Source organism: Nomascus leucogenys, chromosome 5 (genome assembly GCF_006542625.1).
Source record: "Nomascus leucogenys isolate Asia chromosome 5, Asia_NLE_v1, whole genome shotgun sequence".
NCBI classification, from domain to species: domain Eukaryota; kingdom Metazoa; phylum Chordata; class Mammalia; order Primates; family Hylobatidae; genus Nomascus; species Nomascus leucogenys.
The window spans coordinates 70,363,826-70,435,914 of record NC_044385.1 but is presented as its reverse complement, the minus strand read 5'-3'; the positions used below and the strand labels follow the sequence as shown (position 1 = coordinate 70,435,914).

General features: G+C 42.3%; 1 protein-coding gene and 2 long non-coding RNA genes across 3 annotated transcripts; 2 read left to right on the top strand and 1 right to left on the bottom strand.

The window, feature by feature from the left end:
* The first annotated feature begins 17,877 nt into the window (after positions 1–17,877).
* On the top strand, positions 17,878–35,945 carry SMIM2 (small integral membrane protein 2). The gene is made up of 3 exons (XM_004088117.3): positions 17,878–17,990; positions 18,204–18,532; positions 35,175–35,945. The coding sequence occupies exons 2-3, from the start codon at positions 18,280–18,282 to the stop codon at positions 35,177–35,179; spliced, it is 258 nt and encodes an 85-aa protein (XP_004088165.1). The 5' UTR covers positions 17,878–17,990; positions 18,204–18,279; the 3' UTR covers positions 35,180–35,945.
* Positions 20,909–32,643, top strand: LOC105739788. Its single transcript, XR_001115758.2, has 3 exons — positions 20,909–21,109; positions 25,097–25,196; positions 32,467–32,643. It is a non-coding gene; the product is annotated as an uncharacterized LOC105739788 (long non-coding RNA).
* LOC101176431 lies at positions 25,063–67,859 on the bottom strand. Its single transcript, XR_004030023.1, has 5 exons — positions 67,796–67,859; positions 35,360–35,544; positions 32,260–32,331; positions 31,042–31,180; positions 25,063–25,498 (listed from the first exon to the last, which is right to left on the bottom strand). It is a non-coding gene; the product is annotated as an uncharacterized LOC101176431 (long non-coding RNA).
* Between the last annotated feature and the right edge of the window lie 4,230 nt (positions 67,860–72,089).

Sequence of the window (72,089 nt, the reverse complement as noted above, 5' to 3'; positions counted from 1 at the left end):
AGTCCCAGCTACTCGGGAGGCTGAGGCAGGAGAATGGCACAAACCCGGGAGGCGGAACTTGCAGTGAGCTGAGATCACGCCACTGCACTCCAGCCTGGGAGACAGAGCGAGACTCCATCTCAAAATAAAGAGTATGCCTGCAGGGACAAGATCATCATGACCTTATAAGCCATGCTGAAAGTTTACTAGTCCAGCTGAACTGGAGCCCTCCATATTAGTGCCTGTCAGCAGGACCCTTAGCATCTTTCAGCTCTTGCTGAATCTCTATCCCTTTTCTAGTGTGTGGAGTCCTGATTCCAGTTGGATGCACAACCCAGAACTATTGCCTGACCACCCATCTGACTGCAAGCACTACCACTTCCCAAAAGCTCCTTGGATACTGACACTGGCCTGAGTGGTGCCCAAGTTCACATCCTCCTGTGGACACCTTCAATTTGATGATTGGATACTATCAGCCGTGAAGAGCAGATCCACAGGAGAGTTACTTCTTTAGCCCTGGCCCAGCTGTCCTTCCTCCCCACTTTCTGATGCCTTAAGGAGCCCCTGATTGCTCCAGGAACATATCTACCCTCTCCAGTTTTAGAAGAGATTCAGAGCTGTGTGTCTTGGTGAAGTCTGCACAGCTGATCAGTGGGACAGGACCCTGGTCTTGTGACTCTATGTCTAGGGTTTTCTCTGCTGCTGATGGCTCCCTTTGCCAGGGATGCTCACATTCAGTGATGGGTTGAGGTGGGAATACAAAGTCTGGCCCCCTTTCCCATGGGCTTGGATCTTTGTCGTCACTACAAGGGGCTCAATTTCTCCTTCCAAGAGATTGTTCCCTAGAGCAGACCCCAATAAATTTCCTTCATGCGAATCTCAGACTCACATTACCCAAGCCCTAATGATGAGGAAGATGGGATGGTGATTATACCTCACTGTCTTTAAAGATTGAGCCTGAGCTGATATTGACAAGACTATTCAACTGGTGGCAAATGAATTAATTGGCTTATATTTACTGCCTATTTTAAAATATGTTATTTCTTTATTTGAAGTTCCCATTAGGAAGAGAATACACAAACTTGAATTTCAGAAGTATGTGTGGATTACAAAAGTGTGATAGATTTTTAGCAAGAATACAGTTTTAGGCTGCTTTCAGACATTGATTGTTCTCAGTAAGGCATGGAATCTGGGTCGAGAAATATTATCTTTTATGTTAGAACTGTAAACTGAACAACTAATTAATAATTCACTAATAACTGTTGTTACCTATTTCTTCCCAAAGTCTAAATATATCATAAACTCTATTATTAGGCTTAGTAAGAATATAGGACCTTCTGGGAAAACTAATATCCTGATAAATAGAGTTGTCACATTTCCATAATGCTTTACCAATTTTTAATGAATTTTAAAATAGTAAGATACATTTAATACCAAAAGTCTGACACACACAGTTTAATTTTATTTTCGGTAATTCCAAAGACATTTGGCATATGAGTAATTATCCATGTGTTATAAATGTGCAGCGATAACAGTTACTAGAGAATGATGGATAAAGCCAGTTTTAATTTGACCATATCTATGATTATGTTGTATGAATCTTATTGAATATAAATATAAAGACTGTTATAAATATTGGTAATTGGGAATAGAGCTGCTTTTGGGTACCTCAGTAAACTCATTGATTAAAATTGGACTAGACAGATTAAAAAAAGTTTAAATTAAGATAGAATTCACATATACTGTATATTAGGTGTAAATAATCTGATTTATATTGTAGGGTATATAGCCATATATCCAACATACTATTCAAGATATGGAACATCTCCAAAGCAGGGATTATGTGGGAAAGATCTTTTGGATTTCTGACTTTCCTGGACAGTGTGCTCAGCTCCCTGATAGGGCTTGTTGGCAGGTGAATCCTGATGCCCCTCCACCTACCTTCTCATTACTACTATTTCCTGCAACTTCCAGCGCTATTTATTGCATCTTTAATCTGCTGATCCTCACCATAAACAGTTTTTGCCAGATTAGAGGCAATTTATTTCATTTCCCCAGGCAGAGGCTGTTTCAATCTTTTCCTTTTCAGTAGTTCGTTGTTGGTTTACTAGTTTCAAATGATCTTTCCTCACAATGAACACACATGGTAGTCAGACTTCCCCACTCCTGCCAGAAGCACTCCATGAACCTTTGTTTATACATCTTGCCAGCAAAATCCTGGGTGATGGGCAAGGAGCAAAGAACAGGCTTTGCTTTTGTGGATGGAAACCTTGAAGCAAAGTGAAGTTAAACAGTTTCCTGGCTAATGAGTCTGACACCAACACAGAATCATATGACCCAGTATGTGCCATTGGTTTGAGTTTTTTTCCTCCAGCAGGAGACAGAATATGGTAGAGTTGGGGAGGCAGTTATCTTATGTTTTTAAGCCTCTTGATTTTTCTCACCTCTACTTGAGGGGGGCTACTCCACAGGCCAGGTGTGAGGAAGCAAAGGCTGAGAGTAGGACACAGCAAGTGGGAAAAGACATAGAGAAATTTGATTTGAGAAGCCTGAGGTCTTGGTGGTATTTTTAGGAATTAGGAACAAGGAAGAGAGAGCAAAGGGTCAAAAATGGACCAAAAAAGTCAAAACAACTGTTCTTCATACTTCTTACATTTTTCTCTTCACATTTCTTGCAATTTTATCTTCAGCAACTTGAGAGTTTAATTTAAATATAGGTTAACATTTTTAAATTCGGCTTTCAGGATCAAAAAGGTGATCATGAAAAAGTTATAACAAATTGAGTGAGGCAGAGCAAGATGGCAAAATAGAAGCCCCCAGTGATCATCCACCCTGCAGGAACACCAAATTGAACAACCATCCTCACAATAAAGCACCTTCATAAGAACCAAAAATCAGGTCAGTGATCAGAGTATCTGGTTTTAATATATTAAGGAAAGAGGCACTGAAAAAGGTAGGAAAGATAGCCTCGAATTACCTACACCACCACCCCCTGCCATCCCCCAGCAACAGCCAGGGAAATGCAGAGGGAGAATCTGTTTGCATAGGGGAGGGACAGTGCAGTGATTGTGGGATTTTGCGTTGGGACTCAGTGCTGCCCAGTCATAGTGGAAAGCAACATGGGGCAGAACTCAGCTGGGGCCCATGGAAGGAGCATATAGACTAGCCCTAGGGAGAGGCAAATTGTCTATCTCAGCAGTTGGAACCTGAGTTCCAGCAAGCCCTGCTACTGTGAGCTAAAGTGCTCCAGTGTTCTAAATAAACTTGAAAGGCAGTCTAGGCCACAAGGACTGCCATTCCTAAGCCATTCCTGGTACTGTACTAGGCAGGGAAGCAGTGGACTTGGGGTGCATACAACCTAGGAAAACACCAGCTTGAGGTAGTCAAGGGAGTGTTTGAGTCACTCCTCCCCCATCCCCAGGCAGCATGGCTCACAGCTCCAAGAGAGACTCTTTCTCTCCACTTGAGACGAGGGGAAGAATAAAGAGGATTTTGCCTTGCAACTAGGATACTGGCTCAGCCACAGTAGGACAGACTACCAGGCAGAGTCCTGAGGCCACATTCCAGGTCCTAGCTGCTTGATAACATTTCTAAGCACACCCTGGTCCAGGGAGGACCTCTCTGCCTTGAAAGGAAGGACCCAGTCCTGGCAGGATTTATTACTTGCTAACTGAAAAGCCCTTGGGCCCTGAATAATCAGCGGTGATAGCCAGGCAGTACTTGCAATAGGCATTGGGTGAGACTCAGAGCTGCACTGGCTTCAGGAGTGACTCAGCACATTTCTAGCTGTGGAGGTTATGAGAAGACATCCCTTCTGCTTGAAGAAAGGAGAGGAAACAGTAAAGGAGACTTTGTCTTGCAGCTTGGGTACCAGCTCAGTGGGACAGATCACCAAGCAGGCTCCTGGAATCTCTTATTCCAAGCCTTGGCCACTGGACAGCATTTCTAGACCTGCCCTGGGCCAGAGAGAAGCCCACTGCCCTGAAGGCAGAGACCCAGGACTGGCAGCCTTCAACAAAGCTGACTGAAGAGCCAATGGTCCTTGCATGAACATCAGTGATAGCCAGGTAATATTTGCCCTAGGCCTGAGGCAGTGGTGGCCATAGGGAGAGACTCCTCTGCTTGAAGAAAGGGGAGGGAAGAATGGGGAGAACTTTGTCTTTTGGCTTGGATGCTAGCTCAGCCCACAGTAAATAGAGAACCAGGTAGATTCTCAAAGTTCCCGACTCCAGGCTCTGGCTCCTGGATGACATCTCTGGACATGCCCCCAGGGGCAGGGTGAACTTGCCTGAACTTCCTGAAGGGAAGGACACAAGCCTGGCTGGATTGTAGAGCCCTTGGGTCTTGAGTGAACATAGGTGGCAGCCAGACAGTGGTCACTGCAGGTCTTGCGTGAGACCCAGGGCTATGCTGGCTTAGGTCTGACCCAGAGCAGTCCCAGTGATGCTGGCCTCAGGGGTGCTTGTGCCACCCCTACCCCAGTTCCAGGAAGCTCAACACAGAGAAAGAGATTCCATTTGTTAAAGAAAAATAAGGGAAGAGAAAAGAATCTCTGCCTGGTAATCCAGAGAATTCTCCCAGATCTTACTCAAGACAATCAAGGAGGTATCTCTATGAGCCTGCAAGAGCCACAGTATAACTGGGCTGAAGATGTACCCTAAAGCAGACACAGCTGCAGTGATCAAAGTCTTAGATCACAACACCCAAGCCTCTTTGAATACCTGGGAAGCCTTTCCAAGAAGGACAAGTACAAAAAAAGCCCAGATTGTGAAGACCAAAATAAACACCTAACTCTTCAATGCTCAGACACTGATAAACATCCAAAAGCATCAAAACTATCCAGGAGAACATGAGCTCACCAAATAAAATAAATAAGGCACCACTGACCAATCCAAGAGAGAGAGAGATATGTGACCTTCCAGACAGAATTCAAAATATCTATTTTGAGGAAGCTTGATGAAATCCAAGATAACACAGAGAAGGAATTCAGAATTCTATCAGATAAATTTAGTGAAGAGATTGAAATAATTAAAAAGAATCAAAATGTCTGGAGCTGAAAAGTACAAATGGCATACTAAAGAATGCATCAGAGTCCCTTAACAGCAGAATTGATTAATGAGAACAAAGAATTAGTGAGCTTGAAGACAGGCTATTTGAAATTACACGGTCAGAGGAGACAGAAGAAAAAAGAATAAAAAACAAAGGATGCCTACAGGATCTAGAAAACAGCCTCAAAAGGGCAAATCTAAGAGTTATTGGCCTTAAAGAGGAGATAGAGAAACAGATAGGGGTAGAAAATTTATTCAAAGGGATAATAACAGAGAACCTCCCAAATGTAGAGGACACAATATACAAGAAGGTTATAGAACACCAAGCAGGTTGAATGCAAGGAAGTACCCCAAGGCATTTAATAATCAAACTCCCAAAGATTAAGGATAAAGAAAGGGTAAAGATCAAGGATAAAGAAAGCAGCAAGATAAAGGAAACAAATAGCGTACAAAGGAGCTCCAATACACAGCATCAGACTTCTCGGTGGAAATCTTACAAGCCAGGATAGAGTGACATGATATATTTAATATGCTGAAGGAAAAAAAAACTTGTATCCTAGAGAGGTCAAGCAAAATGGCAGAATAGAACTCCATCAGTGGTCCCTCTGGCAAGCCCACCAATTTAACAACTATCTACACACACACAAAAGCACCTTCATAAGAACCAAAAATCAGGGGACCACTCACAGTACCTGGTTTTAACTTCATATCACTGAAAGAGGCACTGAAGAGGTAGAAAACATAGCCTTGAATCCTGACACCATCCCACTCCCATCCTTCTGGCAGCTGCAGCATGGTTCAGAGAGTGTCTCTGGTTACTGGGAGAGGAGAGTACAGCAATTGTGAGACATTGAACTCAGTGCTGTCCTGTTAGAGCAGAAAGAAAACCAAACTCAGCTGTTGGCCACACATAGAGGGAGCATTTAAACTAGCTCTAGCCAGAGGGCAATTCCTGATCCCAGTGGTGGAAAGTTGAATTTTCCCAAACCTCACCACTGTGGGCTAAAGTGCTCTTGGGCTCTAAATAACCTTTAAAGGCATCCTTAGGCCACAAAGATTGCAACATATAGGTGAATCCTAGGGATGAACTGGGCCCAGAATCAATTGACTGTGGGGTGGGAGCATGTTACCTCTGACACACCAGCTGGGGCAGCTAAAAGAATGCTGGCCTTGCCCCTACCCTAACCTCAGGCTGCACAGATCATGGCTCTAAAAGAGACACCTTCCTTCTGTGTGAGAAGAGAATAGGGAAGAGTGGGGAGGACTTTGTTTTGCATCTTGGATCCCAGCTCAGTTACAGAGGGATAAGTCACTGGTCAGAGTTGCAAGCCCTATTTTCCAGGCCCTAGTTCCCAGATGACATTTCTAGACATGCCCTGGGACAGAAGGGAACTTGCTGCCTTGAAGGGAAGGACCCAGTCCTGACTGCATTCATCATCTGCTAACTGAAGAGCACTTAGGCCCTGAATAACCAGCAGCAATACCCAGGTACTATGTCAAGGGCCTTGGGTGAGACTCTGAGACTTGATGAGTTCAGGACAGATTCAGCACATTCCCAGCTATGGCGGCTATGGGGCAAGAATACTTCTGCTTGAGAAAAGCAGAGGGAAAAGTAAAGGGGACTTTGTCTTGTACCTTAGGTACTAGGTTGGCCGCAGTGGGTAGAACATCAAGTGGGCTCTTGGGATGCCTGATTCCAGGACTTGGTTCTTGGATGGCATTTCTAGACCTGCCCTCGACCACAGGGGAGCCCACAGCCCTGAAGGGTGAGTCCCAGGCCAGGCAGCATTCACCACAAGCTGACTAAAGAGCCTTGAGCCTTAAGGAAACATTAGCGATAATCTGGCAGTACTTCCCATGGGCCTGTGGTGGCGGTGGCCATGAGTGAGGCTCCTCTGCTTTTGGAAAGAGGAGGGAAGAGTGGGAAGGACTATGTCTTTTGGTTTCAGTGCCACGTCAGCCACAGTGTAACAAAACACTATCTAGATTTCTAAGGCTTTTGACTTTAGTCCCTGGCTCCTGGACAGCACTTCTGGACCTATCTGGCACATGGGTAATATCGCTGCCCTGAAGAGAAGGACACAGGCTTGGCTAGATTTGCCACCTGATGATTGTAAAGCCCTAGGATCTTGAGTGAACATAGGCAGTAGCCAGGGAGTGGTTATAGCAGGTCTTGGGCAAGACCCAGTGCTGTGCTGTCTTCAGGTCTGACTCAGTGCAGTCATCGTGCTAGTGGCCACAGGGGTGCTTGTGTCACAATATCCGCAGCTTCAGATGGCTCAGAACAGAGTGAGATTCCATTTTTTTGGGAGAAAGTAAGGGAGAACAAGAGTCTCTGCCTGGCAATCCAGAGAATTCTCTCAGATCTTGTCCAAGACCACCAAAGTGGTACCTCTACAAGTCTGCAAGAACCACAGTGCTTTGGCCTTAGGTGCCCCCTAAAGCAGATATAGTTTAGATCACAACACCCAAGTCCTTTTGAATATATGGAAAACTTTGCCAAAAAAGGATACAAACAAGCCCAGCCCATGAGGACTACAATAAATACCTAACTTCAGTGACCTGAAACAGATGAACTTCTCCAAATATCAAGACAATCCAGGAAAACATGACCTCACTAAATGAACTAAATAAGACACTAGGGTTCAATTCTGGAGAAACAGAGATATGTGATCTCACAGACAGAGAATTCAAAATAGCTTTTTTGAGGAAACTCAAAGAAATTCAAGATAACACAGAGAAGGAATTCAGAATTCTACCAGATACATTTAACAAAGAGATTGAAATAATTAAAAAGAATCAAGCAGAAGTTCTGCAGCTGAAAAATGCAATTGGTATACTGAAGCATGCATCAGCCTTTTAATAGCAGAACTGATCAAGGAGAAGAAAGAATTGCAGTAAGTAATCACCTGAAGGTACAAAACCCACTAGTAAGTACACAGGAAAACACAGAACATTATAACACTGAAACTGTGGTGTAAACTACTCTTATGCTAAGTAGAAAGACTAAATGATGAACCAACCAAAAGGAATAACTGCAACAACTTTTCAAGACATAAACAGTTGAAGAGGATATAAAATAGAAACAACAAAAAGTTAAAATGCCAGGGAACAAAGTTAAGGCATAGAGTTTTTATTAGCTTTCTTTTTGCTTGTTTGTCTGTTTATTCAAAGTGTTATCAGCTTAAAGTAATGAGTTGTAAGATAGCATTTGCAAGCCTCATGTTAACCTCAAACCAAAAGAAATGAACACACAAAAAATAAAAAGCAAGAAACTAAATAATATTATCAGAGAAAATCACCTTCACTAAAGGAAGACAGGAAGGAAAGAAAGAAGAGAAGACCACAAAACAACTAGAAAACAAATAACAAAATGACAGAACTAAGTCCTTACTTGCCAGTAATAACACTGAATGTAAATGGACTAAACTTTCCAATCAAAAGCTATAGAGTAGCTGAATGGATAACAAACAAACAAACAAGCAAACAAGACCTACTGATCTGTTCACTACAAGAAACACACTTTACCTATAAAAACACACATAGACTGAAAATAAAGGGTTGGAAAAAAGATATTCCATGCCAACAGAAATGAAAAAAAGCAGGAGACTCTATACTTCTATCAGACAAAATAGATTTCAAGAAAGAAATTATAAGAAGAGACAAAAAAACTCACTATATAATAATAAAGGGGTCAGTTTAGTAAGAGGAATTTTAAATATATATGCACCCAATCTTGGAGCACCCAGATATATAAAGCAAATATTATTAGAGCTGAAGAGAGAGGCCCCAATACAACAATGGCTGGAGAGTTCAACACCCCACTTTCAGCACTGGACAGATCATCAAACAGAAAATCAACACAGAAACATCAGAATTAATCTGCACTATAGACCAAATGGACCTCATAGATATTTACAGAACATTTCATGCAACAGCAGCAGAATACACATTCTTCTCCTCAGCACGTGGATCATTCTCAAGGATAGACCATATGTTAGGCCCCAAAGCAAGTCTTAAAAAGTTCAAAACAATTGAAATAATGTTAACTATCTTCTCTGACCACAAAGAAATAAAACTAGAAATTAATAAGAAGAGGAATTTTGGAAACTTTACAAACACATGGAAATTAAACAATATGCTCCTGAATCACCAGTGAGTCTGTGTAAAATTTTCTTTCTGTTTTTTTTTTTGAGACAGAGTCAATTTAAAATTTTTTTTTTCTTTCTTTCTTTCTTTCTTTCTTTCTTTCTTTCTTTCTTTCTTTCTTTCTTTTCTTTCTTTCTCTCTCTTTCTTTCTCTCTTTCTCTCTCTTTCCTCTTTCTTTCCTTCCTTCCTTCCTCCCTCTTTCTTTCTTTCTTTCTTTCTTTCTTTCTTTCTTTCTTTCCTCCTTCCTTCCTCCCTCCCTCCTTCCCTCCCTCTTTCTTTCTTTCTTTCTTTCTTTCTTTCTTTCTTCCTTTCTTTCTTTCTTTTCTCTTTCCTTTCTTTTTTGAGACAGGGTTTCACTGTATCACCCAGGCCACAGTGCAGTGGCGCAATCTTGGCTCACTGCAACCTTTACCTCCTGGGGCTCAAGTGATCCTCCCACCTCAGCCCCCAAAGTAGGTGGGACCCATGGGCATGCACCACCACACCCAGCCAATTTTTGTATTTTTTTGTAGAGATGGGGTTTTGTCATGTTGCCCAGGCTGGTCTCAAACTCCAGGGCTTAAGCAATCCACCTGCCTTGGCCTCCAAGAGTTCTAGAATTACAGGTGTGAGCCACCACACCTGGCCTAAATTTCTTAAATGAAAATTGAAGCACAATATACCAAAACCTATGGGAAACAGCAAAATAAGTACTAAGAGGGAAGTTTATAGCAATAAGTGCCTACATCAAAAAAGTAGAAAAACTTCAAATAAACAACCTAAACATGCATCTTAGAGAATTAGAAAAGCAGAGCAAAAGAAACCCAAAATTAGTAGAAGAAAAAAAAATAAATATCAGAGCAGAAATAAATGAAATTGAAATGAAAAAATACAAAAGATTAATGAAATGAAAAGTTGGTTTTTTGAAAAGATAAATAAAATGGACAAATCTTTAGCTTGACCAAGAAAAAAAGAAAGAAGGCTCCAACAAAATCAGAGATGAAAAAGGAGACATTATAATCAATACTGCAGAAATTCAAAGAATCATTAGAGGCTTCTATAACTAACTGAATGCCAATAAATTGGAAGACCTAGAAAAAATGGATAAATTCCTAGCCACATACCACCTACCAAGATTGAACCATGAAGAAATCCAAAACCTGAACAGACTAACAAGTACCGAAATCTAAGCCATAATAAAAGGTCTCTCAGTAAAGAAAAGCCGGGGACCCAATGGCTTCACTGGTGAGTTTTACCAGATATTTAAAGAAGAACTAATACCAATCCTACTCAAACTATTCCAAAGAATAGAGGAGGAGGGAATACTTCGAAATGCATTATATCAGGCCGGTATTACTCTGCTATCAAAGCCAAAGACATCAAATAAGGAAAACTACCAGCCAATATCCTTGATGAACATTGATGCCAAAATCCTCAACAAAATACTACCAAACTAAATTCAACAGCATATTAAAAAATTACTCATTGTGACCAAGTGGGATTTATCCCAGAGAAGCAAGGATATTCAATATACACAAATCAATCAATTTGATATATCAACACAATGAAGGACAAAAGCCATATAATCATTTCAGTTGATGTGGAAAAAACATTTGACAAAATTCAACATGCCTTCATTTTAAAACCCTCAAAAAACTGGGCATAGAAGAAATATACCTCAACATAATAAAAGCCATATAGTATGACAGACGCACAAGTAATATACTGAATGGGGAAAAATTGAATGCCTTTCCTTTAAGATCTGGTATATGACAAGGATGCCCACTTTCACCAATTTTATTCAAAATAGTACTCAAAGTCCTAGCTAGAGCAATCAGACAAAAGAAAGAAATAAAGGACATTCAAATTGGAAGGAAGAAGTCGAATTATCCTCATTGCAGATGATATGATCTTACATTTGGAAAAACCTAAAGACTCTACCAAAAAGCTACTAATAGAATTGATAAACAAATTCAGTAACATTGAAGGATACAAAATCAACACACACAAACCAGTAGCATTTCTATATGCCAACAGTGACTAATCTGCACAACAAATCAAGAAAGTAATCCCATGTACAATAACTAAAAATAAAATAAAATATATAATAATTGCATTAACCAAAGAAATGAAAGATCTCTACAATGAAAACCATACAACACTGATGCAAGAAACTATAGAGGACACCAAAAACTGGAAAGATATTCCAGTTCATGGACTAGAAGAATCAATATTATTAAAATGTCCATACTATCCAAAGCAACCTACACTTTTAATGCAATCCCTATCAAAATACCAATGACATTCTTCACAGATATAGAAAAAATAATTCGAAAATTATATGGAACCATGTAAGACCCAGAATAGCCAAAGCTATCCTGAGCAAAAAGAACAAAATTGGAGGAATCACATTGTCTGACTTCAAATTATTCTACAGAGCTATAGTAACCAAAACAGCAGGTACTAGCATAAAAACAGACACATAGACCGATGGAACAGAATAGAGAACCCAGAAACAAACTTTGTGGGGAACAAGTTTACTGCGCCCAGGCTCTGGAGCCAGGCTGTCTGTGTTTGAATTGTGGCTTTGCCATTAACCTTGGGTAAATAGCTAAATCTCTGTGGACCTTAGCTTCCTCATCTGTAAAATGGGGGAATAAGGATACTTCTCTCATAGGGTTATATAAATGAGTAAATGACGTGATGGATGAAAAGGGTTTAGCAATAGTGCATGTATGAGGCAGGTTAGATGTTGCAACTATCAAATCCCATAGTGTAGTCATGATGGTAAGGAGATGAGGTGAACTGTGAGCCAGCCAGTAAGCATGGCACATAGTATGTCTTAGCTTGGTAAGTGTTAATTTTTGTTTTCACATGTGGTACACAGTACGCATGCAATAAAAATTTGCTGGATCAAGTGAAAAAAAAAAAGAAAAAGTTATACAGAAGACACTGAATTTTCTGGGAAGCCCTCCTTCCTCACTCCAAACGTTCCTCTCTCCAAATATTCTTCTTTAACTGATTGACTTTGTTGAAACAGGCACATTTGGTTATTAGGGGAAATATATGGTTAGAAGCTTAGGAAATTGTGACAAAGGATTTTCCATGCTTTCAGCAATAGGAGGCGTAGTCACCCAGTGTGTTAAACTTTGTAAAAAGGAATTGCGGGACTGGTTTCGCCCCGCCCTGCCTCCCTAGACAGAACCAAGAGATGACCGTGATTGGAAATGGTACCACTCAGCAGCTGTTCTTACTGGCTGGCTCACAGTTCACCTCATCTTACCATAATGACTACACTGTGGGATTTGACAGTTGCAACATCTAACCTGCCTCAAAAGCTCTTCCTCACTTCCAGGGAGTTCCACTGTCCCTCCCTTAGTCTGGTGTAAGATGTAACCACAGCTTTAATTATTAGTCTTGAGAGAAACAGAGAGGCGGTATCACGACTCCATCTACTCAGCTATGAATGAACAACCCAGCTTTTTACGACTAACTCCCAAAACAAACGTCAAACCCCAAAGCATGAATAAAATAGCTATATTCATCATACAACACAACCAGGACATGCCTCCTTGTTTTTGCTCCTAGTGCAATATTTTTACATTCATCTAAAGCTTGAGTACAACTTTTCCTGGTACTTTCTTCTGACTCATGAAAGCATCCACTTAATCCCCTGTAGACAATAGAGGATTCTATTTAGCTGTAATTGTGGAAAAAGCATCATCAAGGTTGCTAAGCAGCAGAAATTGGTTTATTGGAAACAACTTTCTGTGAGGAAAGCACCTCTTGTTTTCCCAAAGATTTGTGTCTTCTTGTTGATTTACTTGCTAAGTGAATCTGCAAAAGATTTTCCCCTTATACCTATGGCAGGACTGGGAAGGCAAAGTGGTAGAGAAAGACTCAATGTTAGAAAGTGGATGAGGCACTCTTAAGCAATTAAGGGACCATGTTTCTTCTGTCCAGAAACCTCTAATTAGGAAACCTGAGGCCCTGCTTGGCTGTGTGTCCTTTGCCCTGCTGTCAGTCCTCATTATGGGCTCCACCAGGATGAGGAAGGAACTCAGAGACAGAGAAGGGACATGTGTCATGCTGGGATGGCGATCAGTCAACCCAGGAAAGGATGTGGACTTAAGCTATTCCTAGTGGCTTGAAGTATCACAGTTGCCAAACTCATTTAGTTTAATTATCTAGACTAGCAGTTATGCTCATGGGACCATGAAGGTAAGAAAAACAGTAAAGCTACCTGTGTAAGTGTATGTGTTGGGGGAAAACCATTGGCATTTATTGAATGATTAATATGTGATAGTTTTAAGCATTTTTTGTGTACGAAAATTAATACTATTAGTTTAACACTCTTTAAAGATGAGAAACCAAGGCTCTGAGAGGGTACATTCATGAATACAGTTACTGTAAGTCAGCAGGGATGGAATTTGAACCCTGGCAGCCAACACACCTGTCTGCTGGACTATCCAGGCCCTCAGTCTTAGATGATTGTGCCCATGGGAAAACTATGGCCCCAAGCTGCTAGATCTTTCCTTTTTTTGAAAGGTGGCAGCTTATCTGAACTTTTAATGAAAAATATCTGAATTTTTAAATTGTTGGCAACACCTTTAAAATTTTTTTAATCTTATTTCAGGTCAACTACTGAGTATAAGCTGAGTGTAGCATAGGATTACTTTCTTCTTGACCTAAGTCATTAAGTCATTGCTCAAGCTGCAACTCTGTGAGTATGTGGGATAAACCTGGACCAAGGAAGGGGAAATGTAAACAGGAACCCACACCAGTTGCATTTCAGGAAATAGCCTTTGAGGAAGCTTGGCAATATTGGGTTATCAGAGGCAGTTTGATCTCCTAGGCTTTGCTAGTTTCACCAGAAACCTAGGGAGACTGTGGATCAAGATTTCAGATTTGTGATGGAGTAGAGTCTAGACCTGCCTGTTTAGGCCACAGTGCTATAATCCTATAGTTCAAAGATTCCCAACCAGCCACATAGTGGTATGTAGTCAGTGGGTCACATGTGAGCTGAAATACTGACCCTCCCAGTCCTCAGGAGTCTAGGTAGTTTCAGTGGTCATGAGGCCACTCAGGTGATCATGTGTGGCCATAAGAAGATTCTCCCCTTTCAACTTAACCTATGTTGCAGATGCTATAATTTTTAATAAATGCATGACGTTAGAAAGTTATGAAGTTAGAAAGTTGTGAAGCAATACTATGGTCTGTTTCCTATGTAATATGGATTGTCCTGACTTACCCATCAAGTGAATGGGATCTATATCTCTATATAAATTCTTCAGCGTAACTTTTCTGCTCTTCTGCTCGTCTAGATAATAGGATATCCTCCTCCGTATTTTTTCCAACATATTCATGAAGGTTTTCTTTAAAAAAAAAAATCACTACATTTCATTCATTCATCCCTTCTAGTTCTCTTCCTGACCACAAATATCACATAGCAATTCGCTGCTATCTAGTATCAATTCATTCAATCGCGGTTTGTTTAGAAAGGTCCCTGGGTGAAGGCATGGGGCCTAACAGGGTGACCAGCTTGTCTCAGTCTGACAGGAATATTCCTGATTTTAACACTGAAAGTCTTGTGTCCCAGAAATCTCCTCAGTCCTGAGTAAGCCAGGATCGTTGGTCACCGTAGGTCTAACACACATGCAGAGTTGTAATTACAGACAAAAGAAAGACCCTTCTTTGTATGAGTAGGTGGTTTGGGGAAGAGGGAAGGAGGAGGAGAATTTGGCTTCATATGGATAGGTAGGCGTAGGGATGATGGGGGTATTTCACACAAAATAACCTCATATTTTCTTTACTGGATAGACACAAGGTCATCTGCAGAGAGGAAGGTGGGTCGATGGTAGAAGAATTGTCACTTAACAAATCCTACTTCTTAACACATTCTTTTAAAACAACTCAACAATTTAGGTGCATTTATATGCTTTGCATGAATGTACTCTGTCATTTCTGTGAGGAAGCAAATTATTATGAATAACTACAAAAATGAAATGGGTTATATATTTATTTTTTCAAAAACAAAAGGCAAATTCCAAAGGCATAATCTAAGATGAGGCATCATGATCACTAGAGGTGCCTGTTCCCATTACTGCCATGCTTTAATCCACTTGCCCTCAACTGTCTACCATCCTCTGGCTCCCCATCCCTCACATCCTAAATAACACACCTGGCTTAAGTAACAATTACTCACTTAAAAGTGGGAAAATATGGTCATTATTCAGGGAGTGTAGCACCAAAATCTGTATCAGTCAAGGTTTTCCAGAGAAAGAGAACCAATAGGATATGTATGTATGTATGTATGTATCTACTATCTACTATCTATCTATCTATCTATCTATCTATCTATCTATCTATCTATCTAAGAAGGGATTTATTATAGAAATTGGTTCATGCAATTTTGGAGGGACAATATGCCGCCTGCAAGCTGGAGACCCAAGAAAGCTGATAGTGTAATTCAGTCCAAGACCAAAGGCCTGAGAACCAGCGGGGGAAAGCTGCTGGTGTAAACCCTGGAGTGTGAAGGCCTGAGGACAAGCAGCTCTGATGTCCGAGGACAGAAGATGGATGTCCCAGCTGCAGAAGAGTGGAATCTGAATTGTGGTCCTCAAAGACCCACTGGAGGGCAGACACTGGCAGGCTGTGGGAGAAGCTGAGGATAGGGTGAGTGAAACTCCACAGGTGACCTTGGACAAGTGCCTAAACTTTCTGTGCCTCTGTGTGTACATCTGCAAAGTGAAGTGGTGGACTAGGTGAGCCCCAAGGTTCCTCATGCATTCTAGAATTGCAGCACTTTTTGAGGGATTGTAAGAGGAAAGAAGCAGTTACAGAAACACAATTTTGAAATGCTAGGTCTTTGGTATTTGAAGCCAAGGAATTGACCAGGGGTGTCTGAAAAAAAAATAGGATTATGAATAAGATGGAACCAGGCAGCACCCTAAAAGTTTGTGACAAAGGAAGTCTCAATCCTCACATCAGAAGCAAACTTCTCACTGTATACCTTTACATTTTATAAAACATGGTCACATGGAACAATAGCTTGCAGACTGGGAAGCACTTGAACATAATAGTGTTTCATTTGATCCTCATACACTCTTGGCAGATAGAAAGCATTGTTTTTACTCTCTCCATTTTATGAACAAGGAAAATCAGTTTCCAAGTAGTTAAGGTCACAGAGCTGAGTACTGGACTCTGTTCTTATGGATTTCTGTACCCTCCATAGAGAATGGGGTCAGTGGGGTCTTATCCTTGAGTAGCCATGTCCGAAGTGGGAGCCCTGGGCATAGAGCCTTAGGGACTTACGGAACACACTGTGTCCTCACTGGGCTGGAGCAGGGACTATGGTTGTGGATGCCATAGTTGGTCTGCTTTGGAAAGGGATTCCTTTATCTCCACCAAAGAGGTATCACCAAAGATCTGGGGGTAGCTTGGCCAGTCTATGTGCTGACTCTCTGCTGGAGCTGTCTCCTAACCAGGTCACTGCTAGAGCTCATCTTCCTAAATGTCCCAGTGCCATGACTTTGGTGCTCTAGCTTGGGAGATTGAATCAATCTAAGAGTCCAGAGTCTATGAGGACTCCTTCTCTATTGTATGCTGCTGTCTGAAGCTAAATGCTATTGTACCAGTTTTGTTGCTGTTTAGATTTTTTTTTGTTCCCAGATTATTTTTCCAAAAATAGACCTATGATATATTCTTATACATTTGAATTTAATTAAGAACCTTTTTCTCAATGACATAAATGTGGTTTTACTGTTTCTAGCCAGGCCAGACAAAGATGCCTGAAGACAGATTTCTAAATGATGCTGTGCGCCAATTTCTCTGATCTTTTTAATATTGTAACTAAGGGGCCTTGCTCTGAGATGGTGATTTATGACTTTGACATGCTGTCCTATACCACTCTCTGATCACTAGGGAATATGTAGAAACTCACCAAAGCAACTGCTCTCAGGCGTCAAAGTGGAGCCACATTGTCCCTTGTAATCTCACAAGGATCCTTATGGGATTGAAGATGATCACATTTTCAGTGTTCTAAGGACTGTCTCCTTATGAGCCCAGCCATACCATGCCCATTACTGATGTATTTGACCTGTTGAGCCTCCAACAGCGTTGCAGACTCCACTTTTTGTGTTGCAACAGGACTAAGACCAGAAGCGAATGTCCTATATTTTCCTGCCATTTCTCTGCTGAGCAACAGCTCACCCTTGGAGCTGCTGCTGCCTAAAGAACAGGAGAAGATTCAGGAATGCTAACAATAGTTACCTACAAATCCCATGCCATCTGCCCTTGCCCATTGTAACAGCCTCGCCACTTGGGTCAGTAAGAGTCCATACTTGCTCAGTACATCTTTGTGCTCACTTCAGCTGTGGGCTCTGATTTAAACATTCAGTTCAGGGGATGCCTCTTTGGTGCATGTCATAATCAGGAGAAGAATACTCTCTTTGGATTCTGGAACTGACTCCATTTGTAGTGAAGAGTTTGGGGAGCATCAATAATGGGATGGCAGCATTCATTCATTCATTTATACCTCTAACCAGTCTTCCCTCACATAGTGGTTGAGTACTCAATACGTGCCCTGTGCTTAGCTGAGTACTGTTCAATGGTGAACAAAGAAGACATGGTCTTAAGGAGGAGTTCCTATTTCAACAGAGTAGCCCAAGGAACTTCAACCACTTTTGCTACAGGCGTATTAGTTACTGCCAAGAGTCTGTAAGTGTTCATGGGCCTCATTAAGCTCTGCCTTCCTTCTGCTTTTTGGAGCCTGGCCTTTGGTTGGCCTTGAATGAAGAGTGGGGCCCCCAAAGTACCACTGTCAGCACTCTCCAGGTGAGTATTATCCTGGGAGGGGCCAGGGCATGAGGAGGGCCAGGGCGTGGGGCCCTCTGAAGGCTGTGTCATCCCAGGCTTCAGCCACAGAGGTTTTATTATGGAGGGAAGCTGAGCTGTGAGAACGTTGCTAGGCTGTGGCTATTTATTTTTATAAACGAGCCTTGTGCTTAATTTAGAAACCTGCTTTTTCTTTTTCTTTCTTCTTTCCAGCATCATCTGGCTGTCTGGCACCATCAAAGAATTGCATTTCTGACCCAAGAAGAGCTTATGGGTGGATGGGGGTGGGATGGAGGCTGGGGAGAGGATTGATGCCAGCCAGCTGCCTCACGGGGTGCTGGAAACACGTGGCCATGCCATTAGCATCCTGTTTGGCTTCTGGACCAGTTTCATCTGTGACACCTACATAGTCCTCCCTTGGATCAGCAAGATAAAAGGCAGCCCTGATGTTAGTGCCTCCTCTGATGAGCCATACGCGAGAATCCAGCAGAGCAGAAGGCAATGCCACGCAGAAGAGGACCAAAGTCAGGTGCCAGAAGCAGGTGACATCTCCACTCTCAGTTCTTTGGAGGAAGCTATTTTAATAGAACCACTTTACTGCAGCTATTTTGACATGAGGATATTTTGGTATGGCTCAAAAATTCAGCCGATAAATGTTCAGCTTTTTAAAAAATAAATGATGAGTAAAATAGGCATCTTGCAGGCCATCTGTGAGCTTCACCTCAAACTTGATCTTCACCCCCCTGCATTGTCAATCTTATCTCCAGGCATCAAGGGTATATGGATTGGGAACAGATGAAGGAAAGGACTGGTAGAGGCTCAAAATGAAAGAAATAGCAGGTCAGGACTCCAGGAGAGTTGAGGGTCTTTTAAAGTGAAACAAAACAAACAAACAAACAAAAAAACAGGGTCAACCAAATTCAGAAATCAGGTAGAAGTCAGAGAAGGAATGAAAGATGGGAAATTGGTATAAACGAAATACAGCGAGTCTGAATTTTGGCTTACTTGTTTTGAGGCTGCTGTATCCAAACAGTTGTGCTGGAAGAGCTGCACGAAATTGTTGGGCAAGAAATAGTCCACTCATGATTCAGATAAGCTCATTTTGCCTCTTCCATGGTCAATTCCTGACTCATAAATGTCTATACATTTCACTTTATGGCTTGTGTGAGCCTCAGTTTCCCCACACAAAATGCAGATGATGATGTCGGCCCTTCCTCTTTCCCCACCTTTTGCTCTCCTTCCAAGTGACATGATGAGGAATGAGCCAGCATCTTGTAAACTGCTCCAGGCCACCTGGAGAAATGTGCTTGCGTAAATAGTTGGCATTAGTATACGTGAGTCTTCCATGAGTAAAGAATTTCAGAGTTGGCAGCCGTCTCTGCCTGGTGATTCATGTGGGCACAATGATGCCCTTAGCTACAATGTATGGTGTGGGTGATGAATTTGTTCTTGTCACAGCAGAGGACTGAGTATTCTTTACCCAAATGCTATAGATTGAGTTTGCACATGGGAACTAGATTAGCTCTGAAGAGAGTTGAAAGGAACCTGACATTTCTGCCTGCAATCTAGAGTTTCATTGTACAAACAACCGCAGCAGCACATTTGTGCCCAACCATGGCTTCCCTTTGCCAGCAAAGAAAATCTTCTAAATTCTTCTGCCATTTGTCAAACCTGCCAAAGTCCCTGGAGGCAGTTCTGGTAAAACTGAAGGTGGAGAAAGAGAATATTCTCTCTACCAGGTTTCACTACTTCCTGTGTTGGTTGTTCACAAGGGGAGAGCTTCTGCATCACAAGATGAAGCTTCGGTGATTTAGATGTGGAATATCCTTCCAGGATTAGGGGAAGGAGGCCCCAGCTTCCAGAATCCTGTCCTGCAGCCTCCGCGTGGCTGGGCAGCGGCCTTCCTTTGAGCCTTCAGGGTGGAAACGAAGGACATGTGTGTCTCTGCAGCACCTCCGGCTTTCGCTCAATCCTATTTTCAGAGCCAAAGCGCCATCTCCTCTGGTACAGTTAATCTTTGTTCCTGCCACTGACCCATCTATCTTTATTACTTTTCACCACGTCCTGGCCTTCAGATTTCTTATGGATTTCTTTCTCAGGCATTGTGTTTTGATTCCCTCCTCACATTTACTTCCAAGTGCCAAGAACAACTCTGTTCCGGCAGGAGGATATTATTTGGCTTAAAAAGGAGAATGAGCAGTGGCTTCTCTCCATCAGCATTCTTTAGGTTTATGTGAGAATTCATTCTGGGAACCATTTAGAGTCTCCTTCAAGCCTCTCCCTGACCGACAAAGTTTCTGTTCCAGAGAGTTACTTTGCTTCCATTGTTTCTAAATGGATGATAAGAACCTTTCTTTCTGAGCCTGTGTAGAAGGACTCAACACCCCTCCCCCCATTACTCCCCAGAGATCTTGGCTGGGTCCACAATGGATACACGCTGGGTATTGTTACCATTGTTATAGACTTCAGCATCAACTCCAGTATTTGATGGTCCAATAAACCTTGAGTCCTCTTCAAGAATTGTTAGTTTTTCCCACCTTTGAGAACCACACTTACCCTTTAGGGCAGCTCTTCCTAAGTGGCTGACAAACACTCCCTGGTTGAGCTGGTGGGGGCAGGTCCAGCCAACAACGGCTTCTCTGTTGACATCACACAGGCCTTAATGACACAGACTAGGCACAACAGCTGGTGCCCTCATGAGTGCCTATTAATATTTTGGGTAAGTTGTGTTGCCTCATCTACCACTCTGTATAGTGATTCGGGAATTTGCTATTTGATACGAGCAAATGAAGAGATGGAAGGGGCTGTTCACCACTCAGGCTGCAAGCAAGCCTGTCGTGCCCATCTGCCAAGAGGCCTCCTTGTGTGCCTCCAAAATGGCCTGGTCCTTAACTTGATCTGCTTGGACTGATTGCAAACAGTGACTTAGCTTCCCCTAGACCAGAGGATATTCTGTGCTCCCAAAACAGAATGCTACACATGGGAACAAGGGAAAGGGAGGCTTTGAGAGGTCAGCCAGCAAGGCCCCTGCTTCAAGCCTAAAACCAACTCAATTAGGTGAAGATTGAGCAGGATAAGGCTTTGCAAGGAACATCCCTGGCATGTCAAGGTGATCCCAGGTACGTGAATTGGCTCCTTTTGAGTCTTCCTACAACTCTTGGAGGCAAATAGGGTGGGTATTATTACTCTAGTTCTACCAAGGGAGAAACTAAGTTCTAGAAGTCAACTAAGGAAGTTATGTAACTTACTGGCAGACAGGACACAAGAAACCTCAAATTCCTGACATCTGTTCCAGTTTTTCCCATCACCCCATGTTGCCCTTCAGCAGGGCTTAAGCAAAACAGCCAACACAAGTCCTAGCCTTTCCAGCTGGGCTGAAGTTAGAAACTGGCATGGATTTACATTGGAGTAGCTGGGGCCTGGGAGGCTACAGATACTACTTCTACTTGCTTGTATTGCAAGGCAAGGCTATATGGCTCAGCAGGGTTGAGACTATTTGTAGACTCGATTTTTATATGGTCATGGTGAGGGGGAGTGCAAACGAGAAAAAGATACAACAATTTGCATTTGTGTGTGTGTGGGTGTGTGTGAGTGTGTGTGTGCATACACATGTGCACATGTTTGGGCACACAGATGAGAAGACATTACTGTCATGATGGCTGTTGCAGGTGGATGGAGCATGTTCCCTTGCAGGTCATCTGCAGCTTCATGGACACACTGTGGCTTCTTACCTAAAGCTTCCACATCTCTGCCTGATGGCTCTCTCTGGCCACAGAAATTTGTTAAGCCCCATGCACGGGGAAGCCCAGAAGAGCATCAGAGTTAAAGGTGCCTGGAGCAACCCTGAACCAATGAAGGATGGAGCTGGTTAAAAAAAAAAGTCTCTGTCTTTTCATACCCCCTGCCAACAGGAAAATCGAGGTGTTTTCCACTGAGCCTTTGAGAGGGACTCCAGAGGAAGTAAAATCCAAGTGCTCTGTGCAGCATCCTGCTCATGAACACCCCCTTTATTGGCTAACCCACCTCTCTCTATCTTGCTTCTCTAATCCCTCACTGTGTTTCTGGGGATCATATCCCCAGTAAACATGTGCATCTAGATTCCTGTTTCAAGAATCGAAACTAAGACAGTGGCCCAGTTCCTGCCTCCTGGGAGTGCCTTGTATGTGGTGGGTTTTCAGCCCCGCCAGATTCCTGCTAAGCGTGGCAGGTATGCATTTCCATGTTGAGCATTGCCCCCTTTCAGCCATTGGCCAGGAAGATTTTGGCTCTGGTAGAAATAATTATAGAGTTTTTCAGGTTGGAAGAATCTCATCTCCAGGAGGACCCCTGCAGTAGGCCAGCAAGGATAAGAAACAAAGAATGAAGATGGGTGCATGCTTGTGGTCTCAACTGGGGAGGCTGAGGTGGGAGGATCACTTGAGCCAGGGAGTTTGAGGCTGCAGCGAGCTAAGATGACACCACTGCTCTCCACCTTGGACAGAGACCCCATCTCAAATAAATAAGAAACAGTGAATGGAATTAAAACAGTGAATGTTCATTAAAAGCAATGCCAAATTGAAGCAAGCTTGGAGTTTTCTTGTTGAGCACATGGGCTCCTGAGCAGGTGCAGCCTCAGCTACTCCTCATTACCTTTCACCAGGCAAGCCATGCCTATAAGAGCTCACTTTCACGGGGCATGTCTGGATTGACTTACTGTCTAAATGTCTCTTAGTGCTGCAGCAGGAGAATCCTCTGCAGCATAGGAAGGCAGCATCAGAACTCCCTGGGGTAGGATCAGGTTCCTGGATGCTGCATTCCTATCAGTTCTCCTGAGTTCCAGCAGACAGCAGATTCGACTTGCAACCAAGCAGACACATGAAAGTAATGTGCACTCCTAACATTTTGTAACCTGCCTCCCACAAAACAGAAGGCAATCTTCCCTTTGCCTTATTCCCTGCCTTGCTCTTGACATTTTTACAGCTGACTTTGCATTTCTGACACCTCCCACTTGAATTGGCTCCTGGTCTCTCCTGGCCTGAGAATCCTAGTCACATGACCCATCCCAGTGCACACTCTCAGCTCTCTTTTCGGCCAGGCCACACACCTCCTCGCCTTGACATTTAGGGCTTGTCATTTCTTTTCCTCTTCTGCTGCAATAAATCAGGACCAGTCAACATTCACTGCCCCCTGGGTGGTGTTTAGGGAAGCTGATACTGGGCTGAGGAGGCTTTTCTGTGGCACGGGGGTTGAAAGCAAGCATTGCCTTTCCGCTCCCAATCTGTGGCTTTGCGACAGTGATAATGAAACCCTGGTCAGGAGCCCAAGCTCCATGTCCAGGCATCTTGTCTGACTTGTACAAAGCTGAGTGCTCAAACCAGACAAAGCAACAATGGCCTGTTCCTGGGTGCTGCCTTGTTTATGGCTCAGACCTGTGCCGCTGGTTTAGCTCGTTCACCTCAGAAGGTCTGGTGTGGAATGGAATGATCAGCAGCCTGAGAACACAGAGGCTGTGCCAGTTCTGGCCCTCCCTGCCTCCCATACCACATGCTGGAACGTGGGTTTAATCCAGCCTAGAAGCAAAGGGGAAGCAAACCTCTTGAGTGCCTAGTGGCGGGTGCTAAGCAATGCCCTTCAAGGGCATGAATGTATGGGAGGATAAAGTCATCAGAAAGAGAGAAAGCAGAAAGCAAGGGAAGATAGGAAATGGGAGAAAGCAAAATGAGAAAAGAGGAAAATGAATACACAAAGTGATCATTAGGCAGAGGAGTAGCTGGCTGCCACTTACAACTCTTTGAGTGGCACTGATGCCATTTGTTATCCATCCCTGTTTCAAAGTGGGGTCAGGAGCTAGTGGATGCATGTGCTCTCTCCAGAGAAGACACACAGCTCAGATTTTCAAACCATGTTGCCTCCCATGGTTCCCTATATTAGAATTCAGCACAACTCTACTTGCTCAACTGTGAGAGGTCTTAACCAAAGGGTTTGAAGATGCTTTATAACAAATAAATAACCTGTGCAAATGTAAGATGATAAGATGATATATTTTTCCTCCTGTTCACCACAAGACTTGAATACACATTATCAGCACAATCCCCAAAGGTAATTTTAAGATGCAGGTTTAGAAGATTCTTTTCAAAAGAGACCATGACAGGTAGGCTGAGCATAATGTCTGGCACATAGTAGGTGCTCAATAAATGTCTGAAATTGAGTTAGTGAATGATTGAATATGAGAGACAGATCAAGAAGAATATTTTAACAAGAAGATACCTGAGTATTTAACACTGATACTTTTCAGAACATCTGATTGTTTTTGTTCTGGGCCTCACGGATTTAAGGATGAGTGAACTTTCCAAGTGCACACTCACTGGCTGGCCTGTGATCACACGCACATGCGCCGGGGTGCTAAGTGCAAGGAAGATTTGGACAATGCACAGTAATGGCGGAGGTTGAACCTGGCCAAGAGATTCTGGAGAGGTCTCTAGAAAAGCAGTTTCCAAAGCTGCTGAGGTCTCACCAAGCAGACCAGGTAAAGATAGCAAAGGTATGAAACAGCCTATTGTGTCAGAGAGGTGCAATAGTATGGCTGGGTCAAACTGGAGAAGTGTGTGTGTGTGCGCGCACACGCGCGTGCGTGTGTGGGTGTGAGTGTTGGAGGGTGGGGCAACCACTGGCCTTTTTGGTCACCATGGGTTTTTCAGTGCCTTCTATGTGACCAAACACTGGCATTAGTAGGTTTCCCTTATTTAGCTCCTCCGGGGAAGCTGAAATCCCATGTGTAAGCTATTGCCTTGTCATGGGGGAGGGTGTGAGTATACCCATGTCTCCCTAAGGCCTCATGATTTACGGTAGAGGAAAATGATCTTTTATCTTCAAATGGCCTCATGGTGCTTATCTGTTTTCTAGTCTGTATTTCACTCTGCTGTGAACCACCCTGGGGCAAAACCTTCCTGCTTTTTGAGTACAGTGAGCACAAAAGAGTTTTACAGAATGGATGGTTGTATGGGTGGACAATGGCTGGAAAAGACAGGTGGCTATTCAGAATCCTACGAAAACCCTTAAGCTCTGCTGTTCTCTCCTAAGGCAGCAAAATTCATTTTTTATCATGAGTACTCTTTGTTTATTACTAGCATTGCAGGTTCTTCCCTGAGGCGCAGAGCCCAGAAGAAATCAGCATGGAATGAAAAGACTCAAGGTTGGAGCCCCCACAGGACTTAGCAAGAATGCCAAGTAAGGGCTGCTGTATAGGAGGGTGGCCAGCACAGGCCCTGAGGCCTGGGAGGAAGGGGAAGGTCTTGGAGGCTTTGCAGACCCTCAGACTCTTGGGCCCCGAGCAGTACCCGCAGACACAAGTCCTAGTGCTGGAATATTGTGCACACGTCTGCTGCAGAATGCCTTGGGAGCCAAAGGATTTGATGAAGCTCAAATCAGAGTAGATAGAAGGCAATTATGTTTTTGCATCCTCAGCTCCTGCCACGCTGCAGCTCCCTGGGAATGCACTTGTGGCATTTGGGTGTTTTTCTTACAAAGGCCTGGAGAGAGAAAAACAGCCAGTCACCATCTAATAAATTATCCATCATGTCACCGCTTCTGCTGGCCTCATTCTGACACTTCTCCCCTTCTGATTGTAGACAATAATTACCCTCTAATTGCTAAGATAATCTTGCTTATGGAGCTACAGCAGCAATGAAAAGCTGTCGTTTATATGGCTCATCCTCAATGTTGATTTAAGCTGAATTACACCTCAGTTCGATCTGAAGAGCAACCCCCACTCAAATGAGGCAAGGTCTTTGGAGACCTGGAACTGGGTGCCACAGCATGTTTCTAGCTTCTCTCCTGGCCTAAGGGCTACACCTGACTTGAGAGAGGTTACTCATCAGCCCCTCCACAAACAGGGCCCTGCAGTGGGATGGATCCCTTTGTGTCTGAGGGCCACCCACCTGCAGTTGACAGAGAATGACTGCAGGAAGGCAGAGAATGCACCCAATGCCCCCCAGCAACAAGTGGATTTCTCTGCAATTCAGATTGGCCTTTGACTCTGTGCTATTATCTCTTTCTTCAAAGCATATAACTGAATGGCAGAAAAATATCACAAATCATTAACGTAATTAGTGTTTACTGGACACCCCATATTCACATTGCTTGGCAGTGGATGCAGTACAGCCTGAGAAGCTTATTTCCTGCAACATGAGCACAGAGTCTGTGTGGAAGGCACAGGGCATATATGGAAATCTGCGGCAGTAGTATTGGACACACTAACAAGCATCAATTTTCAGATGGGATAAAATGGTGGAAGAGCTTAAGAGAAATGCCTGCTAGCTGAAGGGCAGGCTTGACAATATAGGTCACTTGGTTGATTATTTCATTTACCTAACTCTATTTATTGAGGACCTACTAAGTGAGAAGTATGGAACAAGGCACCAAGAATTTTAAAAATAATCAACCATTGCCCAGAGATTTTGAAGAGCTCACATTCTGCTGAGAACTGAAGTGTGAATATACTATATAAATAATTGGAATACAATATTCATGGAGAGTAGGGTGTATTAGGCAAGCATCAAAGAAAGGCTGATGGATTCAGCCAGAGGAGATGGGAGCTAGCTTTGAACTGGGCCTGAAAGGGTTGGTGAACTTTTGATTGGCTGAAGGCATTTTTGGCCTGGAAGCTGGAAGGGCATGGAGTAGTTAAAGTAATGTGAAATAGTTCTGTGTGACCAAAGAACATCTGGGGCAAGGCGTAGTGAGGGGATGCAGCTGGAGAGAGGCTGAGAATAGCTAGTTCTGGAAGCTTCTGAGTATCCTGTGAAGGCTGTGGGCTTTACATAACCGGCTTTAGGTAGACAGAGGGCGTAGAGAGCCTCACTCTGGCCAGTGTGGAAGGGACTGGATGAAAGGAGGGAAGGCCAGGGCCAGCAAGGCCTGCAGGAAAGTGGGCAACATTACTGGAGTTGCAGGAAAACCTTTCAGAGATGCATGGGAGATGGAGTTCATTCGGCTCTTGTGTTGCTTTTCTCTCTTCAATGCCTTTGGGGTACCCCTACACACAGTTGTCTTATAATTCTCCTAATTTTCTTATTCTGGAAGCCTTTCCATATATTTCTCTTGGGCTCTGAGTTCTATCCTCTATTTCTGTAATGTCAGGCTGCATGACCAGTTTTGTTTTTGGTTGGGTAAGAGAGACCAGGGTGCACACTCAAGTTAGTGGAAGTTTCCCACCACAGGCTGGACTCAACCTGAAGTCCCTTTTTATGGCCGAAACAACTCTTTTCAAGTTAATAGATTCTCACCTGAAGTGGAAATTATTTGCTTAAGAATCTGGACCCCTTTCTACGTACTCCATCAGGGTGTTAATCATTTAGGGGTCAAAGGTCAGCTAGCCTATAAACACAAATTTATTGGACATCTGCTGTTTACACATCACACTGCTATTCCAGGTTGTGTTCCAGAAAGAGTCTAGACTCTGAGTCTCTGCGAAAGTCCTTTTAATCCCTTCCACTGCCAACAATGCTTGCTGCTGGCTTGGGACAGCCTGCCTATGTGCTGTTGCAAAATGAATCTCTCTTAAAACACTCACAAAGCCTGACACATGTCAGTCAGTTGAACTCCCAGCAGCTGCCAATGGACACAGAAACAAGAGAAGGGCTGGTCTCTGGACTGCTTTCCAGATAATAAATCTAGCCATATGGAGGAAGCAGCCTCTCCTTTGGAGATGGTAAATCAATTTCCCTAAAAACAAACAAATCTGCATTTCTCTGAGCCTGTTTTTCACATTTCCCAAAGTTAATATATTCTGGATAATAAAACAAAAGGAAAATAATAGGTTGATGCAGCACCTCCTATGTATGTGATTATCTGTAAAGCATCATACTGGGTACTATAGGCTCATAAAAAAACCAAGGCTTGGCCTCTGACCTCATGGACCTTATATTCTACTTGGAGATGTACAGAGCTGGATTAATATATTTAGGGGCTCCAACCTGAAATGATTATAGTCCTTCCCACCCATATACAGATAATTTAAAAAAAAACCCAGAATTTATGAGTAAGCAAAATTTCTGCATGTTCTTATCGCAAAACTCTGGTTAATTGAATTGAAGATGAGCTTTTCTCATGTTCTAGTACCCTTGTTTTGTTGGTGTTCTAAGCATGGGCTGCAACCCGGATGGGCCATAACTATGCACATCAGAAGCTGTAAAACTGTATATACCAGATGATATTACAAGAAGAAAAGTACATGGTGGGTCCCTGTGTCATTCAGGTTCTCCAGAGAAACAGAACCAACAGGAGAGGTGTGTGTGTGTGTGTGTGTGTGTATGTGTGTGTGTTGAGAAAGAGGGAGAGAGAGTTTTATTTCAAGGAATTGACTTAAGTGATTGTGGGGGTGGCTTGAAAGTTTAAAATTTGTAGTGCAGGCTGGCAGGCTGGAAACTCAGGAAGAGGTGAAGGTACACTCCAGAGGCAGGATTTCTTCTTCCTCAGGGAAACCTCAGTTTTGTTCCTAAGGCTTTTCACTGATTAAATGAGGTCCACCCATACTAGTGACAATAATCTCCTTTACTTAAAGGCAAGTGATTGTAGATGTTAATCACATCTACAAAATATTGCCACAGCAACACCTAGATAAGTGTTTGATTGAGTAACTCGCTATAGCCTAGCCAAGCTGACATAAAACAGACCGTCACAGTACCCTGTAAAGGTGTAGCCATGAGCACTGTGGATGGTCAGAGGTGGGAATCTGAGGATATGATAGCTGGAAGGGAATTTAGAGATCACCAAGTTTAATCTCCATGCACAGGGAAGGTGCCTGCTGTGCTTGGTTTGTATGAAGTATTGAAAACAGGTTTTCCCGGTCTAGTAGCATGTTTTATGTGAGGGATTCAAGTGGACTTTTACAGAGGCACGGGGTCTGGATTCTTTCTTGATTAGGGCGTGGTGAATCAGAATGTACATAGCAGATGTCCAAATAATATTTTTTAATTAGATCACATTGGATCTAGGCCTGAGGCTTAGTCCCATCCTTTGAGGATAGGATCCAAGACTATCATTTCACTGATATATCCCTAGGGCCTAGCCTAGTCTTGGTACGTAATAGGTGCTCAAAAGCATTGGTGGAATTCATGAGTAGAATGAATGCATGGAATTCAGGCCAGTTGGAGGTGCAATATCCTGATTCTATCATAGGAATGTAGACACAGAAAGGAAATATTCTAAGCATGAATCTGAGTTTCATTTGTCGGATGGAAATGCTAGTATATTACCTTTCTAACAGGTGTATCCAAAGGAATATCTGAGCAAATACATATATTTAGCACAGCACTTGGCATATAGTAGCTGCTCAATAATCGGTAGTGATTACTATGACAATATTTCTTCTTTTTAACTCTTTTTTTCATTATACTTTAAGTTCTGGGGTACATGTGCAGAACATGCAGTTTTGTTACATAGATATACATGTGCCATGATTGTTTGCTGCACCCATCAACCCATCACCTACATTAGGTATTTCTCCTAATGTTATTCCTCCCCTAGCCTCCCACCCCACAAGAGGCCCCATTGTGTAATGTTCCCCTCCCTATGTCCATGTGTTCTCATTGTTCAACTCCCACTTATGAGTGAGAACATGCAGTGTTTCGTTTTCTGTTCTTGTGATCGTTTGCTGAGAATGATGGTTTCCAGTTTCATCTGTGTCCCTGCAAAGGACACGAACTCATCCTTTTTTATGGCTGCATAGTATTCCATGGTGTATATGTCCCACATTTTCTTTATCCAGTCTATTATTGATGGACATTTGGGTTGGTTCCAAGTCTTTGCTATTGTGAATAGTGCCGCAATAAATATACGTGTGCATGTGTCTTTATAGTAGAATGATTTATAATCCCTTGGGTATATGCCCAGTAATGGGATTGCTGGGTCAAATGGTATTTCCAGTTCTAGATCCTTGAGGAATCTCCACACTGTCTTCCACAATGGCTGAACTAATTTACACTCCCACCAACAGTGTAAATGCGTTCCTATTTCTCCACATCCTCTCCAGCATCTGTTGTTTACTGACTTTTTGATGATCGCCATTCTAACTGGCATGAGATGGCATCTCACTGTGGTTTTGATTTGCATTTCTCTAATACCAGTGATGATGAGCATTTTTTCATATGTCTGTTGGCTGCATAAATGTATTCTTTTGAGAAGTGACTATAACAATATTTCACACAATCCAACTCTGGTAGATGCTGGAGGTGCCATGCCCAGAGCACCTTTACCAGCCATGCACCCATCCCCCAGCTCTGGATACTGAGTTTCAATAGCTCACAGCTGCTCACTTTTCTAGAGAATTGCTCTCTACTGAAATAAGAGCTGTGTTCACCAGGAGGTTATGGTTCCTGCCCCCAGGGATAGCCCACAGCCAATGACTGATCTACACAGAGAGACAAAGGGTTGGCCAGCTCCATAGCTCAAGGTTATCATGCTGCAGCCAGTCGCCAGCTGAGCTCTCCTCTAGCTTTTCTCCCTGCCTATTATGCTCCTCTCACTCCCTTTCTCCTGAGAGCATGAGCTCAGTAAATCACTTGACTAAGTGTCCTTGTTTTATAATCTGCTTCTAGGGAACCTAACTTAAGACACTGTTACTTGGAGAGAGCCGCCAATTATTTGTGTGTGCAATAATGAGCCATTTTCTGGTTGTGATTCTGATATTCAGACCCCTGGGTGAGTCTCTGCCACAGAATGTTCCTAGCTAGAAGAAGAACATGGCCTTGCAACTGCAGCTGGCAGCTGGCAGCTGGCAGCTGGCACTTGGCTCATCCACAGCTGACCTCCTCAATCAGCGAGGCTGGTGTACTCACCTTCTTTGTGTTACATTTTGCCTAATTCTGCCTGGCCAAGTCAATTCAATCAGCCTAGCTTGTTCCGTAAACCAAATAATCACAAGTTCAACCACCAAGGTTTGAATTTCAGGGAAAACATTCACTCACTCACTCATTCATTCATTCCTCCAACAGTTTACAGAGTGTTGTCCACAGAGCCAGATACTGGGGATGTAGCTACTAACATAGATAAGACATGCCCTCTGGGAACTCACAGTCTGGAGGGAGAAATGGACAAATAAATAGGCAACTGCAAAGGCGTTTCTGATCCATTCTATAATATGATGCTATGAGAACACAGAGGAGATGAGCCAGGATGGAGGTCAAAATGGCTTGTTCTTCATTGTGGTTGACCTAAACAGAAATAAATAGAATAGATATCCCCTAGCACACTGTAAACCAAAGTGGTTACTTCAAAGAAGGTGTCACATGTATAAAGATGTGTAGTTTTAAGCACAAAGAATGGTTGCCTAGTGATGGACAGAATAAAGAGATACAAATGCAAAAGGACTCTGCCTTCTGTGTTGTTACTGCTGTAGCTTTTCTCCCACTCAAACACTCACTTCCTGGGACTCAAAGAAAGTGCAGCTGAATTAGATGGTTTTTAGCTGGGGACTGGCTAGATCAGTGGAAATCACAACCAAGTTCTCCCACTGCCTTTCCATCCAACAGCACTGTGGACCACCCGCAGAGAAGGTGAGGATGCAGTGGTCTCACTGCACGGCTGCCTTATTGTTGCTTATTCCTCCTGTGCCATTCATTAATCTACTCTGGCAAGACATGCAGAGGTTATAGCCTAATTATGAGGTTAGGAATGTTAATTGTTCTATGTTGATATTAGTGTAGCTGGTGCTAATGAGAAAATAATTACTACTCTGTGCCTTTATGGCCATTTTCATTGCCCTCTTGTGGTTTTGCAGTTATTTGGCTATAGATGGTAATGACTTAATATGTGGCTGCTATTATTGCTTTGACTATACAATTGGGAGAGTCAGCAAAGAGGAGGTGTTTGGGAGAAGTTGGAGCCTTTTAAATACTTTTACTTTTCTTACGTTTTTTTTTTTCTTTGCAAGGGGTTTTCTTGGGCAGTAAGAATGTAAAATTCTAAAAATTCCAGTGTTTTGGTGTTTCAAGGACCCCAAGATCTTATTCATAAGTCAGCTGTTGGCGATTATGTGTTGGGCTCTGAAAGATAAGGAGTGCTCCTGGTCTCTCTGAATGCCACCTCCCACCCACTTTCCTGAGCTGTAGGCCCAGAGATCAATCTAGATCTCTCCATGTCACTTATTCTCCAGTGCCCCACCTCCAGTCACTCTCAAAGCGCATCGATTGTATCCTGAGCATCTCTCTTCTGTTGCCTCCTCTCTGGTCCTGATTACGGCTCTGCTCATTTATCTTTTCCTTGGACCACTGACTGGCAATCACCAACTTACCAGTCTCTGTGCCTCTATTTTCAGACTATTTTTCGGTCCGTTATTTAAAATCCTCCAATGGCTCTTCATTAACTGCAAAATAAAATACAAACTCCTTTTGAAGACACTTCAGGAGCTAACCCTGGCCCACCTTTTTAACTTCTTCTTCCACATTTCCTTCTCGTTTCCAATAGCCCCATGTAGCACTCATTTTTTGTTCTTCTTCAGGTACATCGTGCTGTCTCCTCCCGCCTCCATGCTGGCGCATATGCCGCCCTTCCTCCCTGGAATGCCCTCGTCTTCCAGAGGCTGCTTCATTTGAGAGCCTTCCCTGATTCATCCAGGCAAATTAACAGATAATAACTGTTTTAGCTACTAAATATTAAACTCTCTCAAGGCAGGGTCTATATTTGTCTTATTTACCACTGTGGTCACAAGCCTATGGAGAGTACACACTAAATATTCAAAATAAGGAATGAAAAAGTCTCTATTATGGTTTGGATATGGTTTATTTGTTCCCACCAAACACATGTTGAAATTCGATCTCCAGTGTGGTAGTGTTGGGAGGTGGGGCCTAATGGGAGGTGTTTGGGTCATGGGGGCAGATCCCTCATGAATGGCCTGTCGTAGTTCTCACCAAGTGACTGAGTTCCTGCTCTGGGGAGGCTAGACTAGTTCTTGTGAGAATGGATTAGTTTCCACAAGAGTGGGTTGGTATAAAATCAGGAGCCCCTTAGGTTTTGCCACTCTTCACAAATGTTCACTTTCCCGGTGACCTTCTCTGCCATGTTTTTTAACCCAGCACGTGGTTCTCACCAAATGCTGAGCAGATGTTGGCACCATGCTTCTCATACTTCCCAGATTGCACAGCTGTGAGCTAAATAAACCTCTTTTCTTTATAAATTACCTAGGCTTAGGTATTCTATTATAGCAACATTGAACAGACTTAGAAAAGTCCTCAAGGCAACACATACTTTTGACATCTACTTAGACACACAGATTAAAAGGTTACATAACCACATCTCTTTCTAGAGATAGGTTGCAAATGAATGTTTTCGTACATAACATTTCAAGTAATACATTGAAACCTCATCAATTTAGACTAATGGGAGCAGGAAAGAAAAAGGTTCTTTGAAATTTGTGGTATATTTCAATTTCAGGCTTTTTTCCCCAGGCCAGTTTATTTCAACATCTACCAAGCACCTACCATGTGCTAGGTATGGTCCTGGACACAACACTGGCTCTATGAATGTAAATACGACATGGTTCCTGACTTGGAGACGCCTAAAGCCCTTTGATAAATGCCTTTCTGTAGACTTAATATACCTATATTGACTCTAAATATAACTTGTTTCTTTAAATCATATGGTCATCTCTGCCTGGTTTTGTCTGGAACTTTCCTTCCTGCCTTGACTATTTGGTTAATTATTACTTGTCTTTCCCACATCAAAACCTTCTCTGGCTAAAACCACACCTCTCCTTCTCTTCCTCCTTTCCTTCCCCAGAATTATTCTGTCTGTTCCTCTTCTGTTTCCCCAGGGCCCTCCCTATAGCCTTGTCCACTGCACCATCCTCACTCCTTTCCCACTATTCTGTGTGTTCCTTCAGGGCAGTGACCATCATTTTATTCTGTCTTTCTAACACAGCGACTGACACATGGGAGATGCTCAATGATTTTTGATATTGTTACAATGAATGAATAAATAAATGAAACTAGAATTTTTAGCTGGAGATCCTGCAAGCCTCTTTTTAATGAATTGTTTATAATTGGGAACATTCACTCATAGAGACCTAGACCCCCAAAGTTCCCCAGTTTTCTCCCCCAGTCAACTAAGTTAACATCTCTTAGAATATCTTATTATATCAGGATTTTATTAGATTCAGCCACAGGAAATTGCTATGTTTTGTGCATCAAAAACAGCTGAGTATCAGCACATCATACAGTTCAAACTAATACTTAACAAATCTGCTCAATACTAATGGTGCCAAGGTGAACACCAAAGTGTCCATATTCAAATGTTCTAGGTTCCAAATGAGAAGACTGGTTTCCTTATTTCATTCTGGGTCTCCCTGGCTTATGTCTCCAAAGCTATTCAGAATGGTCTGCTAAGCCTGCTGCTTCTTTCAGTTTTCCTGACTGGGTCCACAAATGCTTAGAGAGCTGTGCAGAAATCATCCTTTTTAGAGTCACTTATGAAAGGTTAGCACTTAAAGCCAATTAGCAAAAGCCCAGTACAAAGCAAATCTATAATGACTGTCTTTGCATACCATGTGGCACAATAGCTATTATTCATGCCATAGAGAGAATATCCAGTTGTTGGATGGAGGGGCTTGGGAGATGGTAGTTTGGTGAGGTCTCAATCTTGCTGGAAAGAGAGTCACATTGCTTGTCCTTGGGCCTTTAACTCTGCAGCCCTGCTCTTGTCCTATGTGGCCAACCCTCCCCACACTTCGCCCCAGGACCAAGCTTTTGTGAGCTTCACAGCCTTTGCTGGAGACTTTGCTCCATTTCCAAAGCAAGTGGTGCCACTGACTCTCAGCCTCTTGCCTCATTTCCTGTCTATCTCACTTTCACCCCTTAAATCTCACAACCAATATTTCTCTGCAGGAATCACCCTAGACATCCTTCCTTCATGGAGACTGCATTTTCTCTGGTCACTCAAAATATCATTTCAGGATGTTGACAGATCACTTGGGACCCAATTTCCAGCACTACTTTTACTTGGCTGATGTTGTCCAGTGCCCCTCTCTGTTCTTTACCAGCCCGAGACAATGATTGAGAGCTAATTGATCCAAAGGGGCAGGAAAAGGGATGAGAACATAGGCCTGCCTCCCAAAGGATCTTCCTTTTGCCATGGGTCAGGTTCAAATGTCAAATAACATTGGTCAAAACTCAGCCTCCACTCACCCCGCTCCTCACACCTCATATTCCCCAGGCTGACCTGGAAAGGTGGAGGAAAAGAAGGCAGAAGGGAGAGATGGAGCCCAAGAACCTGAGTATTTTTCTCAGGCAAGACTCAGGACTGCTCTGGACATTCAGAAGCTGAGTGTGCCAGTGTGCTGTGTAGTTCAAGGCCACCACCACTACAGTGGCCAGGGACACCTTAGTAGGAATTCTAACCTGGCTCCCAGGGAGAGCTGCGTCCACATTTGTCCTGTAGGCAAATTCACTCTTTTCACCCTCTAAGCGAGTAAGTCCTTGTTCCCAATTTCCATGGTTTAGTCTTCAGTTTCAGTCTTTGGTTTCCTCTGGTCTATCAGCTCCCATCTCTCTCCCAGTCTTTCTTTTTCTTTATTCTGTGACACCTGTTGAATGAGGCACATAGGGTTTGTAGTCACTATAGTGTTCCTTGTGATTGTGAGGTAATAGGCTAATATTATCACTTTCTCAGAAAGTCTTCAAAATTATCATGAGGAGGTGATGCATTCATCTGCTGGGAGGTGTCTGTGTGGTCAGATAAGATGATGGCTACATTCCATTCCAATCCTGTCATTCAATCATTCTTCCTCCAGGGAGCCACTGAGGGACGTGATAGTCCAAAGCACTCAGCTAAAACGGAATTGCAAACATGGTACCCACAACTTGGGTTTCTAATCATCCATTTGTATATCGGCATGTAGTCTGTCTCTGATTTAGGGTTTAGGTTCCTCTGTATTTTTTTTTCCTGCCCTTTGAGAGTTTAATAAAAGTCAGAGGCATCTTGTAAATGGTGACACAAGAATCGTTATCAAATACACCTCTTGCACAATAATATATAGTACAAACGTTAAGGTGTGTGGCTTTATCAGCGAGATTGCGTAAATGTAAAACAGCTTCCACACTTTTTAGCTGGATAGGTATTTAACGTCTCTGTAAAATGGGAATTATAATAGGATGTACCTTAGTGTTCACTGTAAAGATTGTGACTTAATGTATACAAGCACTTAAAACAGTCTCTGGCAAATAGATTACAAAATATGTATTATCCGTAACAGATGTGGTGGAAATATCTCCATTAAGAGTGTTCCTCTGCAGTTTAGAACTCAGCGACCCCCTTGAAGAAGCCCCTGAATCTCCCCGAAGTCTCTGGACCTCTAAGAATCCCTAGTTTAGCAGAAAGAGTCCCAGACTAGAGGTCAGAAAACCTGGGAATGTCCATAGCCCCACACACGCCATTAAGAGCCGACCACGGGCCAGTCCTCTTACTAGATTCTTCTGTCAGTTTACCAATTCTTCACCAGTTATGCAAGGTGGCTATCTTTTCCCCATTTCACAGACGAAATAAATTCAGAAGGGTTTAACGACGTAGTTAATGCTAGGAGCAGAAAACACGGGTCTGGCCGGAGCCACTGTTAAGATCCTCCTTTAAAATCCCGCCACATGGTTCTGAGAGTCAATCTCTCTTATTTCTGTCGGCGTCAAACAGGAATATCACTATCCTGCCCACCTCGCAGGGTGAGATTCCAACTAGAAAGTGTTTATGCAAGTCCGCCGTGGGTCGCGAAACGGCTGCTGGCGTTGGAACTGCGATGCCAAACACGGTAAACCTCAAGGACAAGCGAGGCGAAGCGAGGCGAGCCGAGCCGAGCCGAGCCTAGGAGACTTGGGATCCCTCCTCCAGGCCCGAAGCCGGGGACGGGCGCTTGGCTGAGTGGCAGGCGCACTAGCCAATAGAGTTGCGGGAGGTGGCGGGGGCGGGGCTGCCCTTTGGCCGCGCTCGGCCTTGTGGGAGAGCTAGCGGCTGCCGCCTTGTCAGCGCCGCTCTCAACGCTGGTGAGGGTCAGCAGAGAGCCGCGACCTGTGGGGCGTTGTCTAATCCCAGAGCGCTGACGGCCGGCACCGAGAATCCTGGCGTTAGTCCAAGGGGCCTGGCGAAATCTCGTTAACGAGAACTGCAGGCTGTTGGTGAAGTCACGACGTAGTGCCAGTGGCCTTGTCCCCCTCTATGCGCAAGGGACCCTCACAGGCTGTGGAATCCGGGCGTTGGGACCCTCGGGGACCTGGGCCTTCTGCTTCCACTCTCATTCCTGAATGTTAAAGGGGCAGGGCCGGACCGGTAACAAGGGAAGGCTGGAGAAATAGCAGGGACGGATTTTCCTCCCGGAAACAGACATTTGCAGGCCTCCTAAAAGGAAAAATCTAGAAACAGTGCGATTGGGGAAAGAACGACGTGGCGGTTATTATGTCTTGATGGGATCCCCCTTTGCCCTTGGGACACCACCATCTCTCACCTGCTTCATCGCCATAATTTTCTGACTGGATTTCCTGCCCCAAGATTTGCCCATTCCTGTCAGGCCCACTCCAGCCCAGGGTGATTGCTGCCAAATGCTGCTGATCACTGCATTCCCCAACTTAAATACATTTACAGAGTTCCCCGTTGCCCTCGAGACAAAGGCCTGACACTGAACTTAGCTCTTGAGGCAGTGGAGGTTCTGGCTTCCTGATTACTGTTCCAGCCCCATTTCTGACCACTTTCCACTCCCTTTCCCCCAGTCAGGGGTTTATGAGATTAATAAATGGATGAACAAGCTATTTCTAGAAATATCAGCAATATTATCAGAGTAAAAGGAACCATTATAATCTGAATGACGATGAAAACCTATTGTGCTCATGTATCACTTCGGATGGGGAAGTCAACTCTGTCCTGGAATCCAGGGAACCTGAATTATTATGTTTGCTCAGCTACTAGATTTTTCGCATAATCTGCCACATGTTGCGTCCAGTCTCTGTTCCTTAATTTATAAAATAGGGCCAATGAAGGAATGTTTTCTATACTCATATCTTTACCTTTATGAGCTACTTCAAAGATAAATCCAACAGAACAAGGAGAAGCACTTTACACATTCAAAGTATTACTAATATATAACAAGATACGCGCCATGATACACACCATGAATTACCTTTAAAATCCTTTTCTGGGACACATAGAACTTGCACTTTATATATCATATAAGACAGTGGTCCCCAACCTTTTTGGCACCAGGGACTGGTTTTGTGGAAGACAGTTTTTCCACAGACCGGGGTGGTGGTGGAGAGAACGCTTTTGGGATGATTCAAGCACATTACATTTATTGTGCACTTATTATTATTACGTTGCAATATATAGTGAAATACACAGCACACCATAAGGAAGAATCAGTGGGAGCCCTGAGCTTGTTTTCCTGCAGCTACACGGTCCCAACTGGCGGTGATGGGAAGCAGTGAGAGATCATCAGGCATTATATTCTCCTAAGGAGCGTCCAACCTAGACCCCTGGTAGGTGCAGTTCACAATAGGGTTTGCACTCCTATGAGCGTGTAACACGGCTGCTGATCTGATGGGAGGCGGAGCTCAGGCGGCAATGCAAACAATGGGGAGAGGCTGTAAATACAGATGAAGCTTCGCTTGCTTGCCAGCTGCTCACCTCCTGCTGTGCGGCTCAGTTCCTAATAGGCCATGGACTGGTACTAATAGGTGGCCTGAAGGTTGGGATCCCCTGATATATGATACCTGAGGTTTATCTTTATATCAGGTATGCATTTAAAACACCCCACAAATTTCTTTTCTTATGGCTGCATTTGAGGAGCAGCCTGGCTTATAAGCCTTGACTACTTCTGCTCACCACCTGTACTTAATAGAGGGAGCCATGGGGGCCTAGAGAGAAGATGTAGAAGAAGATATTAGCTAAGGAACCCAGCTTGGATGAGGTAAAGATGGTTTTGACCTGAAACTTTAAGAATTAATGGCCACGGAGGAATTGGAATACCATGAAAAATATTAGAATGTGGAGTCATGGGCTGCTGTAGGTCCTTGCTCACACCACCATCTTAAACACCTCATTTTCTCTGCCTTCAGTGCCCTTTCCCAATCTAGGGTGCTTCTCTCCCTTTCTTCCCCCAACCTCCCAACATGCATACATTTTTCACTTAGCTAACCCTTGGGAGATATAATACATGTTGCATGAATGAATAAAGAAATGAAAAACTGATGGATGGATGAAATGGACACCATGGGCACGAAACCAGAAGATCTGAGTTCTTTCTTGGATCAGCACAACAACCTTGTGAAGGAAGTGGGGCAAAAATTTATGGTGCCATTTTGCAAGTGAGGAGACTGAGGTTCATAAAGTTAAGTGACTTAGTTGAAGACACTTAACAAAGTGGCAGAACTGTCCCTTAACCCTTAAGATTTTTTTTTTCCTCCCACAACATCATAATTCTTGAGGGCAAGAAAGTCTTAATTTCCACATTTTCAACTGAAAACAAGCCTTCTTTAAAGAAAAGAATGTATACACACCTGTCTTCTTCACCACCTCCCCACCTAGGCATGTGATTGCAGAGGCAAGCCAGTATTCACAGGCTAATTTTACAGACAAGTCTAAATGGAAAGTGGCACCTGTTAGGAACATACTCAAGAAGAACTGGACCTCATGAAATTTCAGCCCACTTTTGCATGCTCTTCTAGTGGAAGACTTCTGCACAGTTCTCTGTCTATCAAGAGTCTGTTTTCGTGGCAGAGGAGGAACTGAAGGAGGAAAGAAAGAGAGAAATAATAGAGCATATTTTTTCAGAACTATCTCTCCAGAAACACTGAATAATTCGAAGGGCAAGGGCAATTCAGTGATCAGAAGTGTAGCAGTGAATGAGCTCTAAAAAATAGAACCACTCTTTAGGTCTCCAAGGGACAAGATAAATGAGAAACTTTGGGCATGAAAATGTTGATGTGAGCTCATACGCCTCACCTTTTTTACTTGCTCTGATTCACATCTGTTCCTATAGACTGACGCTAGACTTTCTAGGTTTTGAACCCTGGCTCTACCACAAACTAGCATTGTAATGATTCTTAACCTTCACTTTGCCTATTCCCATCTCATAAAATGGGGAAAATAATAATTAATACCTCGCTTGTTGGATGTTGTGAGAATTAAATGAATTCATTTATATGAATTCCCTTAGATCAGTGTCTAGCACGTTGTTAATGGTATTGTCACTATCTTCATTACAGCTGCCTCTTGGTAATTGAAATAGAGCATCTATTTTAAAGATAGTTATTTTCAACGAGGTTTTTAAAAAGAGGGAAAGATTGGCCAGATCATCTGAGGTGCTTTTACACATTCTGGCTTTCCTCCCTCATTTTCCATTTCTACCCTCCTGGAAATTAAGACTGTTTAGGTCTGTGAGCTGCGCCTGGTGGCTCACATGTGTAATTCCAGCGACTTGGGAGGCTGAGGCTCTGAGAGGATCACTTGAAGACAGGAGTTTGAGACCAGCTTAGGCAACATAAAGAGACACCCATCTCTAAAAAAATTGTTTTTTTAAAGTTAGCCAAGAGTAGTGACACATGCCTACAATCCCAGCTATTCAGGAGGCAGAGGTAGAGGATTGCTTGAACCCAGGAGTTAAAGATTGCAGTGAGCCATGAGCGTGCCTCTGCACTCCAGCCTGAGCAACGGAATCAGACCCCAACTCTAAAAAAAAAAAAAGATGATAGGTCTGTGATGGGGCATGGGCATGTGTATTTAGAAAAGGCAAATATGGGCCGGGTGTGGTGGCTCACGCCTGTAATCCTAGCACTTTGGGAGGCCTGGGCGGGTGGATCACATGGTCAGGAGATCGAGACCATCTTGGCCATCATGGTGAAACTCCATCTCTACTAATAATACAAAAATTAGCTGGGCGTGGTGGCACATGCCTGTAATCCCAGCTACTCGGGAGGCTGAGACAGGAGAATCGCTGGAACCCGGGAGTCGGAGGTTGCGGTGAGCCAAGATCGCAACGTTGCACTCCAGCCTGGTGACAAAGCGAGACTCTGTCTCAAAAAAAAAAAAAAAAAAAGGAAAAGGCAAATCTGAAATGCTTTCTTTCATCTTACCCCTAAACCTAATATCCCACCAGAATCCCAAATTGAAGAGATTTCTCTGGAGACTAAGAGGTATTCTTACTTTATGAGGATTACCAAGCTTGGGCAGGACACGCACATGTTATGAAGTCCATCTGTCTGCCTGTCTAAGAAGAGCTGTATTGAAACCACCTCAACTTGTGATTCCAGTTTCCTTTTGCATTATGGATATGCTGATGAGCTGCCTCAAACTTAGAGATGATATTATCATGATGGCACTCTCTGGGGAAAGCCCTAGTAATTTAAAGTTTGATAATGTGCTATTGTGTGTGTTACTCTGTAACTGACTTTTTTTTCCATTTAATAATCTATGTGGATATCTTTCTAGGTTCATGCATATAGATCTAACTCATTCTTTTTTATAGCTGCATGATATTCCGTAATAGATATTTCCCATGCTTTCTTCAAACATTTCTTATTGCTAGAAATGCAGATTGTTTCCTACCAGATTTTTTTAACCATGGGGTATCATGTTGTAATAAACATGCTTGAACATATTTTCCTGTGTACTAGGTCATGCTTTTCTTTTCCCTTAGGATGGAGTCACCAAAAAGTGTAATCATTAGGTCACTAGGTGTGCACGTTGGTAATTTTAGAAAATATTGCCAGAGAGATTGAAACAATTCACCACTGCCCCTCCTCCAGCTTCTCCTGGGCATGCCACATACACTGTGGGAAGGCGGAAGGCTGACCTAGAACACCTTCAAGTGGATGCTACAGTGAGTATGACAAGACTATGATTCATGGTTTCTGAAGTGTTTTGGATTTTATGGGTCAGCTAAAACCTCATTTAATAACATGCTGTCTGCCCTTTGCTTAACATAACTGTATCCATGATGTGGCTGAATTAACCACCTACCATTGCACAGCCATAAGTATCAATCCACCCTTCTTCCCTATTTCTAGTTTTGTATGATAACCTGCTTGAGGGAGAGAGGGAGTGGGTGGGAGTAGATGCTAAAAAAAACTGCAGGAGTAGGAAAAGGAACTGTGGGAGGGGAATTCATGTACGCTGAACCCAAAGACCCTAGGAGAGATGACAGGGAGCAGGATAGAATCTATTTCCTTATGTCTCTCTCTGCTCAGAGACATTTTCAGCATAATAGCTGTTGACTTCTGTAACACCCTTCTGTAATCTTTTGCAAATCCAATAGACTTTGTGTTGTCACACTTCCTCAGCTATGTTATAATTCCCAATAACTAGCACACAAGTGATGTCCTATCCCTGAAAAGCTGGTCTAAAATAAATGGCTTCAGGGGGCTTAATGATAAATCAGAGGCATTCTGAATGGATTCTGAAAGTATTCTAAGTCAGGACAAATCCTCGCTGGAATCCAATTTGGCTGTTTCATTACCAGTTCTATCTCCCGCATGCAAAAAGATGATAAACAACATTGTAAAGATGTAGATGAGATGGGCTTTTGTGACCTAATGTTTCTGGTAAAGAGAGAAGTACACGTTGTTAAAACAGGAAAAATGCACAAAATCCACTGGCAACAGAATATTATAGCATTTGTTTTTGAACAGGAATCATTTGTGATTTTATTACCTCAGAAACAAAGACCTGGCTGCTTTTGTATTTTGTAGTGGTTTAATTAACCTTTAAGTGTGCACAGAGAGCTGGTATACTTACTCTACAAACTAAAAGCCACATGAGAAAAAAGTAGAAAGTTGCCAGATATTTCTTACCGACCCAGACCAAGATTCTGTAGGGGCATGCATCAGAGTAGTGAGAGCACAGTTTCCAGGACCAGGCTCTGCAGGATTCCAGCAAGTGAGTTAACCTCTCTGTGCCTCAGTTTCTTCATTTGGAAAACAGGCTAATAGTAATTTGGACATCATTTTTTTTAAGTGGCACTAAGAGCAACCAACAGATAACAAAATGGGAGAGGGTGTATGGACAAAGAGGGAAAATTTAAGAAATAAATCTACCCATAGTGATCATTAAGAACTGTTAGGATTTGGATATCATTTTAGTGGAATGAATGTCTATGTAGGATGCCGGAATTTACAGTATAGTGTAATCTTTCTGTTCGTGGTTTTTGGAGTTGGACACACCTTGGTTCGAATCCTTCCTCTGCTATTTAGTAGCTGTGTGACCTCAGTTTCTTCATTCATCTTATGAGAATGAAATGGAGGACTGTATGTCACACAGTACATACCCAGTACATTGCAAGGGTGCAAGGCATGGCAGTTATGACTATTATTGCATTTAAACTGTTTTGGCTGCTATGTATTGACCCCTGTATCAGTTTCCTATTGCTGGTGTAACAAATTGCCACAACCTTTATGCCTTAGAACAACAGAAATGTATTCTCTCACAGTTATGGAGGCCAGAAATGTGAAATCAAAGTGTCAATAGAGCCACACTACTTGCAGAGGCTCTGGGAAAGAATCAGTCCCTTGCCTCTCCTAGCTTCTGCTGGAAGCGTTCCTTCCTGTTCTTTGGCCTGAGGCTGCATCACTCCAGTCTCTGTTTCTGCCTTCACATTGCTGTCTCCTTTGTGTGTTTAACTCCCCTCTGCCATTCTTTCATAAGGACACTTTTGATGGTATTTAGGGCCCACCCAGATAATTCAAGATGATCTTCTCATCTCAAGATTCTTAATTTAGATGTGTCTGTGAAAACTTTACCATATAAATGAATATTCACAGATTCTGAGGACAAGGGCCTGATATCTTTGGGGGCACCACTCAGCCCACTTCAACCCTTGCCAATGTGTCAGACTGTGTGTCAGGCATGTCCAGGGATTTCTCTCGCTCCTAGTTGAGGAAGGGAGGAAACTGAAGGGAAAGCAACCATGATTTTATTTAACTAGAATGCTAAGAGTAAAAGACAATATTTGTCAGTAGAAAACAAAGTAATGATTTGTTTCTGTGCTACTGGATCATCATCTCAAACATCAGCAATGACCCTACATAGGTGATAATAGCATAGAGGTGGAGACCTTGGATTCTGGACCTAGATGGCCTGGGTCAACAAACCAGGTGTGTCTTGTATTAGGTGTAACTTTGGAAATGCTTGATTTCTCTATGCCTAAAGAAACTCTATGAGTTTCTTTATCTGTAAAATGAGTTAGCACCTATCTCAATGGGTGGCTATGAGGACTAAATGGGGCCTAGTTCACAGTAAACACTATGTGAGTGTTAGCTGTTATCATGCTTTTCTGTGCATACAGGTGGACAAAAGTCTGGGGACCAGGTTAAATACTTGCTACATTTCTGAAATAGAAATCTCCACTATCTGCTTCCGTTCTTTTAATTTCATTAATTGCTTCTAAGAGCATTGTGCAGACAACATTCTGCTTAACTAAGAATCATGGTGGCTGGGAGCAGTGGCCCATGCCTATAATCCCAGCACTTTGGGAGACTGAGGTGGGCGAGGAGATCAGGAGTTCGAGACCAGCCTGGCCAATATGGTGAAACCCAATCTCTACTAAAATCACAAAAATTAGCCAGGCATGGTGGTGGGCACCTATAATCTCACCTACTCAGGAGGCTGAGGTGGGAGAATCACTTGAACCTGGGAGGCAGAGGTTGCAATGAGCCAAGATGCACTCCAGCCTGGGCCACAGAGCAAGACTCTGTCTCAAAAAAAAGAAAAAAAAAATCATGGTTATGAGATATCCATTAGTTGAGATTTCCTGTGTAATTATGCACACTAAGAGCATGCACTACATGGGTAGATATATGAAAGGGCAGATACAACTTAGTAGGGACTGAAACTTATATAATATGGGGGCCCTCTTGATGAAAAGGAATACAAAATCACAAAAGCAAAATTAGGTAGAAAAGTGAATATTAGCTGGGCATAGTGGCTCAGGGCTGTAGTCTCAGCTAGTCAGGAGGCTGAAACAGGAGGATTACTTGAGCCCAGGAGTTCAAGTTCAGCCTGGGCAACATAACAAGACCTCATCTCTTAAAGACAAACAAAAAAAGTAAACATTTACTTAGAATGAGAAGTGAGAGCATAACAAATCACTTGTTCAATGATTTGAAAGGCAAAAGGTCATGAAAGGCAAATGAAATGGAGATTCCAGGGGCTGGCCTGTGCATACGTCCATGGTGTAGGTGGTTAAGAGCAGCAGCTCCAGAGTGGTCTCGATGAGGTGGAGGACCTGATTCACAGACCTGATCTCCAGACCAAGGTCGATAAAGTTAAATCCATTCATCAATAAAGGAGATTTATTACATGTAAACTGCAGCAATTTCATTTGTTTTCCTTTTTTTAAGACTTCATAGATAAAAATATTTACAGATGTGTCTGATCCTACATTCTAATTTGGGATCAGGAAAATACAGTTGTGTTTCCTCTTAATCATAACCTTCATCTAGAAAAGGATTCTTCTTCAGATCCTAGGTCTTACCTGCTTGGGGAAGGGAGCCTGGAAATGTGGGCCTGGGGTATCACGTCAAGATTACAGTGCCTTTACTGTACAGCACACTTTGTTTTGATCTTCTTCTCCTTCTCTCCCATCTCTCTCATGTGTGTGAGTTTTCAGATGTTATATGGCTGACAGAGAAAGTATGTGTGTAAGAAGATGTGTGGAGAGTCCTGACCCTGTGGGCTTCTCACGGTTGTCTGGGCAGCTTGGAAGAGCTAAAGCTATTCTTTCAAGAAAGCATTGTCCTGCACAAGGACAGGGAAGATTGCAAAGCCTATCTGTATCTTCCTCTCATTTCTTTTTCTCACTGTCTTCCTCACTTGTCCTTCTCTCCCTATACCGGAAGCCTACACAAATACTCACTAATTAGATCTCTGAAAGATCCAAAAGCATGAATAGCTAAGGGTGGTAGAGTTTTGGCTACTGTAACAGGAAATGGGAAGTTCAATGTCGGGGGCTGTGGGATGGTCAGCTTCCGGGCACTTATCAAATGACTCGGGCCATGCCTGCCCACTCAGCTTACTCACAAGGCCACTACTGCTCTTGGCAACAAGCTGACCCCTGTATTGGGCGGTGCAGCTGGCCAGCTCTGCCAGGCCCAGTGAGAGTGACATGCCCACGCCAGCCTGTTCACACCTCCTCCTCAGCCAGAAACTGTGGTGCGTAGAAGAGTGCTGTAGATTCCAGTGTAGGACATCATAGAACTAGTGCTTCCTGAAGCCAGGGTTCATCTAAATGGATCAGGGAGGTGCAGAAAGGTAGGAACAAAACTGACATCAGCCCCATGATGGCAAATGAGACCTGATTCTGCTGAGTGACTCAGAGTTTCATCTTGTTAACAAATATATGTAGCAGCCATTTATTCAAGTATTCATTCAATAAACAATTCTTAACATATGCCAGGCATTTCGCTGGTGCAAAAGATATAAAGTTCACATGTTCGTTTATAAAACATATGAATATATCAGAAATAATACAGTATAATGTGATAAATTCTGTAATGAAAGATAAATAAAACTTTAAGTAAGCCAAAAAATAGCAAAGATTAATTATGTGTATCTGTATATGTGTGTGGGTTCTCATTCAAACCAGGGAAATGTGATTTTTTGTTTCTTAAGGACCTCAGCGTCTCCTGCCAGTACAGCCCCTTTCCCAGTAAGAACCAGCTTTCCCCTCCCACCTTGCCATCAGGGCCACCTTCTTCTAGTGTATTTTGAATGAAAGGGGGTCATCTTACATCCACTCCTGAGGTGAGGTGGCCTGTGCTCCAGCCTCTTCTCCATGACCGCCTCTTCTTAGTGACCACTCACAGCTCCTGCGGTTACTGTCCTATCCCTCCTTCCTCTTACCAGACAGCATCTCACGTCTGTTCTTCCCCAAATATCCCCCCACACAAAGCTGCCATATGTAAAGACTTATGGGAGGGCTGAGGTTATGGAAGGGGTCACAAGATGATGCAGAAGGAAAACTATTTCAAACAAAAAATCAAATGCCACTGTTCTTTAAAATGCCATAGCTATCCTCACCCCAATAAATATCTCACGGTTCTTCTTGAGCCCCTCACCTGCCACATGCACATGACCCTCGTGTCTCTCACAAGAGACCACTGTTTGTTCCCAGCGATGCAGTCCCTGTGGTGTCTCTTTGTTTCCCTGAAGAAAACTCAAAATTCCTGTTACTTCATTCAGCAAAAGTTCAATAATTCTGTGTCCCAGCCTCTCCGGGTCAGACTCAGACCTTGTGTGCATAAATCATGGCCACACCTTGATGTCTTTTTCTTTGAGAAGCTTCTCCCCTAGATGCAGAACAGCAGCTGTCCTTTTGTTGTTGATGATGTTAAAGCATTTTGTTTTCATTTTTGTATACATGAGAGGTGGAATGAAATTAGTCTGTAGACCAGAGTCTCCTATGGAGTGCCCCATAACCAAGGAGGTATAGGGAATGATACAGAGCCCAGAGAAGGCAGGGTCCAGAGACGGATGACTGCTTGGGTTGAAGTTTTGCCTGTGAGTCAGGGAATGTGTTCTGACAGTCTTCTTGAATCCTACCACTCTTAAGTAACATGGATTTGATGTTTTCTTTTTTGCTTCAAACTTGTGGTTCTAAGCCATGAAAGGATCCAATGGCTACCGTGACACAGCAGTCTCCCAGTGTGGTGTGGATGGCAGATGCTTATGTATATCCCACCTCCTCGCCCACATGGCTTCATCTGTTTGCCAACTCAGCATGGCCAAGTAACCTGGTCACAGTGCTTCGGATAATTCAGAATGAGAATAAGCCAAAGGGAAAAAAAAGCAAAGAAAAACTTTCTTTTGTGTCAATGACCTAGGCAACATCAGGATTTTTTTTTTTTTTTTTTTTTTTAACTTAGATCATCCAGAATTTGGACTTGGGTCTTCTTTGAATGGTTTCTAGGGTTTTTTTTTTTTTTCCTCTTGTTCTGAGAGATCCTTCTAGCCCATTTGAAGGGCTGTGATTTCAGCACCAGCTGGGTTCCCTATCTTGGTTAGGTGTCCACTCTTTCCTTTATGGCTGACAATTGTCCCCTTCCCCAGCACATGGCAGGAAGGGACTCTCCTCTGAGGCCACTGTCATATCTGGGCACGTTAGCTCCCTGGCTGCCTGCCTGGCAGATATTACTGCCACACAGGGCCAGGGGGACACTGGGTTGAGCGGGCAAGAATGCTGGTGGTGGTAGCACCTGGGCTGCAGTTCACCATCTGGGACAGAACGGTGAGATGGAGCAGCCATGAGCAGATGGAGGGTGCACATCCATGGAGACTCAGTATGTGTCAAATACAGCCTCGGAAGGAAAGGGCACAGGGAGATACTGAAAGTAAGAAGGTTGTCGCTTACAAGCTTTAAGAATCCAGAGGGAATTCTACCATGGAGAAATGAATGCAAAGAAAGATGCCTAAATGGAAAGAGGCAATGAATCCAAAGCTGAGACCAACAGGCAGCAAACAACTTGCAACTCAAAGCCACCAGCCTTGCCTTCCAGCCCTCCCTGATCTCCCCTTTTCCTGAACACGTATCACATTTTCCATCTTTATCACTTGTCTTGGCATTTACATCATACCCTGTCTGACATTGTTTCCCAACTCTGGTCTCACGTGTATCCATTATGTCTTCACAGCTTAACTATGAACTCCTGGAGGGTGAGACCATGCGTGACAACTGGCAAAAGGTATGGAGAAAACCAGTTTTTAAAACTCGTATGCTTACTATATGAGAAATGATACAATTTAGCCATTGAATTGTAAGTTGAACTAAATTGAGTAATAATTACCATAAAAAGCAAATTGGCACTATAAAAAACTATTCTCCACCTAATTTTTTGGTCCAAAATTATTTTTAAGGTTTTTATAGGAGAAAGTTTTAAACATAAGCTAAAGCAGAGGAAACAGTATAACTAGCCCCTATATAAGCATCATCTAGAGTCCAGAAATTTTAATTGAATTTTTCACCACTTTTGCTTCATTCTTCCCCTTTTTAACCCAGAGTCATTTTAAAAAAACTCTAATTATAAAACCCAGATATGTTATTTACCCCTGTATACTTCAGCATGCATCTTTTAAAAATGTGGACATTTTCTTTAATAACCATAATGCTTTCATCCACTTAATGAGCATCAACTTAATATTAACAGTAGTTCCCGGGTATGATCTGAACTTGTCAATTGTCCAGAACATCATTGAAAAGAAGGCCTGTTACTCAGCCCTGTCACAAGGAGCCATGCTGGGAACTGACCTTGATTACACCTCAGGCTAATTCTTACTTGGTAGTAGTAGCAGAATCTGAGATTCATAATCACAAGCCCTTAGCTTCCTACTCTCTGGCCTGGCCATAGGACTGGCCTGGAGTCCAGCTTTCTGGAGAGAGGCTGCCAGGTTTCAGATAGCTGATGGTGTTTAGAGGGGTGTGTGTGTGTGTGTGTGCACCTAACCTAGGAGCCATCTTTGGGGGTATTAAGGTAGGAATAGATTTCAGATTTCAGGGATGAGGGATGGAATTCAGGTGTCTGTGAATTTAGATAGGAAAAAAAGATACCATTGAAGTTTTTACTAACCTCTAATGGAAATTTTAAATCTCTTTCAACTATGATGATAGGCAGCAAACTGCAGAAGTAGTTGCAGTATCTGTGACTGTCACCAATAGAAAGAAAAGTATTTTAATATCACATCACATTATTGCAGGTATTGTCAAATATTGTGAATACTTATTACTTTGAAATTTTGTTAATTCTTTTCTCACCTCTAGGTCTGGTTGTGGAACATGTCAGCAAAGAAACACACATATTATTAGATCACAAACTTGTTTTTGTTTCTACAATTCAGATAACTGTATTTCAGTATGCTTTGTTTCCTTTGTAATTCCACGTATTTTATTTTACACATTTTAAAACAATATTCTGAAAAGGAGTCTGTAAGCCTTTACCAGATGGCCAAGGAAATTCACAGCACAAAAGGCAAAGAACCCCTGGGATGGAGCCAGCCTGTGTGGAGATGCCCAGAAAACATCTTCAAGGATTGTTCCTTGATTAATTCATCAATTTCTTGAACATAATAACCAGGGGTGAGAAATCGGCCCCTATAAGGAGTCTCGGAAGTTGCAAGCACCATGTGACAGCCTGTCTCCAAAATGACATTGCTCCTTGTGTTGGCATATGAGTCACAGACTTTGGCCAGCTCTTCTGAAAAGATGCTCCAAGTACTCCAGAGTACTATAAATATCCAAGGTATTAATAGAATTCCTCCCACCTCAAGGCTGCAGTTCCTCCCACTGCCTTCCCGCTGCATATTGGGCACATGTTGGGAGAACAGTTGGAGAAGCTCAGCTCACAGGCAGAAGCCTATGTGTTCTGTAGCCATGACACTGACTTGCCGTCCTGCGCGTGGGGAGAGGGAGGGAAAGCAATTTGTCTAAACTCCCTTTTCTGGAAAATGAAAGTGATGCTACTTGCCACCTACCTCACAGAGTTTGAAGTCAATCAGCACAGTTTATACGTGCAATCTTAGGAATATCACATTGTCATATCATAAAAAAGTTACCAAGCTCTGCTAAATGCAGAGGGTAAAATTGACCAGCTGTTGCCAGAATCACATAGACGCCTATTCTTTACCTGAAAATTCATCAATCTTGTTTGCTTCTCACTGTCTAATGACTACTGGCATTATGCAATGAACTGCATATAATTGCTTATACAGTACATAATTGCTTTATATGGTAACATATCTTTAAGTTTTCTAATCAAGATAAAAGATCCTTTACAGTTATTTTTGCTTCCTACGGCCACAGCAATTTATCAGCCCTTGAATTTCACATTCACATTTGGTGCGGCTTTTGGCAGGGATATGTTAATAACAATCAAACATTAAAAACAGGCTGGTAAGTGTTCACATTAGCCCTAAACCGAAGATGACCCAAATGTCCATCAACAGTAGAATGAATGCAATAATTTATGATACATCCCCACAAAGGCATACTATACAGCAATGAGAATAAATGAACTATTGGCTATTGGCAAGGCCATGTATCAGTCTCACAAACATAAGGTTAAGGAAAAGAAGCCAGACAGTAAAGAGAACCTACTAAATTATTCCATTTATGTAGAGTTCACAAACAGGCAAAGTGAGCCTGGGGTGTTGGCAGTTAGAAGCGGAGGTTACTTGTGGAGAGGGAGCAGTGGCTGGAAGAAGATACGAGAGGGTTTCTGGATGTTAGTAATAATTCTGTTTTTTGACTTGGGTGCTGGTTACTTGGATGTAGTCATTTTGTAAAACTTTATTGAGCTGTACACTTAAAATTTGTGCACTTACTTTTCTGTGTGTATGTTAAACTTCAAAACAAAGATTTAAAATTTTTAACAAAGAGAAAAGAACAGGGTACAAAAAATTGTTTTCAAACACTCTTCTCCAGTGTACATAGCTTCTTGGAGAACTGGTGATGTTTGAAAACAATGTTAAGAAATCCGAAATTCTTGGCCAGTGCAATGGCTCATGCCTCTAATCCCAGCACTTTGGGAGTCTGAGGCGGGTGGATCACTTGAGGTCAGGAGTTCAAGATCAGCCTGGCCAACATGGTGAAACCCCTTCTCTACAAAAATTAGCTGGACATGGTGGCAGGTGCCTGTAACCCCAACTGCTAGGGAAGATGAGGGAGGAGAATCACTTGAACCTGGGAGGCAGAGGTTGCAGTGAGCTGAGATTGTGCCACTGCACTCCAGCCTGGACAACAGAGTAAGACTGTCTCAAAAAAAAAAAAAAAAAATCTGAAATTCTTAATTAGGATTTCTGGTAATATGAAAGTCACCAGAAAATAACCTACCCTGCCTTCTTTCCCTCCTTGGATTATAATCCTCTTGATTGACATATTTGTTAACCTTAGGGGGCAGATGTCATAAAATCAACCAGAATCTGTTCTAATGACTTGTTAAAGTGGCCTTAAATAAAGGGAGCTATGATGAGGGCTCCCCTACTGAGAGCCCCACCCAGGGGGCTGGGTGATGATGTGGGCTTTGCTCTGACAAGGGCACTCAGCTAAGCCAGGGCAGTCGGGGCTGAGACCCGCTCTTGTTCGGCCTCTGTGATGTGTGCAGCATGGGGCTGGGTCAGCGAGATGAAAGGGAACCTTCTTCTAATTGGTCAGCAGAGAGGGCCTTTTTTCCCTAATTGGTAGGCCCAAAGTGGGTGCCATTTGCTAAGCATGGCTGCTTGTGTCTCCTACAGGGTCCTCCTTTTTTCATCACTTCCACTGCTGGGCCCGTGTTGGCCTGGAGCAGTGTCCATGGCTCCTCCAATTGCCTGCCTTCTATTTTCCTGCTTTTACATAGGAGGCCTCTGGGAACCACCTTCTTTCTTGTACTTCTCCCTTCGCTCACACAACACACTCCAGAGCACAGCCACAGCATAACCGTAGGTTGTTTTTTTGCATTGTTGGGATACAATGCAGGAGCCCTGTTTAGGAGTCATTGAAACTCGGTTCCTATCCCAGTGCATGGTGTTTAGGAGGAGCTTAATAAATATTTTTTCAATGAAGGAACTGCAGTTTCTTCATACCTTTTTTGGCCTCTTGGGGTATTTGTTCTGAGTATCAGTGTGGTATAGTGGAAAGGGGGGATATCAGAATCAGAGCCCATGCCAGAATCCAGCAGGTTGCTCTTTAGGCCCTGGGCAAATTACTTTCTTCCTATTTCAGTTCCTCATCTGAAAAATGGGGATGATACATCTTCTTTGCAAGGGGCTGGGAAGGCTTACATAAGCAAAATGTATGCTGTTCCTTGAACAATGTTTGCACATTGCACTGCATGTTCTTCATTTACTCACTCATTCAATAAACATCCTATAAAGTTGGAATCAATGCCAGAAACCAGCCTGGCTGCAGTGACGCATAGAACAGGGTTCCCACTCTCACTGAGTGCAGAATCCTGTGGGGGATATATTTGTGATCATTAAAGGCAAATAAAAAGTTCTTGTGGGTCTTATAATAGAAATACGTGCAGGGCTATATATCTGTCTATCCATCATTTAGCTTTCTAAGCATCCATTCTTCTATCTCTATATGTACATACTTCTTCTATCAGTATCTCACATGGTTTAGATCTGTGTCCCCACCCAAATCTCATGTTCAGTTGTTATCCCCAGTGTTGGAGGTGAGGCCTAGTGAGAGGTGATTGGATCGTAGGGGTGGTTTCTCATGAATGATTTAGTACTATCCTCTTGGTGCTGTTTTTGTGGTAATGAGTGAGTGAGTGAGTGAGTTCTTGCATGAGCTGGTTGTTTCAAAGTGTATATCACCTCCCCTCTCTCTCTCTTGCTTCTGCTTCCACCATGTGAGACGCCTCATTCCCTCTTTGCCTTCCTCCATGATTGTAAGTTTCCTGAGGCCTCTCCAAAAGCGGAAGTGCTGTGCTTCCTGTACAGCTTGAAGAACCATGAGCCAATTAAACCTCTTTTCTTTATAAATTACCCAGTCTCAGATAATTCTTTACAGCAATGCGAGAACAGACTAATACAGTATATGTATATAATAATAATAAGTACTATATGTGTGTCTACTGTTATTATTAATATTGTTATAATTCTGTACATAGAAAGATGGCTGCTATAAAAATACCTAAATTTATAGATGTTTATATTATGATTATTTCTGGAGCATAGGATTTGGGGTGGATTTTTGTTATGTTTTTCTTTAATATTTTCTATATTGCTTGAATTTTCTATCAACAGCTATCATTTTCAAAAAACACTGAAATACTAGAAGAGGGATGTGAACTTATTAAAATATAAACATTTTGAAAACCTAATCAAAATGAAAAAATATTAAATGCCAAAACTGACATAAAGAATAGGACACTTGACTAAACCAACAGATTTTAGAGATTAAATGCAATCAATGACCTCTCCTCTCAAAAAATTGTAAGCCCAAATGGTTTTACAGGTGCATTCTATCAAACTCTTGAGAAGCAACAAATTCTAATCTGTATTCTAAATTATTCCAAAAGAGAGCAAAAGCTACTGAGTTCATTTTATGATATTGGTGCAATCAGATGGACATTTTACAAATGATGGTGTTTTACAAAGAAAGAAAGAAAATTATAGCTCAATTTCTCATACTCAAGTAGATGAAAAACATCTTTTAAAATATTAGCTAATTGAACCCAATAGTATGTTTTAAAATAATACAGCTTGATTAATGAATGATTCCTTATTAGGGATTCTGACAACAAAATTAAGAACATTAGTAAATTAAATTTTTTAAAATCTCACAATAATTTCAATTGATGCAGAAAAAGTACTTGATAATTTCTTTGCTTATTTATGATAAAAACTCTTAGCAAAGAGTAGAAAAGGATTTCTTTAATTCCCCTAAGTGGATTTTGGTTATATTCCAAAACCTCCACAAACATTATAGTTAATGGAGAAAATTTAAGTGCATTCCTGTTAAGACAAGCATTCTCACTGTGAAAAGCCACTATATAACACAACCAACTATATTGTTGGTAATCCTAGCCCACATTGAAGGAAAGAAAGATAAAAATGGTGATTGAAAGGAAGAAATTAACTGTCAGTGTTTGCAGATTTTATATCCATCTACTCAGAATAAACAATAGGATCAACAGCTAAACAATAAAAACTTGGTGGACATTTGATCAAACTATAAGAGCATTTCCAATGGCAAGCAAATATAAAATGTATTTTTTTTTAAAAGCAAGACACCATTTTCAATAACAACAACAACTAAAAATATCTGGTAATTAAACAAGAATACATACAGCCCCCTTGAAAAAACTTAAATATTCTAATAACACAGAAAAAAACCTGAATGAAATATTTCTTATTGCTACATGGGAAGATTTAATATCATAAAGATATTAACCCTCTCTACATATATCTAGTAGGCACAGTGTAATCCCATCAAAATTCTAGTCTGAAATTCATCATAAATTTGTTCTAAAAATGTATTTAATGTTGGGTCAGTAGAGCATTTCAAAACTTAAGCAAAAACTTCAAAAAAGCCATGTGGTATAACATTGATTCTTGATATATATCAAAATTAAATTTTTTTATTATACAGAAAGACACATGACATGGATAAAGTTAGAAAGACATTTAAAAATAGGAACAGAGACTTATAATGTTCAAACAGACAAGGGATGCCTATCTAGAATATACACGAAGAGACCAGATAAAAGAAGAAGTCAAATCAAACAAGGTAAAGAGAGTAACTTCATTTAGAGAAATGGGCAAAGTATATGAACAGGCAATTTACAAAGCAATAAACCCCAAAAAATGAACAAATCATAAGTACCTCAGTAAATTAACATAATAATGAGATATAATTTTATGCCTATTTGGAGAACATTAGCAAGCTGAATAATTCCATGTGCTGGGGGATGTGGGAAAATGTTCTGCTGATAAGAATAAGAACTTGGCACAGCCACGGGGAAGCACAATCTGTACTGCTCAGGCAAAGTAAGAATACCTGTGTTCTATAAACTGGCAAGATTGAAAGGAGGGTAAAGAAACGAGAGCAGCTGAGAAAAGAATGAGGTTTCTGGCGTAAGTGAGTAGGTAGATTCAGGTGACTATACCTAAGATAGAGAATGGAGGATGAGGAGGAGCTGGTTTGGGGATAAAGATGATGTTTTCCCAAACACCGCATGTTCTCACTCATAGGTGGGAATTGAGCAATGAGAACACATGGACACAGCAAGGGGAGCATCACACACTGGGGCCTGTTGTGGGGTGGGGGAGCGGGGAGGGATAGCATTAGGAGATATACCTAATGTTAAATGACGAGTTAATGGGTACAGCATACCAACATGGCACATGTGTACATATGTAACAAACCTGCACGTTGTGCACATGTACCCTAAAACTTAAAGTATAATAAAACAAACAAACAAACAAACAAAAACTGTAAAAAAAAAAAAAAAAAGAAAGATGATGTTTTCCATTTTGGACCTGTTAAGAATAATGCATTTATGGGACACAAATGGAAATAGTAGGTGCTCAATGAATATTAACTTCCTTCCCATCAAATAAGTTTCCCTTTTCTTCTGTGTTTAGGAAAGACAGAAGCTTAATTTGTAATTTTCTCCAGTTTAAATTCATAGGTTAGAGACCAATGTTTCTATTATTATTCCTTCTCAATAATAAAAAATATATAACACTGATTTTCAGATTATCAAAATTTTAAAGCTGTAATTAGGAACTAATGGAGTAGATACTCCTATTTTTTCCAGGTCACCTGATGTCAACATTCTTGGGAATTTTTTTTTTAAAGAATACTTAAGAGATATCATTTCAGACTGTAAAGCTCATGTTTTCTACTGCCAGAAACCCAGATTTTAAATATCAGCTCTGTTAGCATGCTATAAAATTTTGGGCAGAATACTTTCAACAAATGGGCTAATAATAATTACTTTTCATAAATGTAATTAGAATGAAATAAAATCATATAAAATGCCAGACATAGTAAATGTGCCATAAACGCTAGTTATTACCATAGGCCCTTACCTTCAATTATTACTTTATTAATTCTACATTTCACAGAGTAGTCTACACCAGCACTATCTAATAGGAATATAGTGCAGGCCACATATGTAATTTTAAATTTCTAGTAGCCATATTAAAAAAGTAAAAACAAATAGGTCAAATTGATTTTAATGATATATTGAATTTAATCCAGTATATACAAAATATTATCTTGTTAACATGTAATCAATATAGTTACTAATAAGATATTTTGCAGTTTTTTCCATTTGGCTCTGGCTCATGTGCCACTGTGACCAAGCAGCCATATATTAGACTATTCTGTTTGGAATAGGTTTGGGATGAGGCAGAGAAGAAATTTGTATAATTGCATACCCTTATGGCAACCACAAATTGGGTAAGACAAGAACTAATGATGCTTGGAAGAAATGAAAATATATGAAATTATTACCTTTTTTCTGCCATATCTAATGGCAAATATAAATTTTTTGGTGAAAAAATAGAAACAGAAATTTTTACTGGGCAACAACTATATGCTACATGCTATACATGTGAAGCCTATATTTGTGTCAAGGAACCAGGAAGCTGGAATCCTCAGACTCCAGTTACTGTCGCTATAGTTAGGACTTCCTTGAGACTTAGAACTTTTAAGTCCTAAAGAGCGTCCCAGGGAATAGACAAGCATTGTGTCTAATTTATATTCTATTCCATGCTCTTCAGCCAGGAACATTATAACTCCATGCTTTCTCACTCTCCAGGGGGATGATCCAGGCCCTCAAATTATGGGGAATATGGAGAAGTAAGCATGGAGAATGTGTGTGGCCTTGAATGAAGTGAGGATCAATTCATAAGCCACATCTTTCATGCTCAGTGACTGGGTTGAGACACAGGATGGCAATCAGGAGGCTGGCCAATAGCAAAGAATTCCACATCACCAGACTTCGTCCTTCCCATTCCTGATACTTTTGACATCTCCAGAGCAGTAGGCAGTTCAGCCCTGCCATGTGTATCTTAGGTCAAAGGGAAAAAAACACAGAGCCTCAATGTGCGATTCCCAGCCTGAAAGGAACTAAGTGTCTTCTGATATACAACACTTGAGTTTTTTTTTTTTTTTTTTTAATGAAGGCATTAAACTGACCTTCTTTTGAAATGGGCTAGACAGGGTAAACAAGGAGAGATCTTGTTTTTCCTTCGTCCTGGAAAAATAACATTTCTCGCTTTCCAGCTCAGTACAGTTGACTGAATTGGAAAGGAATCTATTTTCTCTGGAAAGACTTATTTGCCCAACAGTTGTGTTTTTGTATATGTGTGTGTGTTGGCAAGATAGATAGATTTTCCAGAACAAGGGTCGTCTTGTTCACGGTTTAAAGGGGCCTAAGAGCTGACAAGGGAATTTAATGTCAGAGACGGCTTTTGCAGACTTCAGCGTTATGTACAGATTCAGAAGCATCCTAAGTTGCCCTGGGCGCTAGGACAGGGAGGTGGTGGTGCTGAGGCAGTGACTGTGTGGCACTGCCCCACTTGCCAGAGAGCAGAGAGAAACATCTCTATCTCTTCACCTTTCTGAGTACAGTCTCAAGGCATGGGACCATCGGCATCTGTTAGGAAGCATCTGTGTTTCTATTTTTCATATATAAAAATTGTTCCCCAAAAAAGTAAAATGATTTTTTAATAAAGCCATGTGGAAAAGCTAAGAGTAGAATTTTCTCCTCTCCCTACAACCGGATTTCTTTTCCCACCTGGGGACACATGTTTTGGAATCAAGCAAAGAACAACATGTAAATCCCTCTGTGGCTGAATGAGAGAAAACACTGATAGATATTGTTAGGAGTCCCTGTTTTCTGCCTCCTTCTTTTTTCAGCTCCATAAAAGACTAGCATCACATTGGAAATTTTAGAGCAAATATGTCCTACTTTATGGAAAATGGTTTTCACTACTTTTCATTTTCTCCCATTTCATTTCAAGCATTAATATAATATAAATTAAAATGGTATGTTTTGGGATATTTTCTTGAAAACATTTCTTTGAAGGTGAATTCAATCTACTCCTTGTCATAGAACACCAAAATAAAATATATCTGAAGATGAGTTTCTTTCCCTTAATTTTTTTGTTTCCAAGTCACTACTTGCTAAGCTCAACTGACAGCTTGGCTGGATTTTGCACAAATGAGTTTTCACTCAGCTGGTCTTTGCCTTGCCAGGCGTGGCTGGCCAATAAAGGAAAGGAAAGGGAAAGAAGGAAAGGAAAGGAAAGGAAAGGAAAGGAGAGGAGAGGAGAGGAGAGGAGAGGAGAGGAGAGGAGAGGAGAGGAGAGGAGAGGAGAGGAAAGGAAAGGTGTTTTTCCTTTTAGCATGAGCATTAAAACTTTTACCACATTTTCCATTGCCCGGTGTCTGTTTTCAAGAAAGCACAGGCCAGCAGAAACCAGAGGAGTCTTGAGATTTCCCCTTTGTAAATGTTGGATCCCAGCCTCTTAGTGCATTTAATTTAGCAAAAATCCACATAATCAAATGAAAGGAAATATTTTTCTTTGACGGCAAATTGCTTCCCTGAGGAGAAGCCATCTGATGGCATCCACTCTGAAGTGTTGCTGGAAGATCTCACTGCCCCTGGGCACCATCCTTCAGGACTAGGCTGTCCGCATTCCCAGGGCTGATAGGACTAGGGCTGAACAGCTTTCTACTTTGTTTGTTTGTTTTTTTTTGAGACGGAGTCTCGCTCTGTCGCCCAGGCTGGAGCGCAGTGGCGCGATCTCGGCTCACTGCAAGCTCCGCCTCCCGGGTTCACGCCATTCTCCTGCCTCAGCCTCTCCGAGTAGCTGGGACTACAGGCGCCTGCCACCACGCCAGGCTAATTTTTTGTATTTTTAGTAGAGACGGAGTTTCACTATGGTCTCGATCTCCTGACCTCGTGATCCACCCGCCTCGGCCTCCCAAAGTGCTGGGATTACAAGCGTGTGCCACCGCGCCCGGCCCAGCTTTCTACTTTGTAAGTGTACACTTTCATAAAGCATTTTTAACTTTTATAAAAACATTTTTATTGTGTGCCAAAGTCCATGTATTTGGCAAAACTGGAAATTTCACTAATTCCTATTGTGTTCTTTCTTCCCCCAGTAGGAAGCTGATTGGGACTGAATCTGGGCAGAATGTCTGTCGCACTTGCTTTGAAGTTATGAGCACAGCAGCACCAGAACGATCAGCAGGCATCTCCGAAAGTTTCCAGGGCGGGGTGTGGGCATTTTCTTCTCAGTCTATTCTCCAAATATCTACCCCAGGCCTGGTGTTAAACAAATATTAATTGGAAATGCTGATCATGAGATCAAAGGAATAGAGGAAAGAAAAAAGGCAGCTTGCTGCACATTAGCAAAACGTAAAACAGGGCAGACTTGGACCTAATTTTCAGTTACTGAAAATTGAAAATTATTCTCGCAGGGCTCCCAGACAAGTCAAGCTTGGAGCCTGTCTCTGCCATGGTCCCTTCTCTGAGTCGTCTCCAGTGGTGCCACCTAAACTCTGCCCCTTTGTCCTTTGATCAGTGCTCTTTCTTTCCCATCCCCATAGTGCTGAGAGCCTTCCCAGGTAACCGCTTCTCTTGCCTCACTTTCTGTCTCCTCACCTCCAGTCAGTGGCCTCAAGGGTTGGAGAAAATTAAAAACAGCTTGCACACCAAGAAGCCCACAATCTCTAGAATGGAATATTAGTTAAGGGTTAATGAATCCTGCACCCTGGGTTTCTGAACAAAGGACAAGAGGCAGTTGCCTTGAGTTGTAAGAGACAGAATTAAAATGGGATATCGAAACTTGCTATGTAACTGTCAAGGTTGGTTAATCTCAGAGATGCATTACTTATTCCAGTTGTGGACAATCTTAATGCCATCTAAGAAAACAGACTATCTAAGCAGCTGGCTTCAGAATTTCTCCTACCTTGATGAGCCAGCCTGATGCAAAGAGTTGAGCAAAAAAGCCTAAGGAAAGTTATGGAAGGAAAAGATAGGACAAAGACAGGGTTGACTTGCTCTGCATAAAAAAAGGAAAGTGTACTATTTTTTTACTAGTGAAAATCTGGGTAGAAGGGTGGGGAGATTGTTGAACCACATGGTACAGGCCCCAGTTGATGGGAAAAAATTATATAACATCAATTTTAAATTGTTTTAATTTGTTGGAATTGGTATCATATAAACCCCTTTATTTATCCAAGTCTTCAGCAAAGGATCTAAAGTACATATAAATTACAAAACAGAACAGATAAAGACGTGTGTGTGTGTGTGTGTGTGTGTGTGTAAGTTAAGGGAAGGGATTGGATTTTTGACATCCAGATCCACACGTTAGAGAAAGCCCACAGTGGGCAACGTGGTGATACACATATTTATACATAGATTTAATATTTCTGTGGAAAGAATTGGAACCTGACTGGCAGTATGTAAAGCTACACCTTCCCTCTCCATCTAGAATCCAGGAGGAGAAAGGGGTGCAAGCATCCCTCAGATGAGAATATGAGGCAATTCATTTGAAACTCAAAGGACAGATTTTGGCTTTCTCTGAGACTTTGGGTAAATTAAGAGGACATTTAGCAGAGAAGGGGAAGGTGCCTGGGCAGCCATTTATCTGACTTGGTTTGAATCTAGTATTATTCTTGGAAAAAGAGCCTATACCAATAGAATTATTAAACTTCTGTCCAGCACTTTGACTATATTAAAAGAGAGGTTGGCTTTCTTTCACAAAAATTTATGAATCACAGACATATGGAATCACCCAAAAATGTTAATGTTAGGAACCTACATTTGGCAAGGGTCATAGAGCTATAAATTCAGCCTCTGGAACCAACTGCATGAACTTGACCCCACTTACTTATATGTGGGGTCAAGTTCCTTAACCTTTCTGTGTCCCAGTTTCTTCTTCTGTAAAATGAGAATAATCATAGTTTCTAGCTCACAAGGTCCTTGAGAAGATTAAGTAAATGTGCAAAAAGCATTTAGAATAGTTCTAGCACATTCAGAATCTGAATTATTACTCTCTTACCTTCCTACAAGAATCTGGGAAGGGGCCTGTATGCTAAGAAATGTAAGCACATTATCTCAATCCTCCCAACAATTAATTTTCTTAACAGTGGGGGCATTATTAATCCTGTTTTTTGTTGTTGTTGTTTTTTTTTTTTTTTTTTTTAACTAAGACCTGAGACCAAGGAAAATAAGTAACTTGCCTAAGGTCACACAACTAGCTAGAAGCAGATGCCTTTGTAGGTCACTGATTATGTAATTTACACAATAAAATTAGACTTACTGATTAAAGCCCACACAGGGAATAGTGCAATATCTTTTACAGTATTTAAATAGAAAAGGAAAACCAAACAGGAAATGGCTATGCTAAGTGCATTAGCTCAGCGACATACCATTTTAAATGGGAAAGTGTGAAATGAAATGAAACGGTTACAGTTAATCTCTGAGCAGAAAGTCCACAGAGTAAGTAGTGTAATCGAGCTGACACATCTGAGGGAGCCTGCATATCTCTCAATTTGTGGTCTGTTACTGCTTGAACTTTTCAAAACCATATTAAGGGTGGATGTAGCCAACATCTCAAATATTAAATATATTTGTATTACTTGAAAGAGAAACAACTTTTCTCCTTAAAGCTATGTTTAAAGCAAAAGTTCCTTTTTTTCTCTTAACCACTTTGAGCAAGCCTGGTTTACTGGAAGTCAGCTTTGATGTCCCCCTTGTGGTTTACAGGCTGCTGTTGGTAACAGTTCTAGGGGTGGGTTCATTGAGTACCTCCTGTTGTCACCACCATGCTAGACATTTGGCATCCATCCTCTTTCCCAATCCCCACAGCCAATTTCTGCTGACGTGGTTTAGCACACAGCCCTGTTCCAGGTGCACAGGAGATCTATCTTGCTGCTGAGCCAGTGTAGAAAACAGTACATGATTCACACTGAAGGCACAGTTAGAACATGATCAGGCCAAAATCTTTTCCTCTCTTGTTTTTCTCTGGAAGAGTAGGGAGCCAGACTACATAGCCTAGAGCTTCCCAGCTCGTGTTCCCCACAGAGATGAGTTACAGGTGTATGGAGAGAAAAATGTCTCTCACCCCTCAGGGTGGCTGGGCCAGGCTTGTAACCACCCAGTCCCCAAGGATCAATGGCCTCTGTCCATTACTCCAGTGTGCCTTACAGATACACCATGTGGGTCCTGTGAGCACACACACTGCCAGGGGAAATGGCATCATTTGGATCTGACATCCTATCTGTGGGCATAGCAGGAAAAGCCAGAACCTGGAGTCAGGAGCTGTATCCCAAACCCATCCCTTACACCTGTGTGTCTTTGAGCAAATCATCCAAACTTTGACTGCTTCTGCTTCCTTGGGGATTTTTCTTCTTCATCTCCTTTTTTGTTTTGTTTTATTTGGTTTTACACTGGCTTATTTAGGGTTATGCAAAAGCTGTGATTCGAGGTTTCCAGGCCCTTTCTGACTTTGGCCAGAGCAGCTCCCTTCGGTTTCTTTTACATACTGGGATAGCTGAGGGACCTCCCCTGGAGAAGGGATTCCACAATTGTACTGCCACTGGGCTAGTGACATCCATACCCCCTTTCAGTGCTCACCTCCTCTGAGTCTGTGAAAAACTATTTCCTATCACTCTGTTAAAAGTAAGTACATCAGTGCACTTTAGGCCAAAACTTTTTCATTCTTAAAACAGATTGTTTTTCTAATCTGGTAACTTGATCATTTGGTTTTCTGAGAAAGTAAATCCTCTAGGTGAGGTAAAGGCTTTAACGATGTGGGTGTAAAGTCACCCAGTGGACGGTGAATACCTTCACTCCTCCTGGAAGATTGTGAGTGTCTTTTGGGAGCATAGAATGCCATCAATTTTATCTTCAGGTGGCTTGTTTCTCCCCCTCCTTGTTAAATATTATGTGACTGTGAGCTAATTTTAGAAAAATACAGTCTGCAGGATTTGTGCTGTTCATTTCTTAACCCAACAAATAATTGCTAATGGTGACCATTCACTGCTTGCCCAGCAGTCTAGGTTTGACTTGTTGTGGGTCAGGTGATCTCTACTGACTCTTGCTAACACTCCCTTTCACTCTGCATGGTGGGAACCTCCTCTCTGCTCCTCCTCCAGCTGGGTTAGTAGAGATTCAAAAATGATTCCTCTTATTCAAAACAGAGAACTAGGTCAAAACAACCTCCCAGAATCTCTGTTTCTGAACCTTAAGGTGGTTAGTAGTAAATAAAGGAGAGTGGGCCCTGAACGAATTACAGGATTCAGAATCAAACCCTGTAGCTCAGCCCTGATTCAATCTTGGATATTAATTTGTAGAAGATTCTGAATTCATGCTTTATCCTCTGCTTTTGTGTAACTGTGGCTTATAACAATTTGATATTGTACATTAAGATTTTTGTCATTGGCCTGCATCTTGACCGCTGCGGAATGTTGCTTGCTGGGTCAGAGATTAGTCTTTGAGGCAAGATTTAACTTGACGAATGAAGATAACTTTTAGGTACAAGGCTCCTCCCTCATCATTCACAAGCATGATTTATTCACTCGTTTCCACACACTGGCTTCTGTCTCCATCTGGAGAACTGGAAAGAAGGGTCTTGTTTATATAAGGTGGTTGTAAAATGAATCCACCCCTACAAGGCCTTCTCCTTTGCCACAGGAAGGACTCCCAGACATGTTCTGCACCCTATAAACACACCCTTTCATCCACACTTGGCACACCTTCTCCATTTATAGGCGGTGAGCTCCCTTACTCTATTCTGACCTGGTAATGCTTCTTTCTTCATTTGAAAACTTGATGTGGTTTCTGGAGTCCGTTCTCTCTTAATCTCCAGCCAGAACATGGTAAGGTCCCATTTAAACACAATCTTTTCCAAAACCTTCACTGACCTCTAGGTAGAAATACACTCTCCTTCCTGTTAGTGCCTATGCTATTTATCCATATCCTCTCTCCTTGTATGTATCACTTTTTACCTTAAAATACAGTAATTTGCTTAGTGCATGTAGCACTCCCATTATTACTATAAACTCCTGAAGGGCAGGAGCTCTGCATCTCCATCAGGACTGGGACTAGTGTGAGGCCACTGAGGTGTTTACCTCAGACACAAAATTTAAAAGGGCCCCCCAAAGTCAAAATAAATAATATTTTAATGGGACTAAAAAATGAGTGCAAAATCTGTGATGAACTATATGTCAACATTGTGAATAAAGACAGGATCAGTATTTTTCCTTCTACTTTCTCTTTTCCTTTCAATTTTCTCCTTTTGCCTCAGGCACTAGTATGGCCTGGCTTAGCACTGTTACTGATTCTGTCTTTATTACAAATTTTTTTTTTGCATTACTTTTGACTTCTTGAAATATTGCATTAAGGTATTATTTATCTTGATTCCTGCTTTTTTGTGTGTGTCCCGTTAAATGATGCCCCTGGGATAAGTGCCCCACTTGCCTTACCTTGGGCCTGGCTCTGATCACTACGGCTACTAGCACAGATCTTTGCCTGTCAATATGCACTCAATCAGTATTTCATGAATGAATGAATGAATGCAAGCAGAGATAATTTCAGGTGCTTTTCTCTATTCTTTTTTTCTAAAAGCAAAATAACATCTAACACACAACCCAGCGTCTACCAGCACAGAGACATGCAACAGTGAGGAAAGTTATAGTGGTCTCAGGTGGCTGTCTGGGGTCTCAGTCAGCACTGCTTCTGCCAATTAAAATTATTTGTCCCAGGCTTCTTTCACTGTCACAGAGCACCCTCTCCAGTCTTGCTTGATTTCATAAGCAAACAGTTCTCAAGGAGTTAAATAGCCACAGAGGTACAGAATTATCTTTCACCGTCTTCCAATGAGTTGTAAGTCACAAACAACAAAAACAGCCTCTTGAGAAGCCCAAATATTGAAAGCAGTGGTCTACTAATGCATTTCTGCAGTCAGAGGAAGAAGGCAAATGGCTGGAATACCAAGAGGGATGAGATCTACCTCTGCCAGTTCCACTACCCAACATGACAGAAAGTAAATTTTCATCTCTACGCAATAGCACAGACACGTAGGAGGGATTCCTAACTCTCACAGGAAAAGGAAACAGGTCATGAAGGTGTTAAGTCTGAGACTCACACATACCCTGAAGATTGTAGTTGATTTCTCAGTGTATTCATCACCATTTATCTTTAAAAGACAAGCACAACCATTTGTGAAATCCTCTCACAAAATCATCTCTAGAAAGTTGAGCCTGTAATAACAAAATTATTTCTATGCCTTGGTAGAGGGCCCACGAAAATAATATTTTTGATTTAGTTACAGGAATTCTCTTCAGCAAAAAATACTGTTAAAGTGTTTTCTCTGGGCTCTGTCCACCTAATAGTTACTGTTTCTAAGTGGGGAAAATGGATTTTGTTCTGTTACAGTTACTATGATTTATACTTTTTTGTCCTGTTATCAAATTATTGTTAACCATTATCTACCTTCACTCTTTTTAACCTTAAATAATTCGACTGTGCAAAAGTTATCTAAATTACTTTTAAAAAGAATCTAAATAATCTACTCCCAAATCCAAATCTAGAAGAAAGAAAATGATTCTTAAGAGACTACTTCCTTGTGTCTCTGACAGTCTTCAAATCACTTACTTTCCATTTAGTTTCTTTGCAGTTTCATTGTGAAGTGACTGAAACTTCATTTCTATTATATTCTGGAAATTTGCAGATCTGAGATCTAGCAATATACTCATTTTAAGAAATTACCTTACAGGAAAAATGTTGAGACCTTCTCTGGAGTGTTCCTAAACCAGCTTTGCTAAGGTGTGGGGTTTGGAATCCACATTTAGTGAGGGCCTGCTGTATACTCACCACCATGCCTGGCAGCTTCTGCTGTCATCTCATTTCACCTTTTGAAAAGTCTAGAAGGAGAGCAGGTATTGTCAGGCCCATTGTGAAGAAATTAAAAGCAAGACTCAAAGAAGCTGTAATGTGCCTAGGATCATAAGACCAGTAAGCGCGGGTGAGGCCAAGGCTTGGCCTGGATCTCTTACCTCCACTCCTTATTTCTTGTCACATTGTGTACCAATGTCTGGTTATTTTCCCAGCCTGCCATTGATCTTAGAGGGAAAATTCTGCACTGCTGCTGCTCCAAGAGATACATAGGATGCATTGATCCAACCCAATGTGTTATGTGGTTGATTTCTAAGGTGAAGTGAAATCAGTTCCAAAAAGGTTTGAAGGATTATTTCAAACCATTTGAAGAGATAAGCACTGTCCATCCAAGGTTAAGACCCTATGTGTACCTTTCCTGGAATTCCATATTTATCAGAGACATTTCTGTCTCAGAAAAGTCTCCCTAATTTCCAAAGTGGCTTACAAAGAATAGGTTCTAGATCATCTTGAAAAAATTGGTCAGGTGATTGTGTATAAGAAAGAGGACAATTTTATATCACGAAAAGGAAAATGCACCAACGTTTATATGTTTGAATTCAACTGTATGTTGTGCACAGTTGTGTGTGTATTGGGGTTGGAAGAATATGTGTCATGGAAACTGAACGATGCTGGGAAATACATCCTAATTACTCAGTACCATATGTTTTTTATAAACAAGCAAACAAGAGTCATGGATTCAACTATAATGGATAAAAATCACTCAAGTTAAAAACAATACAAGGAAGTAAAGCAGAATAGCACAGTACAGTAGTTAAGCATGAAGTAGTTAAGCTTGAAGCCAGTTGCCTGAGTTTATAACCCAGTCTGCTAATTACTAATTGTGCGACATTTGACAAGTCAGTCACTTAAAAACAAAATAAAACAAAACAAAACAAACACTTTGTTCAATATTCCCCTCTATAAAATGGACACAATAATAATAAGTATGCATAAGGATGTTGCGAAGGTTAGATGAGAAAGTGCAAATGAAATGTCTGATACTTCATAGAAGTGTGTTATAAAAGAGAAAAATATATATACCATTTTTGAGCTCCTTCTAATAGAATAATATATTTCTCAGGTTCAAGAAGCTGGGAAAGAGTTAATCACAACAGAATTGTCACCATGCTAAGAGAGAGAGCAAGTGATTTTACTACTAGAAGCCAGTATGAACCCAATAACGCAGTATGGGGAAGAGAACATCTAACCAATGCATAATAATTAGGATATTGTTGAGACCCAGGCCCTCCAAGCTTCTACATGCCTGTAACAATTAGTAGGTCAATGACCTTGCTCAGTGAATCTCCACTCATCATATGGGAGGCACCAGCAAAATGAAGAAAAACCCGCAGACGCCCTTGTACAAAATGCAATTAAAGTGGAAAGACCTAAAATAACGTTTCCGTTGTGCCCTTCACTTACATTGGAGAGTCAGGGCCAGACTGGGAGGCTGGCAGGGAAACAGCTTGGCATTGCAGGCCACCTGGGGTCCATTTGCCAACAGGACTTGTGGCTAACATCCTTTGATAACAAATTTCCCAGAGTCACAGGGCTCTTTCAGATCAGCATGATTCCGGGTCACAAGATAGATGGGAAGCCACAGAGCCCCGGGTCCTTTCCATGAAGTTAAAGATTACACCATCCATAATGAAACATCTTTGTATTTCCTCGTGGCCACAATTACTTAGTCACTGATTATACAATAAACTCTTCAGAAATAATTCACAAAGATGAGAAATCAAACCCCACCCTTTTATGATCCGAGGCATGAACCAGCTCCACCTCTTGAGAGAGGGAGGTAAAGCCTATTGCACATCTTCAGCCCATGGTATTTTCTGGCAAATGTGGAAGACCCTCAGTATTGGAAGGTGGTCTGCAGTTCCATAGGGAGACAGTACAGTGGGTGCCTGCCCAGGAATGGCAGTGCCTGGCTTCAGATACGATTTCAACCGATCAGCTCTATAGCACTAGGCAAATTACTTAATTTCCTATGCATCTCAGTTTCCTTATTCACCAAATGGCAGTAATAATTGCACCTACTTCATAAGGTTGTTGGACCTGGCACACTGTAGTTGCTAAATAACTGTCAACTATAATGCCTATTCTCCTGAGTTGTTCACCTTTTAGATAGCCTAGCAAAAAGTTCTTTGAAAAAATGACAATTACCAAAAAAAGTCATATTTCGTATAGATAAAATAACTCACATTGTCCCTTACACATGATAGGGACCTTGCCCATGATTGTGGCCCTTACACAATCTGGATAACCATTTGGGTTTTTATTGCTACGTGGTGCTTCTTCTGCAAATGGTATTGTCCTTTGTGAACCCCACTGCTTTTACCTTATCATTGGCAAATACTTTTGGGGTTTACTCGAAATGTATTCACTGGCATGGGGAGTATGGATGGGGTCCCTCCTTCATGGAACTTAGATTCTGGTTAGGCAAGGGGTAACAATAAAGCCTAAGAAGTGTTAGGACCCCAAACTCAGAGTTCAAGGGGCTCATGTGTGAGGAACTCTAGTGGGAGGAAGAAAAGAAGTAAAATTTAAGCTCAAAACTGAAGGCGGCTGAGAGTTATGCTTGAGAAAGTGCCCCAGGTGGGTGGAAGATGTGGTTCCAAGACCTAAAAGGAAAAGAAGCTTGGAGTTCAGAGGAGCCGAGGCCTTCCACCCACCTGCAGCAACGTCAGGCGGTAAGAGGATGATGGTCAGGCTGACCTAGGCTTGGAGACCATGTCAAAGGGTCAGGCTTGATCCCAAAAGTATCAAGGAATCACGGGAGGGTTTCACACTGGAGGTGAAATGGTCTGACCTGAGGTGAGGCTGGATCATCTTAGCTGCTCTGTGAGGCAGGAGAGAATGTGGGGATCCTGGTGGGAGGCTGTGGCCATCGAGTTGGCACAAGTGCACCATCTTTTAATGATTCTGGCCCAGACTTGGGTGGTTTGGAGGTAAAGAGGTAGATAGATTTGAGAAACATTTAAACATTTGGCTTAAAACTAAAGCTAGCCCTCCCTGCCCCACAAATCAGGATAAGTAGCAACATTAACCTATAGTCAGCCCTTCTGCTACCAACACCCAGGACCTTTTTAGTTTGGAAAAAGAAGGGACCTGGTATCTAAAGTGCAGCTTGGGGGTTTTCTACTTAGGTCAATAATCTGCACTGCTCTGCCTGACCCATTGCCACCTCAGACACTGAAGGCTACTCAGCCTCCTCTCACCCTAATTATGCTTATCATGCAAAGCCCTAATACAGCCAGGAAGGGCTCAACACCAGTCCCTCTAGCCAAACAATCAGCAAACTAAGATAACTTTAAAGAGTGTCAAGCCCAACTTTATGACTCCTTCATAGACACCAAGGGCATTGTCTCAGCAGCCTCAGCCACCAGACATGATGGCCCAGGGCTGCTTGTTCCTTGACCTGTTGGGACCAACTGTAAGTCATCTATTTACTGCAGAGCAAAGGTAACTTGGGATGCACAAGTTGACAGCTGTCTCCCAGGTGACAATCAGTACTGGAAATAAAGGCACTGGGCTTTAACTGGAAAAGTTTCTACTGGCCCAGACCCAAGCTGGATGAGGCAGGGATGTGAGAGATGGTATGCATGTATTTTAAAGAACTGGGGTCCTCACAGATGACTGGCTATTTCAAGTCGCTCTTGTTATTATCTCACTGAGCAGCTTGGAGGCTAGTGATGTCACTTATATATGCTCTGTTATTTACAGTTTGGATATTTTAGGCCCATAATCCTACTTCCTTTCTTGGCAGAAGGAAGATTAGGAGCAGCAATAATATTATAGTAATATTGGTGTCATTTATTAATGGGATAGTCGATTCCGAAAGCAGTATGTCACTCAGGTTATACACATTGCCTGTAATCCAGGGGTCACAACCTAGGGTTCGCTTAGGAATCTCCCAGGAATCTTCAAAATACTGGTGCCTGGGTCTACTCTCCAAAGACTGATTGGGTTGGATCAGGGCATTGGCACGTTAAGGCTCCCCAGGGAATTCTAATGTGTAGCTAAGGTTGAGAAACAGCTTTCATCATCACAACAACCTGCAAGGTAGGGATTTTTAGCTTCATTGGATAGATAAAGAAAATAGGGCCCAGGGACAACAGACAATTGTGCAAGTACAAGATCAGGGACTTCAACCTTGGGTCTGTCTGGCCACCAATACCTGCTGCCAATTTGCTTCACGTGTGCTTCATGAATCCTTAGGTAAAGAGTAAACAGACAGAGCACACAGATGAGGAAAAGGGAGCCCAGGGCAGCAGCACCCCACAGGAGCTTCGTGCACAGGAGGCTCCACTGCCACCCTGAGCCAGCTGTGCAGCATGGGGGTCGCCTGCAGGTGAGGGTTCCAAAAGGAGAGTAGCCCAAGTGAGCAAATAACAGGTCTTCACAGTTGCAGCAGCACCTGGCTTCTGTCCAATCCTCAGAAGCTGGCGCAGAGGAGAGATATTTGGTGGGAAGTTGAATGGGGCATGGCCTGGCTAGGGCAGGTAGCCCCATGCACACTCAGTTACCTACAGTATCTGCAGAGAGATGAACTTCCTTCCCCAGTGTCTGCCTTCTTATCCTGCACTGTGTCAGCTCAGGGCTTGCACCAGGTTCTCTGGACTGCCTCTAAATCGTACTTGAAGATGTTGGGGTTAACTCAAGAAAGTCATGTTGATTGATATATACTGTCGAATGGGAAGGAAGCATCCTCTGATTCTTGTTTCCCCAAACTAGAGCACCTTTAGCCATAACTGCCTGAAGTAAATATTATCAGGTGGGATTCTGAAACTGCACCTTCCTTCTCCTCTGCTAGGAACCCACCAAGGCAGAGCCTCAGCTCTCACCCTCCCAGAATGAAGCATGAACCCAAAGCAAAGAGCAGAACTCCTTTGACACCTCCGACTTCACAGACAAAGGTGAATCTCCTAAGGCATTTCTGGTATCACTGCTACCAATGACTGAGAGAGCATCAAAGTCTGAGGGGTGGCAGAGGAGAGGGTAAGTTTCTGGAGTCAGGTAGGAGGTGTCTGGCCCTCTGTGTACTCCAGATCTAAACCCTACTCTAATACTCCCCACAAAGGCTTGGATTGGCCACTTTTGTTCATTTATTCACTCAATATTTATGAAGTTTATAGCACTAGGGATTCTTAGCAGAGTAAAACCGGATCTGGACCTTAAGTAGCTCACAGTTTAGCAGGAGAGAAGTCACCTAAAGGGCAAGTGTGATGTCAGAGGAAAGCATGGGTGTGGTGGGAACATAGGAGGGTGGGTGTCCTAGAGGGGCAATTCCTGACTTGGGACTTATGAATGCCTAGCAGGAGTCGGCCAAGGGGAGAGTGGGGGAAACAGTTTTCTAAGTGGAGGGGGCACCTTCAGCAAAGGAGCAAAGATTCTATTCTTTGCCTCAATAAAGGGTGCTCCTTGTTGAAAGGTCACCTTGGCTTAGCTCCAGAAACTCTTCCTTCTCTGGACTTCAGGGACTTGGACTTCTTTCTCTGCATTCAGGCCAAAGGGCTGAGTCTGAGTGAGACTAAATTCCTACCTCAGACTTTTTTTTCTTCAACAGAAACATGCAGTTCTGAAGCCTTGCCAGCCACACCAAAGAGCTTTTCTCAAGAAGGCACAGGCCAGGTAGAGGCAGCTGTGCAGTGGGAGGATTGTGATGTTTTGGACTAGAAAATAAGATGCAAATGAGGCCAACAAAACACAGGCA

What these genes read in the sequence shown, in the direction of transcription:
- SMIM2 (XM_004088117.3), top strand. Translation starts at nt 18,280, where the DNA reads ATGGAGGCTGGGGAGAGGATTGATGCCAGCCAGCTGCCTCACGGGGTG.